The sequence below is a fragment of the Salmo salar genome, chromosome 09 (assembly GCF_965601325.2).
Source record: "Salmo salar chromosome 09, fSalSal1, whole genome shotgun sequence".
In the NCBI taxonomy this organism is placed as follows: domain Eukaryota; kingdom Metazoa; phylum Chordata; class Actinopteri; order Salmoniformes; family Salmonidae; genus Salmo; species Salmo salar.
The window spans coordinates 144,930,330-145,001,534 of NC_138299.1; the positions used below are offsets into that span (position 1 = coordinate 144,930,330).

The following is a 71,205-nucleotide window of genomic DNA, read 5'->3' on the forward strand; positions in this document are numbered from 1 at the left end:
GGTATAGAGGTGGAGGGTTAGTTGGTGGTGTTTAATAGGGGTATAGAGGTGGAGGGTTAGTTGGTGGTGTTTAATAGCGGTATAGAGGTGGAGGGTTAGTTGGTGGTGTTTAATAGGGGTATAGAGGTGGAGGGTTAGTTGGTGGTGTTTAATAGGGGTATAGAGGTGGAGGGTTAGTTGGTGGTGTTTAATAGGGGTATAGAGGTGGAGGGTTAGTTGGTGGTGTTTAATAGCGGTATAGAGGTGGAGGGTTAGTTGGTGGTGTTTAATAGGGGTATAGAGGTGGAGGGTTAGTTGGTGGTGTTTAATAGGGGTATAGAGGTGGAGGGTTAGTTGGTGGTGTTTAATAGGGGTATAGAGGTGGAGGGTTAGTTGGTGTTTTATAGAGGTGGAGGGTTAGTTGGTGGTGTTTAATAGGGGTATAGAGGTGGAGGGTTAGTTGGTGGTGTTTAATAGGGGTATAGAGGTGGAGGGTTAGTTGGTGGTGTTTAATAGGGGTATAGAGGTGGAGGGTTAGTTGGTGTTTTAAGTAGGGGTTTAGAGGTGGAGGGTTAGTTGGTGGTGTTTAATAGGGTATAGAGGTGGAGGGTTAGTTGGTGGTGTTTAATAGGGGTATAGAGGTGGAGGGTTAGTTGGTGGTGTTTAATAGGGGTATAGAGGTGGAGGGTTAGTTGGTGGTGTTTAATAGGGGTATAGAGGTGGAGGGTTAGTTGGTGGTGTTTAATAGGGGTATAGAGGTGGAGGGTTAGTTGGTGGTGTTTAATAGGGGTATAGAGGTGGAGGGTTAGTTGGTGGTGTTTAATAGGGGTATAGAGGTGGAGGGTTAGTTGGTGGTGTTTAATAGGGGTATAGAGGTGGAGGGTTAGTTGGTGGTGTTTAATAGCGGTATAGAGGTGGAGGGTTAGTTGGTGGTGTTTAATAGGGGTATAGAGGTGGAGGGTTAGTTGGTGGTGTTTAATAGGGGTATAGAGGTGGAGGGTTAGTTGGTGGTGTTTAATAGGGGTATAGAGGTGGAGGGTTAGTTGGTGGTGTTTAATAGGGGTATAGAGGTGGAGGGTTAGTTGGTGGTGTTTAATAGCGGTATAGAGGTGGAGGGTTAGTTGGTGGTGTTTAATAGGGGTATAGAGGTGGAGGGTTAGTTGGTGGTGTTTAATAGGGGTATAGAGGTGGAGGGTTAGTTGGTGGTGTTTAATAGGGGTATAGAGGTGGAGGGTTAGTTGGTGGTGTTTAATAGGGGTATAGAGGTGGAGGGTTAGTTGGTGGTGTTTAATAGCGGTATAGAGGTGGAGGGTTAGTTGGTGGTGTTTAATAGCGGTATAGAGGTGGAGGGTTAGTTGGTGTTTTATAGAGGTGGAGGGTTAGTTGGTGGTGTTTAATAGCGGTATAGAGGTGGAGGGTTAGTTGGTGGTGTTTAATAGGGGTATAGAGGTGGAGGGTTAGTTGGTGGTGTTTAATAGGGGTATAGAGGTGGAGGGTTAGTTGGTGGTGTTTAATAGGGGTATAGAGGTGGAGGGTTAGTTGGTGGTGTTTAATAGGGGTATAGAGGTGGAGGGTTAGTTGGTGGTGTTTAATAGGGGTATAGAGGTGGAGGGTTAGTTGGTGGTGTTTAATAGGGGTATAGAGGTGGAGGGTTAGTTGGTGGTGTTTAATAGGGGTATAGAGGTGGAGGGTTAGTTGGTGGTGTTTAATAGGGGTATAGAGGTGGAGGGTTAGTTGGTGGTGTTTAATAGGGGTATAGAGGTGGAGGGTTAGTTGGTGGTGTTTAATAGGGGTATAGAGGTGGAGGGTTAGTTGGTGGTGTTTAATAGCGGTATAGAGGTGGAGGGTTAGTTGGTGGTGTTTAATAGGGGTATAGAGGTGGAGGGTTAGTTGGTGGTGTTTAATAGGGGTATAGAGGTGGAGGGTTAGTTGGTGGTGTTTAATAGGGGTATAGAGGTGGAGGGTTAGTTGGTGGTGTTTAATAGGGGTATAGAGGTGGAGGGTTAGTTGGTGGTGTTTAATAGGGGTATAGAGGTGGAGGGTTAGTTGGTGGTGTTTAATAGCGGTATAGAGGTGGAGGGTTAGTTGGTGTTTTATAGAGGTGGAGGGTTAGTTGGTGGTGTTTAATAGCGGTATAGAGGTGGAGGGTTAGTTGGTGGTGTTTAATAGGGGTATAGAGGTGGAGGGTTAGTTGGTGGTGTTTAATAGGGGTATAGAGGTGGAGGGTTAGTTGGTGGTGTTTAATAGGGGTATAGAGGTGGAGGGTTAGTTGGTGGTGTTTAATAGCGGTATAGAGGTGGAGGGTTAGTTGGTGGTGTTTAATAGGGGTATAGAGGTGGAGGGTTAGTTGGTGGTGTTTAATAGCGGTATAGAGGTGGAGGGTTAGTTGGTGGTGTTTAATAGGGGTATAGAGGTGGAGGGTTAGTTGGTGGTGTTTAATAGGGGTATAGAGGTGGAGGGTTAGTTGGTGGTGTTTAATAGGGGTATAGAGGTGGAGGGTTAGTTGGTGGTGTTTAATAGGGGTATAGAGGTGGAGGGTTAGTTGGTGGTGTTTAATAGGGGTATAGAGGTGGAGGGTTAGTTGGTGGTGTTTAATAGCGGTATAGAGGTGGAGGGTTAGTTGGTGGTGTTTAATAGCGGTATAGAGGTGGAGGGTTAGTTGGTGGTGTTTAATAGGGGTATAGAGGTGGAGGGTTAGTTGGTGGTGTTTAATAGGGGTATAGAGGTGGAGGGTTAGTTGGTGGTGTTTAATAGCGGTATAGAGGTGGAGGGTTAGTTGGTGGTGTTTAATAGGGGTATAGAGGTGGAGGGTTAGTTGGTGGTGTTTAATAGGGGTATAGAGGTGGAGGGTTAGTTGGTGGTGTTTAATAGGGGTATAGAGGTGGAGGGTTAGTTGGTGGTGTTTAATAGGGGTATAGAGGTGGAGGGTTAGTTGGTGGTGTTTAATAGGGGTATAGAGGTGGAGGGTTAGTTGGTGGTGTTTAATAGGGGTATAGAGGTGGAGGGTTAGTTGGTGGTGTTTAATAGGGGTATAGAGGTGGAGGGTTAGTTGGTGGTGTTTAATAGCGGTATAGAGGTGGAGGGTTAGTTGGTGGTGTTTAATAGCGGTATAGAGGTGGAGGGTTAGTTGGTGGTGTTTAATAGGGGTATAGAGGTGGAGGGTTAGTTGGTGGTGTTTAATAGGGGTATAGAGGTGGAGGGTTAGTTGGTGGTGTTTAATAGCGGTATAGAGGTGGAGGGTTAGTTGGTGGTGTTTAATAGGGGTATAGAGGTGGAGGGTTAGTTGGTGGTGTTTAATAGGGGTATAGAGGTGGAGGGTTAGTTGGTGGTGTTTAATAGCGGTATAGAGGTGGAGGGTTAGTTGGTGGTGTTTAATAGGGGTATAGAGGTGGAGGGTTAGTTGGTGGTGTTTAATAGGGGTATAGAGGTGGAGGGTTAGTTGGTGGTGTTTAATAGGGGTATAGAGGTGGAGGGTTAGTTGGTGGTGTTTAATAGGGGTATAGAGGTGGAGGGTTAGTTGGTGGTGTTTAATAGGGGTATAGAGGTGGAGGGTTAGTTGGTGGTGTTTAATAGGGGTATAGAGGTGGAGGGTTAGTTGGTGGTGTTTAATAGGGGTATAGAGGTGGAGGGTTAGTTGGTGGTGTTTAATAGCGGTATAGAGGTGGAGGGTTAGTTGGTGGTGTTTAATAGGGGTATAGAGGTGGAGGGTTAGTTGGTGGTGTTTAATAGGGGTATAGAGGTGGAGGGTTAGTTGGTGGTGTTTAATAGGGGTATAGAGGTGGAGGGTTAGTTGGTGGTGTTTAATAGCGGTATAGAGGTGGAGGGTTAGTTGGTGGTGTTTAATAGCGGTATAGAGGTGGAGGGTTAGTTGGTGGTGTTTAATAGGGGTATAGAGGTGGAGGGTTAGTTGGTGGTGTTTAATAGGGGTATAGAGGTGGAGGGTTAGTTGGTGGTGTTTAATAGCGGTATAGAGGTGGAGGGTTAGTTGGTGGTGTTTAATAGGGGTATAGAGGTGGAGGGTTAGTTGGTGGTGTTTAATAGGGGTATAGAGGTGGAGGGTTAGTTGGTGGTGTTTAATAGCGGTATAGAGGTGGAGGGTTAGTTGGTGGTGTTTAATAGGGGTATAGAGGTGGAGGGTTAGTTGGTGGTGTTTAATAGGGGTATAGAGGTGGAGGGTTAGTTGGTGGTGTTTAATAGGGGTATAGAGGTGGAGGGTTAGTTGGTGGTGTTTAATAGGGGTATAGAGGTGGAGGGTTAGTTGGTGGTGTTTAATAGGGGTATAGAGGTGGAGGGTTAGTTGGTGGTGTTTAATAGGGGTATAGAGGTGGAGGGTTAGTTGGTGGTGTTTAATAGGGGTATAGAGGTGGAGGGTTAGTTGGTGGTGTTTAATAGTGGTATAGAGGTGGAGGGTTAGTTGGTGGTGTTTAATAGGGGTATAGAGGTGGAGGGTTAGTTGGTGGTGTTTAATAGGGGTATAGAGGTGGAGGGTTAGTTGGTGGTGTTTAATAGGGGTATAGAGGTGGAGGGTTAGATGGTGGTGTTTAATAGCGGTATAGAGGTGGAGGGTTAGTTGGTGGTGTTTAATAGGGGTATAGAGGTGGAGGGTTAGTTGGTGGTGTTTAATAGAGGTATAGAGGTGGAGGGTTAGATGGTGGTGTTTAATAGGGGTATAGAGGTGGAGGGTTAGTTGGTGGTGTTTAATAGGGGTATAGAGGTGGAGGGTTAGTTGGTGGTGTTTAATAGAGGTATAGAGGTGGAGGGTTAGTTGGTGGTGTTTAATAGGGGTATAGAGGTGGAGGGTTAGTTGGTGGTGTTTAATAGGGGTATAGAGGTGGAGGGTTAGTTGGTGGTGTTTAATAGGGGTATAGAGGTGGAGGGTTAGTTGGTGGTGTTTAATAGAGGTATAGAGGTGGAGGGTTAGTTGGTGGTGTTTAATAGGGGTATAGAGGTGGAGGGTTAGTTGGTGGTGTTTAATAGGGGTATAGAGGTGGAGGGTTAGTTGGTGGTGTTTAATAGGGGTATAGAGGTGGAGGGTTAGTTGGTGGTGTTTAATAGGGGTATAGAGGTGGAGGGTTAGTTGGTGGTGTTTAATAGCGGTATAGAGGTGGAGGGTTAGTTGGTGGTGTTTAATAGGGGTATAGAGGTGGAGGGTTAGATGGTGGTGTTTAATAGAGGTATAGAGGTGGAGGGTTAGTTGGTGGTGTTTAATAGAGGTATAGAGGTGGAGGGTTAGATGGTGGTGTTTAATAGGGGTATAGAGGTGGAGGGTTAGTTGGTGGTGTTTAATAGAGGTATAGAGGTGGAGGGTTAGTTGGTGTTTAATAGAGGTGGAGGGTTAGTTGGTGGTGTTTAATAGGGGTATAGAGGTGGAGGGTTAGTTGGTGTTTTATAGAGGTGGAGGGTTAGTTGGTGGTGTTTAATAGGGGTATAGAGGTGGAGGGTTAGTTGGTGGTGTTTAATAGAGGTATAGAGGTGGAGGGTTAGTTGGTGGTGTTTTATAGGGGTATAGAGGTGGAGGGTTAGTTGGTGGTGTTTAATAGGGGTATAGAGGTGGAGGGTTAGTTGGTGGTGTTTAATAGCGGTATAGAGGTGGAGGGTTAGTTGGTGGTGTTTAATAGAGGTATAGAGGTGGAGGGTTAGTTGGTGGTGTTTAATAGGGGTATAGAGGTGGAGGGTTAGTTGGTGGTGTTTAATAGGGGTATAGAGGTGGAGGGTTAGTTGGTGGTGTTTAATAGAGGTATAGAGGTGGAGGGTTAGTTGGTGTTTAATAGAGGTGGAGGGTTAGTTGGTGGTGTTTAATAGGGGTATAGAGGTGGAGGGTTAGATGGTGGTGTTTAATAGCGGTATAGAGGTGGAGGGTTAGTTGGTGTTTTATAGAGGTGGAGGGTTAGTTGGTGGTGTTTAATAGCGGTATAGAGGTGGAGGGTTAGTTGGTGGTGTTTAATAGAGGTATAGAGGTGGAGGGTTAGTTGGTGGTGTTTAATAGGGGTATAGAGGTGGAGGGTTAGTTGGTGGTGTTTAATAGCGGTATAGAGGTGGAGGGTTAGTTGGTGGTGTTTAATAGAGGTATAGAGGTGGAGGGTTAGTTGGTGGTGTTTAATAGGGGTATAGAGGTGGAGGGTTAGTTGGTGGTGTTTAATAGCGGTATAGAGGTGGAGGGTTAGTTGGTGGTGTTTAATAGGGGTATAGAGGTGGAGGGTTAGTTGGTGGTGTTTAATAGCGGTATAGAGGTGGAGGGTTAGTTGGTGGTGTTTAATAGGGGTATAGAGGTGGAGGGTTAGTTGGTGGTGTTTAATAGGGGTATAGAGGTGGAGGGTTAGTTGGTGGTGTTTAATAGTGGTATAGAGGTGGAGGGTTAGTTGGTGGTGTTTAATAGGGGTATAGAGGTGGAGGGTTAGTTGGTGGTGTTTAATAGAGGTATAGAGGTGGAGGGTTAGTTGGTGGTGTTTAATAGTGGTATAGAGGTGGAGGGTTAGTTGGTGGTGTTTAATAGGGGTATAGAGGTGGAGGGTTAGTTGGTGGTGTTTAATAGTGGTATAGAGGTGGAGGGTTAGTTGGTGGTGTTTAATAGGGGTATAGAGGTGGAGGGTTAGTTGGTGGTGTTTAATAGGGGTATAGAGGTGGAGGGTTAGTTGGTGGTGTTTAATAGGGGTATAGAGGTGGAGGGTTAGTTGGTGGTGTTTAATAGGGGTATAGAGGTGGAGGGTTAGTTGGTGGTGTTTAATAGAGGTATAGAGGTGGAGGGTTAGTTGGTGGTTTAATAGAGGTGGAGGGTTAGTTGGTGGTGTTTAATAGCGGTATAGAGGTGGAGGGTTAGTTGGTGGTGTTTAATAGAGGTATAGAGGTGGAGGGTTAGTTGGTGGTGTTTAATAGCGGTATAGAGGTGGAGGGTTAGTTGGTGGTGTTTAATAGCGGTATAGAGGTGGAGGGTTAGTTGGTGGTGTTTAATAGGGGTATAGAGGTGGAGGGTTAGTTGGTGGTATTTAATAGTGGTATAGAGGTGGAGGGTTAGTTGGTGGTGTTTAATAGGGGTATAGAGGTGGAGGGTTAGTTGGTGGTGTTTAATAGGGGTATAGAGGTGGAGGGTTAGTTGGTGGTGTTTAATAGGGGTATAGAGGTGGAGGGTTAGTTGGTGGTGTTTAATAGGGGTATAGAGGTGGAGGGTTAGTTGGTGGTGTTTAATAGCGGTATAGAGGTGGAGGGTTAGTTGGTGGTGTTTAATAGGGGTATAGAGGTGGAGGGTTAGTTGGTGGTGTTTAATAGGGGTATAGAGGTGGAGGGTTAGTTGGTGGTGTTTAATAGCGGTATAGAGGTGGAGGGTTAGTTGGTGGTGTTTAATAGCGGTATAGAGGTGGAGGGTTAGTTGGTGGTGTTTAATAGGGGTATAGAGGTGGAGGGTTAGTTGGTGGTGTTTAATAGGGGTATAGAGGTGGAGGGTTAGTTGGTGGTGTTTAATAGGGGTATAGAGGTGGAGGGTTAGTTGGTGGTGTTTAATAGGGGTATAGAGGTGGAGGGTTAGTTGGTGGTGTTTAATAGGGGTATAGAGGTGGAGGGTTAGTTGGTGGTGTTTAATAGGGGTATAGAGGTGGAGGGTTAGTTGGTGGTATGTAATAGCGTTATAGTGGTGGAGGGTTAGTTGGTGGTGTTTAATAGGGGTATAGAGGTGGAGGGTTGGTTGGTGGTGTTTAATAGGGGTATAGAGGTGGAGGGTTAGTTGGTGGTGTTTAATAGGGGTATAGAGGTGGAGGGTTAGTTGGTGGTGTTTAATAGGGGTATAGAGGTGGAGGGTTAGATGGTGGTGTTTAATAGGGGTATAGAGGTGGAGGGTTAGTTGGTGGTGTTTAATAGGGGTATAGAGGTGGAGGGTTAGTTGGTGGTGTTTAATAGGGGTATAGAGGTGGAGGGTTAGTTGGTGGTGTTTAATAGGGGTATAGAGGTGGAGGGTTAGTTGGTGGTGTTTAATAGGGGTATAGAGGTGGAGGGTTAGTTGGTGGTGTTTAATAGGGGTATAGAGGTGGAGGGTTAGTTGGTGGTGTTTAATAGGGGTATAGAGGTGGAGGCTTAGTTGGTGGTGTTTAATAGAGGTATAGAGGTGGAGGGTTAGTTGGTGGTGTTTAATAGGGGTATAGAGGTGGAGGGTTAGTTGGTGGTGTTTAATAGGGGTATAGAGGTGGAGGGTTAGTTGGTGGTGTTTAATAGGGGTATAGAGGTGGAGGGTTAGTTGGTGGTGTTTAATAGGGGTATAGAGGTGGAGGGTTAATTGGTGGTATGTAATAGCGTTATAGTGGTGTAGGGTTAGTTGATGTTATGTAATAGTGGTATATTGGTGGACGGTTCATTGGTGGTGCAATTGTTATCCTTTCCCCCCTTGTTTTTGTATCACAAAATGTAACGTGATCGACCACACACTACCGCACAGTATGTGGCGGTATGCACAAACAAATTGTGCGAACGCCGTAATACCAAAGAAGAAGAGGAAGTTCAAGAGTATCTTGCATGAGTCCGTCGCAGAAGAGTTTTGAGATCTGTCACACCTCCTTTGAATCATACTCGGAGAAGAAAAACATGCACCTACTTAATAACGATATGCTACTTTTAATTGTATCTATAAAATGTCTAGCACAACTAGCTAAATGTCTTTTTACCTCGTTTCAGATTTAATTTGGGATTCCACCCCTGTAAACACAATTTGCGTGATGGGAGTGAAGTGAAGAAAGAGAGTAATTTCATACAAGCTTATTTGTTTCCACATTTCCTCTCCTCGGTTACCTTTGACCCTTTTCAAAAGGAGTCGAGGAGAGGACGGATGAGTTGAGCAAACCAGTTGATAATCTCCCTAAGTGTGACCACAGAACAGTGACAGCAGCAAAGAGTTGTGTGCCCTAGTAGACTAGGCATTGGCTTTGGATGGACAGTTGAAAAACATATTTCCATTTCTAAAAACCTGTTTTTGCTTTGTCATTATTGGGTATTGTGTGTAGATTGATGATTTAAAAAAAATATTTCATACATTTTAGAATAAGGCTGCTATGTAACAACGTGGAAAAAGTCAAGCGGTCTGAATACTTTCTGAATGTACTGTAAAATGGATATTCGTGCTCCACTGGGTAGAAGTGAGGCCAAATGTAAGATTAAAGCCATTATGATAGATGGGACAGAGCCCTAAAAAGAAAGGTTGGTGGACCAAGATTCAAGGGTCAAGTTTGGAAGGAAGAGGTGGTGTTTGCTTTGTTGCGTGTAGGACATTGTACATTGAACTGGTCATTGAATCTGGTTGACAAGCATGCGAATGGTTTCTGTCTGATTGATGAAACAGTGAAGAAATAATTTGTTGATGCATTGTTGTAGGTACCGGTAGTGGGCTCACGAGTGGCGCAGCGGTCTAAGGCACTGCGTCTCAGTGCAAGATGCGTCACTATAGATCCTGGTTTGATTCCAGGCTGTATCACAACCGGCCGTGATTGGGAGTCCCATAGGGTGGTGCACAATTGGCCCAGCATCGTCCGGGTTAGGGTTTGGCCGGGGTAGGCTGTCATTGTAAATAAGAATTTGTTCTTAACTGACTTGCCTAGTTAAATAAAGGTACAATAAAAAAAAGATGTGGAAGAGAGGGAAAGATTGATGTGTTGGGTTATTGAGGTTGGACAAGGATGGGGAGGGTTTGATAGAAGGGCTATTTTTTGTCTTAGTAGTACCGGATTAGATAGGAGGGTTTAGTTTCTCTCAATGTTTATTTTCTTTATATTCATTTTGTCTGTAAACTGTGACTGACTACACGCTCCAATGCAGTAGGAAGCGCCATGCACCTCTAACGTTTGTTTACGGACCGCCATAATATTATAGTAGAAGAAGAAACAAAGCAGTGCGCTGCTAATCTAGACATTATGGTAATCCTACTCAACCTCCTTAGCCGTCAGCTGATTGTCGAGTTGGGAGAAAAAGAAAACATAGCCATGGCGGCAGAGATTCATTCGAGGCCTCAAAGCTCAAGACCAGTTCTTCTAAATAAAATCGAAGGACACTCGGACGCGGTCAATGCTGCAGTTTTGATACCGAAAGAGGACGGAGTGATCACGGTTAGCGAGGACAGGTAGGTTGTCTGACGCCCCATTAGCTGTTATCCAGACCATGATCTAGCTATTAGCCAGATAACGGTAACGTTAGCTGGCTAGCCTGCTTACTATTATTATTTTTTTCACCTTTATTTAACCAGGAAGACCAGTTGAGAACAAGTTCTCATTTACAACTGCGACCTGGCCAAGATAAAGCAAAGCAGTGTGACAAAAACAACAACACAGAGTTACACATAAACAAACGTACAGTCAATAACACAATTTGCCATGGGGACCAGACGGTGCCTTTCTAAATACACCGTCTGGAACATCATGACAGTGTTTGATTCTTGAAATGCTGGAATGTTGAATACAGTTATATTTAAACTTACTCAGCCGATTGTCTGATGTTGGTCCTTCACATGTTCCAAACTTTAGACAAAATATCTATAGGAAATATTGTTTAGTCGACTTTTTAGAACACCGGTATTGAAACTTTGGCAAAAGTCTACAAAACGCAGTCCACTGTTTGGAGATGAAATTATTCATTGAATGTCGGGTAAAATCCATCTTGTTCCATCTTCTCCCACTGCCAGTCACTGAGCTTCCCCTCATCACCATATTTGGTAGTGAGTGGGAACGCCAAACGGATGCTTCACATTTATAAGCCCGGTGAAATATCTGGCTCATAGTTCTGTGTTAGCTTTGTCATAAACCCTCACATTTCCACAATAGGGCGAAAATGGAAGCAGTCTTCCTCAGGGAGATATCCAAATCCAGTCTAATTGGAATAAATGGCAGTAAAGGCAAATATTTTTTATAACTAAACCAAGATAGACCACAGCTTGTCGTTTCAAATTGGAACAAATTAGCCATAATGGGAAGAACAAGCAAGGAGGTGGGCAGAGCCAAGCATGAGCTAGCGAGATCCCATTGGCCCGTTCTAGCCTGCATTTGCATATTTCCGTTGGGGAACTCCTACTCTGTGAAGGGCGCTTGTGCAATAACTACATTTGCCTTTGCACTGCATTTTTTTTGAAACTTTGGCAAAGGGTAAAGTCTACAAAACTTAGTCCACTCTGTTCGTAACAGATTGTAGTTTTGGGAACAGAACTGTATTGGGATCAAATGTTTAATTGATGATTAAATGAGCAGAATGTCCGCCAAAATCCATCTTGTTCCATCATCTTCCTCTGCCGGCCACTGAGCTTCCTCTCACTACCATAGTTGGTATGAGTGGAAACGCCAACCAGATGCTTCACATTTATACATCCGGTGAAATATCTGTCTCGTTGTTCTATTTGTGGTTGAGGCATAAGTGATGCCTTAACTACTTTTACGTATGCAGCGGAAAAATGTAAGGCATGTGATGTATAAGAAATTGTGTAATGGAATTATAGTCAACTTTACATATTGTCATATAATTATAAATACATTTTATGCATACACTCCCGGTCAACAGTTTTAGAACACCTACTCATTCAAGGGTTTTTCTTTATTTTTACTATTTTCTACATTGTTGAATAATAGTGAAGACAACAAAACTATGAAATCACATATGGAATCATGTAGTAACCAAAAAAGTGTTAAACAAATCAACATATATTTGAGATTCTTCAAATATCAAATCAAAATGTATTTATATAGCCCTTCTTACATCAGCTGATATGTCAAAGTCCTGTACTTTGTCTCAGATGTTTTTTGTGCTATTATATGATGGATACAATATCAGTCCAACTTGTCTATCATCAACTGATCTGAGCCAGTGCATGACTGTTAGCTAGCTAACACACACAGTGCAGATCAATTCTTAAGTTAGTGTAAAACACTGAAAGTTATCACAGCACTGGCAAACCATGGTTGACCAACTCCCTGACCAATATGGCTGACCTTTGGACCATCATATGAAGGTTCATGTCCATTTTTGGTATTCTAATTCCTAATTCTATGTGCAAGACTTCGGTTAGTATGCATGGTTCGCATGCGTGTACTTACGTCTTGTGTGTGTACCTTCAGTCACGAGCAAAACATCTCGATTACCAAACACATAGACCCGCGTTTTGAAGTCTGTTTAAAAATATTTTGTCTCAAAATACCAACTGAGGGACCAACACCACAGACAATCGGCAGAGTAAGTTTAAATAGAATTGTATTCTACATTCGTGACAGACTAGGGACATTTAGGATTTGTAAATGTGCGTGACGTTGTCTACATAATTTGAAGACATCGCCACGTTTCGTGACAAGGTTATCATCAAACAGCTCACTGTCCTCTGCCTAAATAACCTGTAAACCAATGATTTATATGTACACTAAACAATGGCTCATTGGGTGACGAATCAACTTCGCTCCTAGAGGCTACTGCATAAACAGTTTACTACTTTCGTAGGTGTTAGCAATAGCAAATATTTATTTTATTGATTTGGCAAGTTAGCTAGTTAGTAGGTTTGGAATGCATATCCTCAGGGCATAACAATGTGTGTAACGCTAGCTAGCTGCACAATCCTGGCACTGACATCAGGATATTGTTGATTTGTGTGCTAGTTGGTATACATTTGGCTACCTGTTACCTTCGCTACATACTAGGACTGGGATTTGCCAGGGACCTCACGATACAATATTATCACGATACTTAGGTTACGGTACGTATTGCGATTCTCACGATTCTATATGTATTTCGATTCGATGTTCCAAACGTATTGCTCACCGTATGTCAGCTGCAGAGGGACGAGAGAGAGCCATGAGAGAATGAGTTTTGATCAGCTATGGGAATAAAAGTCCTGAAAACAAATTGGCTCCCTATTTAAAAAGATGGAGAACAAGCTATGAAGGGAAAACACTGGAGTTCTGGTGCAGGTACAGCAAACTAGCATAAAAACACTACCTAATACCCGATCGGTCACCATTATTTGAGACATTATCTTAGGGGTATGCCTTATGTGAATCAAGTGTTACTGCCACCTCCAACCCCAATTGCAGTTTAATTTTTATTTTGTTTTCAGTCATTTTGTACACCCCCTAACCACACAGTTTAGACACAAAAGAGATGTAGGCCGTTAACACTTAACTCCAAAAAGTATTCATAAATGGTGAGGAAGAGAGAGTAGCATGGGCACTTCTCTAAAACGGGAGGCCATCCGCTTCTGGTCAACTTTAGGGCACCAGGCAGGCGTAGATCAAAGCAAATGAATGTGGCGGTCATGCTTGGTCAATTGTACATTGAGGAGCAATATCTTGAGCAAGGTATAGAGAGAATTGAAATCTCTGGAGTGATACCCTTCCTTGTCCCCAGTAGGATAAGCTTCTCATGGTTGACTAGAAAATGATTTTTTTTTGAGGAAGGGAGAATCCAGTAGTATGAGAAGTTCTTTTTTTTAAATATATATATATATATATCTTGTGACTAGACTGTCGTAATGGCACTGTACTCTCCTTTTGTGTCACAATGATCTTGTGGGTTGAGAATTTCATGGTGTTCTAAAACTGTATTATATTGCAATAGAGGAGCTGACAGTCTTAGAGACATTTTTCTCCCAAGTAGCCCAAGTTCTAGTACTGTAATCCCTATTCACATTTGAGACTATCATGCTGCACCTTCAGCAACAGTGCCAAGAGGGGCACTTGAAGTTTGAATATGACATTTCGTGTGTCCTATGTCCAGAACTATCCGGGTATGGCTGAAGAGAGACAGTGGACAGTACTGGCCCAGCATCTACCACACAGTCTCCTGTAAGTACCACAACTGATTAGAAGTAGGCCTCAGCTGAAACATCCACTAACGTTAGATGCTAAAAATACAGTGCCTTGCAAACGTATTCATCCCCCTTGGTGTTTTTCCTATTTTGTTGCATTACAACCTGTAATTTAAATAGATTTTTATTTGAACTTCATGTAATGGACATACATAAAATAGTCCAAATTGGTGAAGTGAAATGAAAAAAAAATGACTTGTTTCAAAAAATGCAAAAAATAAAAAACAGAAAAGTGGTGCGTGCGTATGTATTCACCCCCTTTGCTATGAAGCCCCTAAATAAGATTAGTTAAAGAAAGTTTCACATGATCTGTCACATGATCTCAGTGTATATATACACCTGTTCTGAAAGGCCCCAGAGTCTCCAACACCACTAAGCAAGGGGCACCACCAAGCAAGCGGCACCATGAAGACCAAGGAGCTCTCCAAACAGGTCAGGGAAAAAGTTGTGGAGAAGTACAGATCAGAGTTGGGTTCTAAAAAAATATCAGAAACTTTGAACATCCCACGGAGCACCATTAAATCCATTATTAAAAAATGGAAAGAATATGGCACCGCAACAAACCTGTCAAGAAGGGCCGCCCATCAAAACTCACGGACCAGGCAAGGAGGGCATTAATCAGAGAGGCAACAAAGAGACCAAAGATAACCCTGAAGGAGCTGCAAAGCTACACAGCAGAGATTGGAGTATCTGTCCATAGGACCACTTTAAGCCATACACTCCACAGAGCTGGGCTTTTACGGAAGAGTGGCCAGAAAAAAGCCATTGCTTAAAGTGAAAAAAGGAGCAAACACATTTGGCGTAGAGGTCGACCGATTATGATTTTTCAACGCCGATACTGATTATTGGAGGGCCCCAAAAAAAAGTCGATGCCGATTATTGTGATTTTTTAAAAAGTTATTTGTAATAATGACAATTACAACAATACTGAATGAACGCTTATTTTAACTTAATATAATACATCAATAAAATCAATTTAGCCTCAAATAAATAATGAAACATGTTCAATTTGGTTTAAATAATGCAAAAACAAAATGTTGGAGAAGAAAGTAAAAGCGCAATATGTGCCATGTAAGAAAGCTAACGTTTAAGTTCCTTGCTCAGAACATGAGAACATATGAAAGCTGGTGGTTCCTTTTAACATGAGTCGTCAATATTCCCAGGTAAGAAGTTTTAGGTTGTAGTTATTATAGGACTATTTCTCTCTATACGATTTGTATTTCATATACCTTTGACTATTAGATGTTCTTATAGGCACTTTAGTATTGCCAGTGTAACAGTATAGCTTCCGTCCCTCTCCTCGCTCCTACCTGGGCTTGAACCAGGAACACATCGACAACAGCCACCTTCGAAGCAGCGTTACCCGTGCAGAGCAAGGGGAACAACTACTCCAAGTCTCAGAGCGAGTGACGTTTGAAACGCTATTAGCGCGCACCCCGCTAACTAGCTAGCCATTTCACATCAGTTACACCAGCCTAATCTTGAGAGTTGATAGGCTTGAAGTCATAAACAGCGCAATGCTTGAAGCACAGCGAAGAGCTACTGGCAAAACGCACAAAAGTGCTGTTTGAATGAATGCTTACGAGCATGCTGCTGCCTACCACCGCTCAGTCAGACTGCTCTATCAAATCATAGACTTAATTATAACACAGAAATACGAGCCTTTGGTCATTAATATGGTCGAATGCGGAAACTATCATCTCGAAAACAAACCGTTTTTTCTTTCAGTGAAATACAGAACCGTTCCGTATTTTATCTAACGGGTGGCATCCCTAAGTCTAAATATTCCTGTTACATTGCACAACCTTCAATGTTATGTCATAATTACGTAAAATTCTGGCAAATTAGTTCGCAACGAGCCAGGCGGCCCAAACTGTTGCATATACCCTGACTCTGCGTGCAATGAACGCAAGAGAAATGACACAATTTCACCTGGTTAATATTGCCTGCTAACCTGGATTTCTTTTAGCTAAATATGCAGGTTTAAAAATATATACTTCTGTGTATTGATTTTAAGAAAGGCATTGATGTTTATGGTTAGGTACATTCGTGCAACGATTGTGCTTTTTTCGCAAATGCGCTTTTGTTAAATCATCCCCCGTTTCGAAGTCGGCTGTCTTTGTTAGGAAGAAATAGTCTTCACAGTTCGCAACGAGCCAGGCTGCCCAAACTGCTGCATATACCCTGACTCTGTTGCAGGAGGAGTGACACACTTTCCCTAGTTAAAAGAAATTCATGTTAGCAGGCAATATTAACTAAATATGCAGGTTTAAAAATATATACTTGTGTATTGATTTTAAGAAAGGCATTGATGTTTATGGTTGGAGCAACGTGTACCTAAGCGATTATATGCAACGCAGGACAGGCTAGATAAACTAGTAATATCATCAACCATGTGTAGTTAACTAGTGATTATGATTGATTGATTGTTTTTTATAAGATAAGTTTAATGCTAGCTAGCAACTTACCTTGGCTTCTTACTGCATTCGCGTAACAGGCAGACTCCTCGTGGAGTGCAATGTAAAGCAGGTGGTTGGAGCGTTGGACTAGTTAACCGTAAGGTTGCAAGATTGAATCCCCGAGCTGACAAGGTAAAAATCTGTCGTTCTGCCCCTGAACAAGGCAGTTAACCCACCGTTCCTAGGCCGTCATTGAAAATAAGAATGTGTTCTTAACTGACTTGCCTAGTTAAATATAGGTGTAAAAAATAATACTATTTTTCTTTTTTTTTAAATCGGCCAAATCGGCGTCCAAAAATACCGATTTCCGATTGTTATGAAAACTTGAAATCGGCCCTAATTAATCAGCCATTCCGATGAATCGGTCGACCTCTAATTTGGTGTTTGCCAAAAGGCATGTGGGAGACTCCCCAAACTTATGGAAGAATGTACTCTGGTCAGATAAGACGAAAATTGAGCTTTTTGGCCATCAAGGAAAACGCAATGTCTGGCGTAAACCCAACACCTCTCATCACCCTGAGAACACCATCCCCACAGTGAAGCATGTTGGTGGAAGCATCATACTGTGGGAATGTTTTTCATCGGCAGGGACTGGGAAACTGGTCAGAATTGAAGGAATGATGGATGGTGCTAAATACACTCAATTCTTGAGAGAAACCTGTTTTCGGTCTTCCAGAGATTTGAGACTGGGACGGAGGTTCACCTTCCAGCAGGGCAATGACCCTAAGCATACTGCTAAAGCAACACTTGAGGGGTTTAATGGGAAACATTTAAATGTCTTGGAATGGCCTAGTCAAAGCCCAGACCTCAATCTAATTGAGAATCTGTGGTATGACTTAAAGATTGCTCTACACCAGCGGAACCCATCCAACTTGAAGGAGCTGGAGCAGTTTTGTTTTGAAGAAGGGGCAAAAATCCCAGTGGCTAGATGTGCCAAGCTTATAGAGACATACCCCAAGAGACTTGCAGCTGTAATTGCTGCAAAAGGTGGCTCTACAAAGTATTGACTTTGGGGGGGTGAATAGTTATGCATGCTCAAGTTGTTTTGTCTTATTTCTTGTTTGTTTCACAATAAAAAATATTTTGCATCTTCAAAGTGGTAGGCATGTTGTGTAAATCAAATGATACAGACCCCCCAAAAATCTATTCTAATTCCAGGTTGTTAGGCAACAAAATAGGAAAACTGCCAAGGGGGGGTGACTACTTTCGCAAGCCTCTGTAGTTGAAGCGTATACTATTGAATCAAAACATTGGCCATACACAATTGTTTTTTCAATACATATTTTTGATCTCTGAACTAGCGCCATGCTCCTGTATGTCATACCATCACGACAGCAGGCGCATCTTCATCGGGCAGGACAACGGAGCCATTGTGGTGAGTGAGATGAAGCCTTAAAGATGACCTCATGCGTAAACCCCATTCTCTGTGTTTTGAGTGGACCCATAACATGCCATTCTGGTTCACACTGACCCAGTTTCTAATGTTTCCCTGCTTTGAATGAGAAACAAGCTACAAGTATGAAGTTACATGGAATAAGAGTGGGACTGGTAACTGATCTTTACTATTGTTTGGTGGTGCTAACAGGAATTCCTTCTGTCTGAAGATTTCAACAAGATGAACCATGTGAAGACCTATCCTGGTGAGATCGTAGTGGGGGTTTTCTGCCTTTACAAAGCCAATGAAAACTAAGAGGCTTTGGTGATGTAGACATGATATGATCTCTAGTGTTCAGTAATGGAGTCTTGTGTAACAGTATATATCAGTGATAATGGCTCTTTAGTGTACATTAGTGTGTGTCTACTGGGCTGTGTTTTGAAGCACTGCCCAGTCCCATGAGAAATCATCTGGTCCCTACCCAGCATGCCTCTGGTGAAATGTCCCTCTCTGGGCTCGAACAGGAAATAGAGACCGACGTCATTGCTGCTTAGAACACATGCATGCACACACTCCCTGACCCACAGTGAAAGAGGATAAGTAATTATTGTTCAAGCAATCCAACTTGATGATGATCCACCACCACCTCATATTGTCTGACTATTATTATGTTATTACAGTCACCTTCCCCCAGGCTCAGAGAATATGATCTCTGTGACTAACAGCCTAGCCATGCAGCCTGGACCCTCCTCTCATCACTGGAAAATCCCTGCTTAGGGAAACTTGAGTTCTTTTGTTTTTTTTAAGCATTAAATGCCAAAAAACAGATGTCACTGTGGAAGTTTCAAGCAGTTCTCATCCAGCAGTGAAAATGGGCCCAGAACAGAAAAGCCCCATTAAGTGATCTATAGTCATTCTACTCCCTCAAACCTTTTGCAGAAAGAGAAAGTTGAGTGGAGAATGAATTGAACATTTGTGTGTATTTAACCCATTGTGTGTCCAGCCCATCAGAACCGTGTGTCAGACATGGTGTTTTCTCTGGAGAGCGAGTGGGTGGTGAGCACCGGACACGACAAGAGTGTGAGCTGGATGTGCACCCAGAGCGGCAGTATGCTGGGGCGCCACTACTTCGGCTCCTGGGCCTCCTGTCTACAGTATCCTTCTCTGTTTGCATGAGAGCTGGACAGGGGTCAGTTTATTGTTAATGTTCATATTCCTAAGAATTACTTCTTTGGTCAAAGGTAACTTCCTATCTGTCCTATGTGCTTTTCCTGTGTATCTTCCTTGACTCTGTGTCTAGGTATGACAACGACACCCAGCATGCCTTTGTAGGGGACTACTCAGGACAGATCACCCTGCTGAAACTGGAGAGACAGACCTACTCCACCATCACCACACTGAAGGGCCACGAAGGTAACACACACCACAGGAGGTTGGTGGCACCTTAATTGGGGAGGATGGGCTCGTGATAATGAGTGGAATGGTATCAAACACATGGTTTTCAGGCGTTTGATGCGATTCCATTTGCTCCGTTCCGGACATTATTATGAGACGTTTGCCACTCTGCAGCCTCCTGTGACACACACAGGGACAGCCTATGCACAATATGGAATCGGACGCTACAAACTGCTCGGATGCCATCTCTAACTGGCAATCATTTTAAAAGAGGAAATGTTGCTGGCAGATTGTATGGCGCTATACTGTTTTGTCATGCAGTGGGGTAACAGTTTTGCACTTGAATGTATGTATGTATGTATGTATGTATGTATGTATGTATGTATGTATGTATGTATGTATGTATGTACACTGCCGTTCAAAAGTTTGGGGTCACTTAGAAATGTCCTTGTTTTTGAAAGAAAATCTACTTTTTTTGTCCATTTAAAATAACAGCAAATTGATCAGAAATACAGTGTAGACATTGTTAATGTTCTAAATGACTATTGTAGCTGGAAACGGCAGATTTTTTATAGAATATCTACATAGGTGTACAGAGGCCCATTATCAGCAATCATCACTCCTGTGTTCCAATGCACGTTGTGTTAGCTAATCCAAATGTATTATTTTAAAAGGCTAATTGATAATTAGAAAACCCAATTAACTTTCTTCTGAAACTTGTCAGTCTGTTCTTGTTCTGAGAAATGAAGGCTATTCCATGCAAGAAATTGCCAAGAAGCTGAAGAGTTCATACAACGCTGTGTACTACACCCTTCACAGAAGCGCCTATACGGGCTCTAACCAGAATAGAAAGAGGAGTGGGAGGCCCCGGTGCACAACTGAGCAAGAGGACAAGTACATTAGAGTGTCTACTTTGAGAAACAGATGGCTCACAAGTCCTCAACTGGCAGCTTCATTAAATAGTACCCGCAAAACACCAGTCTCAACGTCAACAGTGAAGAGGCGACTCTGGGATGCTGGCATTCTAGGCAGAGTTGCAAAGAAAAGCCATATCTCAGACTGGTCAATAAAAAGAAAAGATTAAGATGGGCAAAAGAACACAGACATTGGACAGAGGAACTCAACGCTGTAATCGCTGCTAAAGGTGCTTCAACAAAGTACAGAGTAAAGGGTCTGCATACTTATGTAAATGTCATATTTCCATTTTTTTTATTTGCAAAAAATGTAAACATGTTTTTGCTTTGTCCAGCTACAATACACTCACATTAACAATGTCTACACTGTATTTCTGATCAATTTGATGTTATTTTAGTTTGCTTTTCTTTCAAAAACAAGGACATTTCTAAATGACCCCAAACGGTAGTGTGAGTATGTGTATATGTACGTGTGATTGCACATTATGTTTTTTTACGAAAATGGTGTGTATGTATACATATACGTGTGTGTGTGTGTGTGTGTGTGTGTCAGTCAAGTTTGGACACACCTGCTCATTCAAGGGTTTTTCTTTATTTTTACTATTTTCTACATTGTAGAATAATAGTGAAGACATCAAAACTATGAAATAACATGTAGTAACCAAAAAAGTGTTAAACAAATCAAAATATATTTGAGATTCTTCAAAGTAGCCACCCTTTGCCTTGACATTTTCTACATACTCTTGGCATTCTCTCAACCAGCCTCACCTGGAATGCTGTTCCAACAGTCTTGAAGGAGTTCCCACATTTGCTGAGCAGTTGTTGGCTGCTTTTCTTTCACTCTGTGGTCCAACATCAGGCCAGGTCATCTGATGCAGCACTCCATCACTTTCCTTCTTGGTCAAATAGCCCTTACACAGCCTGGAGGTGTGGTTCATTGTCCTGTTGAAAAACAAATGTTGGTCCCACTAAGTCCAAACCAGATGGGATGGTGTATCGCTGCAGAATGCTGTGGTAGCGATGCTGGTTTAGTGTGCCTTGAATTCTAAATAAATCAGACAGTGTCACCAGCAAAGCACCATCACACCTCCTTCTCCATGCTTCACGGAAGAGGGCCCTATTTGGTAAAAGACTAAGTCCATACAATGGCAAGAACAGCTCAAATAAGCAAAGAGAAACGACAGTCCATTCCTTTTGACTGACCTTCATGTCTTAATGTGGAACATTTCAAGAACTTTTAAAGTTAAGTGCAGTCGCAAAAACCATCAAGCGTGATGATGAAACTGGCTCTCATTTCCATTTTACTCACCCCAACCTTCTAAAATCTCAAATGTGATTTGTCATGCTTCGTAAACAACCGGTCTAGACTGAAATGCTAATTCGGAAAGTATTCAGATCCCTTCCCCTTTTCCACATTTTGTTATGTTACAGCCTTATTCTAAAATGGATGAAATAAAAATTTCCCTGACAATACCCCATAATGACAAAGCGAAAACAGGTTTTTAGAAATGTTTTGCAAACGTATTTAAAAATAAAAACACAGACCTTATGAGACTCGAAATGGAGCTCAGGTGCATCCTGCTTCCATTGATCATCCTTGATGTTTCTACAACTTGATTGGAGTCCACCTGTGGTAAATTGAATTGATTGGACATGATTTGGAAAGGCACACGTCTCACAGTTGACAGTGCATGTCAGAGTAAAAACCAAGCCATGAGGTCGAAGGAATTGTCTGTAGAGCTCCAAGACAGGATTGTGTCGAGGCACAGATCTGGGGAAGGGTACCAAAAAATGTCTAGTATTGAAGGTCCCCAAGATCAGTGGCCTTCATCACTCTTAAATGGAAGGAGTTTGGAACCACCAAGACTCTTCCTAGAGCTTCCAGAGAGCTGACCAAGAACCCGATGATCACTCTGACAGCGCTCCATAGTTCCTCTGTGGCAATGGGAGAACCTTCCAGAAAGACAAACATCTTTGCTGCACTCCACCAATCAGGCCTTTATGGTAGAGTGGCCAAATGGAAGCCGCTCTTCAGTAAAAGGCACATGACAGGAAACTTGGCACCATTCCTACGGTGAAGCATGGTGGTGTTTTTCAGCGGAAGGGACTGGGAGACAGGATCAAGGGAAAGATGAACGGAGCAAAGTACAGAGATTCTTGATGTAAACCTGCTCAGGACCTCAGACTGGGGCAAAGGTTCACCTTCCAACAGGACAACGACCCAAAGCACACAGCCAAGACAACGCAGGAGTGGCTTCGAGACAAGTCTCTGAATGTCCTTGAGTGGCCCAGCCAGAGCCCGGACTTGAACCCGATCCAACATCTCTGGAGAGACCTGAAAATAGCTGTGCAGTGACGCTCCCCATCTAACCTGACAGAGCTTGAGAGGATCTGCAGAGAAGAATGGGAGAAACTCCCCAAATACAGGTGTGCCTTGCATGTGGAGTCATACCCAAGAAGACTCAAGGCTGTAATCGCTGCCAAAGGTGCTTCAACAAAGTACTGAGTAAAGGGTCTGCATACTTATGTAAATGCCATATTCCATTTTTTTTATTTTTATTTGCAACAAAAAAAAGTGAACATGTTTTTGCTTTGTCATTATGGGGTATTGTGTGTAGATTGATGAGGGGGGAAAAACGATTTAATCCATTTTAGAATAAAGCTGTAATGTAACAAAATGTGGAACAAGTCAAACAGTCTGAGTACTTTCTGAATGCACTATATGTGATTGGGTTCCAGTACTGATTCGATATGCAGGGGTACGAGGTAATTGATGTAGATATGTACATATAGGTAGGGATAAAGTGACTAGGCAACATGATAGATAATTAAGCAATGAGGTATGAATGGCTGTGGTATATGGTCAATATACCACGGCTAAGCGTTGTTCTTATCAAATCAAATGTATTTATATAGCCCTTCTTACATCAGCTGATATCTCAAAGTGCTGTACAGAAACCCAGCCTAAAACCCCAAACAGCAAGCAATGCAGGTGTAGAAGCACGGTGGCTAGGAAAAACTCCCTAGAAAGGCCAAAACCTAGGAAGAAACCTAGAGAGGAACCAGGCTATGAGGGGTGGCCAGTCCTCTTCTGGCTGTGCCGGGTGGAGATTATAACAGAACATGGCCAAGATGTTCAGATGTTCATAAATGACCAGCATGGTCAAATAATAATAATCACAGTTGTCGAGGGTGCAACAAGTCAGCACCTCAAGAGTAAATGTCAGTTGGCATTTCATAGCCGATCATTGAGAGTATCTCTACCGCTCCTGCTGTCTCTAGAGAGTTGAAAGCAGCAGGTCTGGGACAGGTAGCACGTCCGGTGGACAGGTCAGGGTTCCATAGCCGCAGGCAGAACAGTTGAAATTGGAGCAGCAGCACGGCCAGGTGGACTGGGGACAGCAAGGAGTCATCATGTCAGGTAGTCCTGAGGCATGGTCCTAGGGCTCAGGTCCTCCGAGAGAGAGAAAGAGAGAATTAGAGAGGGCATACTTAAATTCACACAGGACACCGGATAAGACAGGAGAAATACTCCAGATATAACAGACTGACCCTAGCCCCCCGACACATAAACTACTGCAGCATAAATACTGGAGGCTGAGACAGGAGGGGTCAGGAGACACTGTGGTCCCCTCCGACGATACCCCAGGACAGGGCCAAACAGGAAGGATATAACCCCACCCACTTTGCCAAAGCACAGCCCCCACACCACTAGAGGGATATCTTCAACCATCAACTTACCATCCTGAGACAAGGCTGAGTATAGCCCACAAAGATCTCCGCCACGGCACAACCCAAGGGGGGGGGGCGCCAACCCAGACAGGAAGACCACGTCAGTGACTCAACCCACTCAAGTGACGCACCCCTCCTAGGGACGGCATGGAAGAACACCAATAAGCCAGTGACTCAGCCCCTGTAATAGGGTTAGAGGCAGAGAATCCCAGTGGAGAGAGGGGAACCGGCAAGGCAGAGACGGCAAGGGCGGTTCGTTGCTCCAGAGCCTTTCCGTTCACCTTCACACTCCTGGACCAGACTACACTCAATCATAGGACCCACTGAAGAGATGAGTCTTCAGTAAAGACTTAAAGGTTGAGACCGAGTCTGCATCTCTCACATTGTCTTCCCTGTGGCTCAGTTGGTAGAGCATGGTGTTTGCAACGCCAGGGTTGTGGGTTCGATTCCCACGGGGGGCCAGTACAACAAAAAAAAAAATGCATGAAATGAAATGTATGCACTCACTACTGTAAGTCGCTCTGGATAAGGGCGTCTGCTAAATGACTAAAATGTAAAATGTAAATGGGTAGGCAGACTATTCCATAAAAATGGAGCTCTATAGGAGAAATCCCTGCCTCCAGCTGTTTGCTTAGAAATTCTAGGGACACAACACTGAGTGCCTGGATACAGCCCTTAGCTGTGGTAGTGTATTGGCCATATACAACAAACCCCAGAGGTGCCTTATTGCTGCTATTATTATTACCAACGTAATTAAAACAGTAAAAAAAAAATATGTTTTGTCATACCCATGGTATACAGTCTGATATACCACTGCTTTCAGCCAGTCCGCATCCAGGAGCCAAACTACTTGGTTTATAATAAACATGAATACTCATTTCTGATTGGCTTGAAGGGCATTCTATAGCATGCATTATTTCCCTATAACGCACATGTTCTATGTTTGAGCTGCTTTAGAAAGCAAAAGTCGAACTGAACATTTATTGGTATTGTTGAGTTTGATTTTCATACTAGCAATAGGGCTGATGGTTTGGTTAGCGAAACTTGCAACCATGTTTGTTTGGTCATGAAGGCAACTAGCTACTGTACTATCTACTGTAGTAAACTTGCTAGCTACTTCAGTGGATGTTGAACACATTTCTAGTGGCAAATGTGGTAAATAATTTATATTTTTTATTTAACTAGGCAAGTCAGTTAAGAACACATTTTTATTTACAATGACGGCCTACCCGTCAAACCCGGACGATACTGGGCCAATTGTGCATCGCCCTATGGGACCACCAATCACGGCCGGATGTGACACAGCCTGGATTCGAACCAGGGACTGTAGTGACGCGTCTTGCATAGAGTTGAGATGGAGTGCTTTAGACCGATGCTCTAGTCGGGAGCCCTAAATGATGCACCTTCCACATCATTCATAATTTTCCATAGAATGCATAGCCCCTCGTTGATTATCCCTTTTTGCACCAAAAAAGTGCAAATGCAGATAGTAGCTATTGGTTAACATTTTAGCAATCTTATGCCTTTGGGTTAGAAGCTGTTATGGTTCCTGACTTGGTGCATCGGTACAGCTTTTCCGTGTGATAGCAGAGAGATCAGTCTATGACTTGGGTGGTTGGCGTTTTAGAACATTTTTAGGGCTTTCATCTGACACCACCTGGTGTAGAGGTCCTGGATGGCAGGGAGCTCAGTGATGTACTGAGCCATACGCACTACCCTCTGTAGCGTCTTGCGGTTGGATGCCAAGCAGTTACCATACCAAGTGGTCACACTACCAACCACCCGTCTGTTGTGTCATAACTTCCTGTTCTCTGTCTCTCTCCCCCCCCCCCTTCTCACTTCCCATCATCCTTTTGCCCCCCTCTCAGGTAGTATTGGAGCTCTGTGGTGGGATCCTGTTCAGAGGCTTTTGTTCTCAGGAGCGTCTGACCACAGTGTCATCATGTGGGATATCGGGGGCCGCAAGGGACGAACACTACTGCTCCAGGGACACCAGTAAGAGTGTGTGTGTGTGTGTGTGTGTGTGTGTGTGTGTGTGTGTGTGTGTGTGTGTGTGTGTGTGTGTGTGTGTGTGTGTGTGTGTGTGTGTGTGTGTGTGTGTGTGTGTGTGTGTGTGTGTGTGTGTGTCAGCCAGTGCATATGCTTATCAGTAGCAGGGCTCTGTAGGTCAGTAGCAGGGCTCTGTAGGTCAGTAGCAGGGCTCTGTAGGTCAGTAGCAGGGCTCTGTAGGTCAGTAGCAGTTGTCGCAGGGAGCTGTTCACTTCCTAATGTTTTATTTTGATGTTTTACCATCTGTGAGTTCCTCAGATGGCGTAACTATCAGACCAATTTACGACTGGAATTCTTTGGAAGATCACTCTATTTTCTACATCCTCTTTCCCCTCACCCCTCTCTCTCTCTCTTCCTCCCCATCTCCAGTGAACGAGTGCAGGCGGTGCGATACCTGCAGCTGACCAGACAGCTGGTGTCCTGTTCTGCAGATGGCGGCGTCACAGTGTGGAACATGGACACTCCCAGAGAAGAGGTAGGTACAGTGCATTCGGAAAGTATTCAGACCCCTTGACTTTTTCAACATTTTATTAAGTTACAGCCTTATTCTAAAATTGATTGAAGTTTTTTTCCACTTATCAATCTAAACACATTACCCCATAATGACAAAGGGAAAAACAGGTTTTTAGAAAAGTTTGCAAATTGATTCTAAATACAAAACGGAAATATCACTTTTCCGTAACTATTCAGACTCTTTACTCAGTACTTTGTTGATGCACCTTTGGTGACTACAGCCTTGAGTCTAATTTGGTATGGCGCTACATGCTTGGCACACCTGTATTTGGGGAGTTTATTCCATTCTTCTCTGCAGATCCTCTCAAACTCTGTCAGGCTGGATGGACAACGTCGCTGCACAGCTATTTTCAGGTCTCTCCGGAGATGTTCGATCGGGTTCAAGTCCGGGCTCTGGCTGGGCCAATCAAGGACATTCAGAGACTTGTCCTGAAGCCACTCCTGCGTTGTCTTGGCTGTGTGCTTAGGGTCATTGTCCTGTTGGAAGGTGAACCGTCACTCCAGTCTAAGGTCCTAAGCATTCTGGAGCAGGTTTTCATCATGGATCTCTCAGTATTTTGCTCCGTTCATCTTTCCCTTGATCCTGACTAGTCTCCCAGTCCCTGCCGCTGAAAAACATCCTCACAGCATGATGCTGCCACCACCACACTTCTCCGTAGGGATGGTGCCAGGTTTCCTCCAGACGTGACGCTTGGCATTTAGGACAAATAGTTTAATCTTGGTTTCATCAGACCAGAGAAACTTGTTTCTCATAGTCTGAACTCCAAGCAGGCTGTTGTGCCTTTTACTGAGGATTAACTTCCATTTGACCAGTACCATAAAGGCCTGATTGGTGGAACGCTGCAGAGATTGTTGTCCTTCTGGAAGGCTCTCCCATCTCCCACCTCCCAGAGGAACTCTGGAGCTTTTTCGGAGTGACCTTCGGGTTCTTGTTCACCTCCCTGACCAAGGCCCTTGTCCCCCGATTGCTCAGTTTGGCCGGGCGGCCAGCTCTAGGAAGAGTGTTGGTGTTTCCAAACGTCTTTCATTTAAGAGTGATGGAGGCCACTGTGTTCTTGGGGTACTTCAGTACTGGATTTTTTTTTGTTGGTACCCTTCTGCAGATCTGTGCCTCGACACAATCCTGTTTTGGAGCTCTACGGACAATTCCTTTGACCTCATGGCTTGGTTTTTGCTCTGACATGCACTGTCAACTGTGAGACCTAATATAGACAGATATGTGCCTTTCCAAATCATGTCCAATCAATTCAATTTACCACAGGTTGACTCCAATCAAGTTGTATAAACATCTCAAGGATGATCAATGGAAACAGGATGTATCTGAGCTCAATTTTGAGTCTCACAGCAAAGAGTCTGAATCCTTTATTTTCTATTAAAAAAAATGTGCTTTGTCATGGCGTATTATGTGTAGATTGATGAGGGGGGGAACAATTCAATTTTAGAATAAGGCTGTAACGTAACAATGCAGGAAAAAGTAAAGGGTTCTGAACTTTCAGAATGCACTGTATATCAGGAGCCAGGAATACATCTCAATGCTTCACTTCACCTCCTCCTTAAAAAGCAGAGGTGGGCAAAGACCAAAAAACATGTTGGAGTTATCCCACCAATGCCTTAGATGCTGCTGAACTCACAATCTCCTTGGTTAAGGAGCCACGTCAACTCACTACTGCCCTTTGGTGTTGAAAGTTGAACATTGCTACAAAGTAACATCACCCCCCCTCTACTCTGTAACTCTGTCTTCCTGCTTGACTCTCTACAGGCTCCTCAGTGGTTGGACAGTGACTCGTGTCAGAAGTGTAAGCAGCCTTTTTTCTGGAACGTCAAACAGATGTGGGACTCAAAGACCATTGGACTTAGGCAGGTGAGAGGGCAGGCAGCCTCTGGTGTAGTCCAGAGCCTTTTATTGAGAATATAATACAAGGCTCTGGCATAGCCATTACTGTTGTAAGAATTGCCTTGTAACTGTATAATAGTAATGGTAGAAATATAGGAACTAGGGAGTGATCAGTCCGTTTTCTTTGACCCTTGGCTAATGCTGATGTGGGACTCTAAGACCATTGGGCTTCGGCAGGTGAGAGGGCAGGCAGCCCCTGGTGTAGCCATTACTGTAATACAAATATCCTTGTGACTCTATTGTAGTGGTAGAGATATAGGCACATAGAAATACAGGAACTAGGAGTGATCCGTCTTTATTATTTGACCCTTGGCTAACCCTCGTGTTTCCTGTTTTAGCACCACTGCAGGAAGTGTGGCAAAGCGGTGTGTGGGAAGTGTAGTTCCAAGAGCACTACATACCCTGTGATGGGCTTTGAGTTCCAGGTGCGAGTGTGTGACACCTGCTACGACACCGTCAAGGACGAGGAGTGAGTATGATCAACTAGTAATAGAACATAATTGTGATAAAATATCTCAAAACAATCTTAGTCGCTCTGGATAAGAGTGTCTGCTACATGACTTAAATGTAATGTCACTATAATAATACTGTAATGGAGTATAATAAAAATGTGACTCAGATTTACATTTGTCTTCTTCATCCCACCCTGTCATTTCCTCACGGACCACTTTGTCTCATCTTCCAGTCGCACTGCGTTAGCAACGTTCCATGAGGGGAAGCACAACATAGCCTTTATGGACATGGACCCTTCCAGAGGCCTGATGGTGACCTGTGGCAGCGACCGTGTCGTCAAGGTCAGACATACTATCAGCCTTGATCAGTCACTAGTGGTCAAATACATTCCCTGATGAGTGGGTATTAGACTCAATACTACTAAATGTTTTTTAATATGCTTGGAAAGCGGAAACGTTCTAGAACGTCAAAGTTAACATTACTAGAGACCTTGCTGTTTTGGAGACAGCATCGCCTTTGCTAGCAAAGAGATTTACAGTGGCTAATTTAACAGTAAGTAAGTGAATTGTTTCGGCCCAAAGTTAGCCAAGATTATTAGCTTGTCAGCTAAAATTGTTTGCAGTTAGTTAGCAATTGCCTCTACACCATTTTGCTTGCTACAGTAGCACTGACATGTCAATAACCTCTCTCCAAAAAGGTTGAGGTGTTGGTTGTTTACATTTTACTATTGTGATGTGCATCAATGCGCGTCTACTTTCTATGCGTATGACTGTCATCTTTACATATTCATCAGACTTTACTGAATCCCTGATTGACTCTTTCTTTCCACAGATATGGGACATGACGCAAGTGGTTGGCTGTAGCATAGCAACAGGCTTCTCCCCACGTTGATTAACCCCCCCCCTCCCCCCATCGGCCCTCAAACTCTGTCCTCTACTCTACTGACAGGTGTCTCTGTCATTGGGACCTCCTTTGTCTCCTCATCTTTCTGGCTCCTCTTCTGTCCGGCTGCTTCTGTTCTCTGATCTCCCACTGGACGTTTGGATGAAGATACGTATGCGTGTGTTGTGTTGTGTAAGTGGGTGGGTGGGTACTAGTGTTGATTTGGTGTTAGTTTTGTACGTGAGAAGTTGAGTCTCAAATGTGTCTCAGGTCTAACTTCCAGTGTGTACCCGTTCAGCGGAGTGCCAAGCACAAGGTTCTGTTCTAATGTGTGAATGGAAGGGAGCAGTGTTTGTGTTTACATATGTTCCACTCGCTCTAATTCCTCTTGCACTGTAACATTGTACTGCTAGACCCGATAATCCACAAAGCCCTGCCCAACAGACACACACAGGGCTCTCCTATTGGCTGCTTACTTCAACTTTCTACATTTTAAATATCGCAAATGCTAACCATGACAACACAGCTTTTGTATACCCATATGCATAGTGTGTACAGTATGAGATGCAGTGTGCTTATCGCTCTATATCCCTCGCTGATCATGAGGTCAGTTTCTCTCTTTCTTCGCTAGTTGTTCTTTCCCTCTCTCTCTCTTTCTCTTCACTAGTTGGCCTTAAACTCACTCGTTTGTCTCAGGAGGAGGAGATGGAAGAGTCATTAGAGGGCATGGCTGTATGTGCCGTCACCATGGCAACCCTGGCTGAGCTGTAGCCACAGCTGTTCTCCCACAGACCTTGTCCAACTTCATCTCAGACACCTAAAACATCTTTCATCAATTTACACAACTGTACAGATATCACTTCTAGTTCTGATAACCAAGACCCCATATTCTGTTGCCTTTGCGATAAGTTAAGATGAATTTGCGTATAATGAAAAACGGTGTAAGCTTTTGAACAAGAGGTTTTTATCTGGCTTTTGCTCTCTTTAGACAGGCACTTAGGTACTGAAATGGTACTGTATAAAAGTCAATGTAGCGCTAAAGTTCCCATGCACTGATGTTTTACGCTGTTTCATCTCTCACTGTGGGATTGTGGGAAAATTAGAAGCCGCTTGTGTTTCCTCTAAGGCCTTAAGAGAGAGGGATGGACCAAGCCTTCTAGAACCTTCAAAACTCTCACAACTGTTCTTACACACACTACTCTGTAGCATAGCTGAATTTTTCTCTCAACACTCACCCATGAATACTAAGCATTCAACACTATTTACTAGTTCCTCTGTCTGTCACTCTCCCGCTCTGTTTTGTTTCCAGAGCACCATAAGGTTCTCCACTGCACTTAAATGCACTAATTGTGGTTTAGAGAGCAGATGGGCTGTGCATAAAAAAAAAAAAATGGGGGGGGGGAGGGGTTGCTTCGTTACGGCTTGAGTTGCATAACGTCCTTAAACTGGTAGATATTTGGCTAATTTTATGCTAGGTTAGACTAACGCTTGCCTTAAGGTAAAACTGAACATGACGTGGGAGTAACGATTTTCAAATGTAGTCCCATTCCAGTTTTGATCACCTACTGTATAGTATTTCTAGCAAAGTGTTTGCTTGTTTCTTGTTGTTTACTTTTATGTATAGGATAGTGGTGAGGTCACACAGACAGGATGATGTGGCCACGTGATGTTTTGATGTCACTGAGAAATCTTTCACAGATGTGCTTGCAATGTTACGTCAGAAACATGACATCTCTGGGAGACATGTTTATGTCACAGAGAGGTGTTGACATCATAAATACATATTGTGACATCAGAGATACAGGGGTGTGCATGTTTCACAGAGAGGAGTTAATATCACACAGAAACATGCTAATATCTCAGAGGGACATGGCGAGGTCACAGAAGCTGCAGGCAGCCTAGCGGTTAAGAGCATTGGGCCAGTAACCAGAAAGTTGCTGGTTCGAATCCCTGATTCGACTAGGTGAACAATCTGTTGTGCCCATGAGCAAAGGACATAACCCTAATTGCTCCTGTAAGTTGCTCTGGATGAGAGCGTCTGCTAAATGTAAAGTACAGTCATCAGGGATGTGCAGTGTTCTTGGGAAACACTTTTGCTACAATACAATCAAGGCTCAAGATCAGCTTTTTAAAAATGTGTGTTAGATCAAAAGAAATCTCTCTGTAAGAGGATACCTGGGACAGTTAACTGGAGTCCCAGTGATTTCTGTTCCCAACTATAGATGAATTCCAACTAGAACTAACGTTTAGAGGCTAACATTTGTGATTCCCTCCACAAATGATTGTTCCTACCACAATTGTGATCAGTACAATTCTCTAGGTATGTTGGTTTGTAATGAAGTATAAGTCCGTTTTATGGGGTCGATCCCATGAAGAAGAATTTATATGCTTTTTACATTTATTAGTTTCACTGGTTCTTATATGTAATTTGACTAAACTCCATCCACATTTTCACACATGTATAAAATAGTAAGATCTCAAACTGGAGCCATATCTAGCAGAGGAGGCTAGTGGGAGGAGCTATAGGAGGACAGGTTCAAGGGATGGATGGAACGGAGTCGTATCGTGGTTTCCTTATCTTTGTTTGATTACCGTTCCATTTATGCCATTACATTGAACCCTTCATCCTATAGCTCCTCCCACCAGCCGCCTCTGAATTCTACCGTATACATTCTCTACTACTCTGTTAACCTCTTTGATGCTGTTTGTCATTTTATCATGTCATACTGCTTGTAAAATAATCTTGTTCCAACGTTGTTGTATATCTCTAATAATTGTATTTTTAAAGAGAAACTGCTGTTGATAATGTTGACCGTACTGACTTTAGTCTCCATGTGGCACTCTGTTCTGTCACGGTGAGGAAATAAATAAAAGCTTAATAAAGATATCCATTCAGACCTGTTATTAAGTCTATAACTCTTGTGTTGGATGCCTCCCCCATCGGCAATATAGTAACACTCAGAAAATACTTTACATCAGTGTATTTTTTTTATTCAAGGATGAAATCACAAAATACATGACTGCCTCATCAATAAGCATATTTGTATATCTCATTACTTCCTCAAAGTGTTTAAGTGCCCCTTAATCATCAAGTGCTCCATAAATATATCTTAGCTGTATTGGCCATGTCTGGTATAGCAGTGGGAACCTCTCTGGTCTGAATAGGTAAAAACTCCATCTACCTGCTGATAGTGAGAGGTCTCTTCATGCCTGGGCTCAGTATAACCACCCAGAGGGGTCTATTACAATGCAAGATCAATGATTTAACCGGCTAACTTGCCAAAATATTCAGATTATTATAATTTTGTAGATAAGCATGAAATGAAGATGGTGTAATTGACTCAACAACCAAAATCGCATATCTAAGTTCACCTTTTAATTGATGTTTCTGGTTGTTAAAGTTAGCTGGCTAACTCATGAATCCTGCTCTGTCGTTTTGCCTCCCACCTGATGATGTAATTTTGTTAATGCACACCAATGCATTTAATCAGTTATGTACACAAGCATTGTAGACTTTTCATGGATCAACAGACAACTTCATGATGTTGTAATACTGAAGAAGCACTTGGGTAAATTAGTTTGAACATTTTCAAAACAGAGCAAACCAACCAACCCTGTGTTGTTAGGCTGGGCCCATAGCAACAGGCTGTGATGTGATTGGTGGATGGATAAGGGTGTGACTTTGGTCACATCAGATTCCCATCTGATTGACAGCTTTCATTGAGTCACTGCTCGAAGTGGTAGAAAAACAACGTACTGTGTTTGTTGGGTTAAATGTATAAAGAAGTGAAAAGTGCTTTCCCTATCAGCAGCTCAAAGGCTACAAGGTAAGAACTCTTTTCAGGGAACCCCAAATCGGCGTCATCAAACACTGTTCTGTTGTAGCCCTCAGTGCAGGAGTTTTTAGCTTAGACTATTAAGTGTTTTAAGCCATGTAGAAGTTATATATTTAAAAAGTGTTAGAGGTCAATAAATATCTAAACTGTTAAGTAGTGCAAATCAAATATAGTAGGACCCCCCCCCCCCCCCCCCCGACAGGTATGTGTAGACTGTTAACTATGCTGAACTGGTTCCCAGTATTCGGCACTGGTTCCAGTGTGTACTGTAGTACTGGTATGGTACTTGTGTGTGGTAGTGGTCTCAGTGGGGCTGGAAGGTCTTAGCCAGATCCTCCATCACACTCATGAACTTCTGCTGCTCCAACTGAGAACTGTGGGTCCAGGCCAGGGGCAGGTGGGCCGACACCATCCTCCGATCTGACACACACAATACAATCTGTTTTACAACCTGGTTGGTTAAAAGATAAGCATTTACTATTCACATTGTGATTGATCCATCCTATAGCCGTGTCAATGAAGTCATCTAGAAAATACAGTTCAACCAAAACGTAGGCCTAGCTGTTGACCCCAGATCCCCTGACATGTATTGTGTACATGCAGGCACAGAGAAGAGAGGAGGTGTCTGTGTTAGTGACTCTATTGAAGTGTTTCTTTACTATCCTGCTGTGCTGGGGAAGGCAACTGAGGTCGCCGCATTGGAGGGAGAGGGCGTGTGTCAGAGACGGGGTTCCACTGTGCTCTCTGGTAGTATCTGGTACCGAGAGCTCCAGCTGCGGTGGACCAATGCCAGAATCCCAGCCCAACCCACCGCCCGCCTGCTATCTCCAACCTTCCCCATCTTCTCATGCCCTCAGTCCAACCCACACAGACAAACACTGCATTCAGACAGCACTCATCTTCTTTCTCTCCTTCTTCACCACTCTCTAAACCCCTACCATATGCTCTAAATATCCTCTCTCATCTCTTTCTCTCTCCCCTTTCCCTCTCCTTCGACCTCTCTTCTCCAATTCTGACTGAGGTCCACTGTACCGAGAAGCCTGGCTGTTTTGAAGAGCTCTTGTTTTCTCCAGAAGCACAGATTGAGAACGGGTTGTGAGGATAGAGAGTGTGTGTGGATCTGACAGTTAACCCACGACACTCTACGCTAGACCTCACTTTGCTGTCTTACTGTAGCTTTCTCTTTTCTGGTCATGACCTCAGATACTTTACCATATGTAATTGCTAAACAAATGGGAACAATCCCATTCTTCAGACAATGCTTCACTTTGTTTGTGATACTTCATTTAGAACTTGTGTGTTCTGTGTCTCTTGCTGCCTACCCTGGAAGAAGCTTCCACTGGGCTTGGTGGCGGCGGCCTCTGAGATGGCCAACCACACCGCGGTGTCAGCCCCCTGCTCCGGGGTCCTCAGGCTGTCCTTCATAGACTGGTGGAAGTCAGGCATGGCATTGGCCACCGCTACAACAGAGAGAGAGAGACGGGTCAGTAACACAGTTATCTTAGTGTATTATGTTTAAAACTGTTTTAGACAATATTAAAACAGCATTGGATTTATGTATTGAAATAGTACATCTCAATAGTAAATGTCAACCTCCAAATGTGGATATGTGTTTACAATGTTGTCATATTTAGAACCAAAGCTGTTTGCTGCTGGTGATTATGTAGTTGTGGTGTATTGATACAGTACCCGGCGTGTCCACCCAGCCAGGGTGCATCACTGAGAAGTGGACGTTGCTATGGGTCTTGGCCCACTGCTCTGTCATCACCACCTGTTGCCTCTGAAACACACACAATACATACACACACACACCAGTAGCTGGGACCAGTTCAAGCACAAATCTCAAACCTGACCTAGACCATGTCACACAAGCACAGACCAGCAAGAGACCACCACATCATGCATTTAATGGAATTGTCTCCAACCTTGTATGGATCACTGGGGCCAAGCTTCCTCCTGCCATCCAGAACCTCTATACTAGGCGGTGTCAGAGGAAGGCCCAAAAATGTCAAGGACTCCAGCAACCCAAGACATAGACTGTTCTCTCAGCTACCTCACGGCGAGCGGTACCAGAGCACCAAGTCTAGGTCAAAAAGACTCCTTAACAGCTTCTTCTCCCAAGCCATAAGACTGCTGAACAATTCATCAAATGGCTACCCCCCCCCCCCCCCCCCCATTACCGTAATTACCTCGACTAACCTGTAACCCCACATATTGACTCGGTACTCCCCTGTATATAGCCTCATTATTGCTATTCTATTGTTACTATTTGTAGTTTTCTTAACTCTTATTTTCTTAAATAAGCATTTCACGGTAAGGTCTACACCTTTTGTATTCGGCGCATGTGACAAATAGCGTTTGATTTGATTTGATGTCTGACGCAACAAAATCTGACGTGTGAGGCCCTGCTCCCCCACCCTTCCACTCCCCTGCTCCCCCGCCCCCCTGCTCCCCCGCTCCCCCGCTCACCTGCTCCCCTGCTCCCCCGACCTCCCGCTCCCCTTCTCCCCTGCCCTCCCACTCCCCTGCTCCCCTGCTCTCCCGCTCCCCTGCTCTCCCGCTCCCCCACTCCCCCGCCCTCCAGCTCCCCCGCCCTCCAGCTCCCCCGCCCTCCAGCTCCCCCGCCCTCCCGCTCCCCTGCTCCCCTGCTCCCCCGACCTCCCGCTCCCCTTCTCCCCTGCCCTCCCACTCCCCTGCTCCCCTGCTCTCCCGCTCCCCTGCTCTCCCACTCCCCTGCTCCCCTGCTCTCCCACTCCCCTGCTCTCCCACTCCCCTGCTCCCCTGCTCTCCCACTCCCCTGCTCTCCCACTCCCCTGCTCCCCTGCTCTCCCACTCCCCTGCTCTCCCACTCCCCTGCTCCCCTGCTCTCCCACTCCCCTGCTCTCCCACTCCCCTGCTCCCCTGCTCTCCCACTCCCCTGCTCTCCCACTCCCCTGCTCCCCTGCTCTCCCACTCCCCTGCTCTCCCACTCTCCTGCTCCCCTGCTCTCCCACTCCCCTGCTCCCCTGCTCTCCCACTCCCCTGCTCCCCTGCTCTCCCACTCCCCTGCTCTCCCACTCCCCTGCTCCCCTGCTCTCCCACTCCCCTGCTCCCCTGCTCTCCCACTCCCCTGCTCCCCTGCTCTCCCACTCCCCTGCTCCCCTGCTCTCCCACTCCCCCGCCCTCCCGCTCCCCTGCCCTCCCACTCCCCCGCCCTCCCGCTCCCCCGCCCTCCAGCTCCCCCGCCCTCCCGCTCCCCCGCCCTCCAGCTCCCCCGCCCTCCCGCTCCCCCGCCCTCCCGCTCCCCCGCCCTCCAGCTCCCCCGCCCTCCCGCTCCCCCGCCCCCCCGCTCCCCCGCCCTCCAGCTCCCCCGCCCTCCCGCTCCCCCGCCCTCCAGCTCCCCCGCCCTCCCACTCCCCCGCCCTCCCACTCCCCCGCCCTCCAGCTCCCCCGCCCTCCCACTCCCCCGCCCTCCCGCTCCCCTGCTCCCCTGCTCCCCCGACCTCCCGCTCCCCTTCTCCCCTGCCCTCCCACTCCCCTGCTCCCCTGCTCTCCCGCTCCCCTGCTCCCCTGCTCTCCCGCTCCCCTGCTCTCCCACTCCCCTGCTCCCCTGCTCTCCCACTCCCCTGCTCTCCCACTCCCCTGCTCCCCTGCTCTCCCACTCCCCTGCTCTCCCACTCCCCTGCTCCCCTGCTCTCCCACTCCCCTGCTCTCCCGCTCCCCTTCTCCCCTGCCCTCCCACTCCCCTGCTCCCCTGCTCTCCCGCTCCCCTGCTCTCCCACTCCCCCGCCCTCCCACTCCCCCGCCCTCCCGCTCCCCCGCCCTCCAGCTCCCCCGCCCTCCCGCTCCCCTGCCCTCCCGCTCCCCCGCCCTCCAGCTCCCCCGCCCTCCCACTCCCCCGCCCTCCCGCTCCCCCGCCCTCCCGCTCCCCCCCCCCCCGCTCCCCCGCCCTCCAGCTCCCCCGCCCTCCCACTCCCCCGCCCTCCAGCTCCCCCGCCCTCCCGCTCCCCCGCCCTCCCGCTCCCCCGCCCTCCCGCTCCCCCGCCCTCCAGCTCCCCCGCCCTCCCGCTCCCCCGCCCTCCCGCTCCCCCGCCCTCCCGCTCCCCCGCCCTCCAGCTCCCCCGCCCTCCCACTCCCCCGCCCACCAGCTCCCCCGCCCTCCCGCTCCCCTGCTCCCCTGCTCCCCCGACCTCCCGCTCCCCTTCTCCCCTGCCCTCCCACTCCCCTGCTCCCCTGCTCTCCCGCTCCCCTGCTCTCCCACTCCCCTGCTCCCCTGCTCTCCCACTCCCCTGCTCTCCCACTCCCCTGCTCCCCTGCTCTCCCACTCCCCTGCTCTCCCACTCCCCTGCTCCCCTGCTCTCCCACTCCCCTGCTCCCCTGCTCTCCCACTCCCCTGCTCCCCCGCCCTCCCGCTCCCCTGCCCTCCCACTCCCCCGCCCTCCCGCTCCCCCGCCCTCCCACTCCCCCGCCCTCCCACTCCCCCGCCCTCCGGCTCCCCCCGCCCTCCCGCTCCCCTGCTCCCTGCTCCCCTGCTCCCCTGACCTTGTGCTGTGCGTAGACCATGGTCCCGTCATAGCGACCTATTTCTGTCTGCAGGTTCCCTGTCCTCAGCTTCTGGACCAGCATCCCTCCAGATGAAACTGTGATCTGAGGAGGAGGATTTAGTAAAATTACATCTAAGAGAATAACCACCAGTGGTGGTGCCAGTGGGTTTTGGGTTTCAAACTCACCACTCTTGGCTCTGCACTCTTCTCCAGTAAGGGAATCAGGCCCTTGGTCAGGATATACACACCTAGAGATAGAGAGAGATGTGTGTCTTTCAAAGGGTATTGAGACTGAAGTATTCACATTCACCTCTGTCATTGACTCACCCATGACGTTAGTGGCAAAGCTCTTCTCCAGCCCCTCAGCGTTCACATCCCTCTCACTCATGATGCAGCCTGCATTATTTATCTGTTCACATCAATCAGTCAGTAAATAATCCTACATTATGAATACTGTACACATGTAATAATACATCAAACATGGGAAGAAGCCCTACATTATGGGAAGGATGAGAGACAGAGAGAGCGAGAGACAGAGGGAGAGCGAGAGACAGAGAGGATGATGATGAAAGGCAGGGTGATGACTAGAGGAAGAAAAATATATGTTACAGGGTCTCACTTTGATTCAAACATATGTTCATCACTCACCAGTACATTCAAGGCTTTGTACTTCTTCTTGAAGGCCTCTGCAAACTCCCAAACCTTCCGTGTCTCCGACAGGTCCAGAATGTGGACATATATTTCCTGAAATTACATGATTATTACACTCTGGTTTATAATATCCAAACAGTGTAAAAAGTCCCCCACACAAACATTTTGAAGGTGAGAGAGAGGCCCAAACTCATTCACTTTATTTCCTGACTCCTTGACAATGTCAGCCCTGGCCTCCTCTGCTTTGTCCTTGTTCCTGCACACCATGTGGACTGTACCACCTGTAGATGGGATGAGGGGATAACAGTAGAGCAAGAGTGGCTGAACCAGCGGTGTATTCAGTGCGGTGAAACGTGATGATTCTCTTCCTCCAAAGACACACATGCACACACTCACTCACACACACTCTCTCTACTCTACAGACACACACCGTACCTCTCTTGGCGATGGCCATGGCTGTAGCTCTCCCTATGCCACTGTTGGCTCCGGTGATCATGAAGACCCTGCCTGCCATGGACACCTCCAGGTCCTTTTCCACAAAGTGTTTGGCGGCAGAGAGGAACGCACCCCTGCAACACACACAGTTAGACAGACAGCGATTAGCTGGAGGATATTCATCCACTGCTCCACTCCACAGGGTGGTAGAGGGGGACTGAGGAGCTCAGTAACAATACACCCTTTTCCACGTGAAATGATTGAATGGTTGATTGAAAACAGATTATAAGAAAATAGGTCAGTGCCAGTGCACATAGATGTCCTGGGGTCAGATTGATGCTGTCTCCCTGCTCCGAACCTAAAATGGAGCAAATTCCAAACAGTTTAGATATTCAGTCAGCAAGACAAAGGTCTAACAAAGGGAAAGACTGTCGGATCATCTCTTAGATAATGTGAGAAGGAGAGAGGAGGCATTTCTGAGGGCACCGCTGGTGACACCGACAGCGGCCTGTGTGCCGCGTCAAGGGGTTCAATGGCAGCCATTGTTCCCAATGGGGGATTAAGGGAGCAAGGCGGTGCTGTGCTTAGGGATTGTTTTGGGCTAAATGCATGCTCTGTTTGGTGGTGTCATGCAGCGTAAACACTAGTAGAGTCCAGGGTCAGGGAGACTGGTTGGTCTCTGCAAGAAAACACAACATTGAACAAAGGAAGTGATGGATAAATGACAAAGGCACCTCTTCAATTGGATTTGATGCTTTGTTTTAGAATGAGGAAAGCAGTGTGTGGTCTGATGAGATTTATTTTTATTTTTTTTGTCTGATGCTATTGGTAAGCCATTTATCAACAGTTCCACATGATGGCCTTGACTTGAGCTGGTGGATTACCAAATAAGATTGCAAGCTTTATAGTAAGCATTGATGACCCAATGTATTTAGTAATATGATGGCAAAAGGTAAACAGTTCTTCAACAGCTTTGTCCATTTAGTGGTTTTGACACCACCAGTGTGCCTAATTCTCAATCAATGAGGGTGAAAAAAAATCTACAATCTATCTGAAACACTGTGACGTTCACTGTGATGAATTGAATAATATCATGCCAAAGGATGAACACATAAACAACAAAGAGAGAGAGAGAAAATACACATTGTTCTGGAAATAGGAAAGATGTATTTTGTATTATTCAGTTTTATACATTTTATTGATTTAGTTTATATTTGTGACATTTGTAGCCAGGGATTTGATTCCATGAAATAGCCTGAATCAACCATAACAAATGTGTGCGTATGGACCCAAAAGGTGTGCGACCAGTTATCAGTTGCATACGGTTCTCCAGAGTAAATATAAAAGCATGAAAGATGATGATGACAGACACACCATAGCATGGGTAATCTTACCTGGTGAATTCAGTCATTCCTTTCAGAAACCAAGCGGAGTTGCGGTAAAGAGACATCGTTGTATTACCCATGGAATCCTCTCGTCCCGTCGTCCGTTATTGCACTCTCTCCTCCGGTTTTAACTTGGGCCAAACCCACGTGTTTGAATTTACATTCCACCCAGCGGCGACTAGGGAACAATAACTGAAGCACAATGAAATTCAGTGTCAACTGGTGTCAGCTCGACACTGTCCTTGATGTCTATAGGCTTGAATGAATGTAATAAAATACATTTCCTACTGAATCTTCAATAGGCTTACACGGCAAATTCAGGATTTGCTTGCACAGCATTTCAAATGTAAATTAAATGTATTTCAACAACCGCATATTTCAGTAACAGAAGAACATTTGATCAGGGAATTATTGATAACACTTCTGGGGGAAATTAAGCTATTGTCGGTTTTTATAGGCATGTAGGCTACAATAGAAAAAGCTCAAATAACACGCAATATGTCTGGAAATGAAAGAATAGACACACAAACACATCATTTGGTTTGACAAGCAGGATGGTTTCTATATTTGATCCTAACCCGTGTACAGTACACTGCAATCCGCCTTTACCAGGACAGTTCCTGTGACAGGTGTGAACCAATCTCGACCAAGCAAAGAACGGGGCGCGGCACAGTCCAGAGAAGGTGTGGTTTCGCAATTTAACCCACAGCATTGTGGGAAGCTTGACGATGCCTCCACCATATGAATCGGTTTTACGCAAGAATTTAGATAACATATTTTCCCTCAAGTTTCGGCCTTAGCCTCACATTGCACCTTCACGATGGTGAGTAAAATGTTGTCTTTTGGTTCCATGTTCAAGTTTTGACATATTTTACAGGGCAAGTAAATGCTCTCTTTATAACATGCACCTGTCCAAAAGGTGAGTAGCCTACTGTAACTGTAACTGTGTGGCCAACGGCGCTCCAGCACACTTGGTTCCTTTGGCTGGTCGTTGAACTGGAGTCTTGTCGCCTGAACCTGTTTGCCCGGAGGCTACAGTAACCTAAAGAAGCGTTGCTGTCATGTTTTTATAGTAGAACGTCTTGAAAGTCATGTGTAAGTTACATTTTTGCTTAAACTGTCCATTATAAGGCTGTTCGTGGAGAATTGTGAAATATTGTTTATGTCTGGCACAACTACTTATCAGTTAGAAGTGTTGTTTGAATTGTGGTTTGCAACACATCTAGGCATAATGAGTGTATTATTGTGGGGTGTGTTCAAAGTGTCTGAGTATGTGTGAGTGAGTAGCCTTCATGAATATGTCAATTTGTGTGTTACGTGGGCAAACTATGAATCATTCTGTGTATGTGAATACATATTAATGCAGTTACTGATTAACTAGGCGTTAACAACATGGTTTGACCTGAGTGACACCAGAGAACCTAATGAACAAGAGGAACTATTCTGCTTCAATCTGTTGCCTGCAATAATACCCATTCTAGTCATTCTATTTCTATGATTTGGGTCCAAGCGGGTCAACTTCCTGCCCCCTCTCCCCACAGATGCGCTTCCTGCTGCTGTTCAGCCGGCAGGGGAAGCTGCGACTGCAGAAGTGGTTCACTCCAGTGACTGAGAGAGAGAAAAAGAAGATGATCAGGGAAATGACTCTGATGGTGCTGGCTCACCCTCCCCGCTCCTGTAACTTCCTCCACTGGAGGGACCTCAAGATTGTTTACAAGAGGTGACTGAGGAAGTAGAATCTCTCTTTGGGGCTGGATCTGTCTGTGGTTTAGCCTTCGATCTCTTTCTCTTATACCCCCTTCTCTCTCTCTTTGATTTGCTTTATTTGGCAGATTGTTTGTTTTCCTATTTTTGACTTCTGTCTTTCTTTTGTCTGTTTGTCTGTTTGTCTGTTTGTCTGCCCTATTGCTGTCTGTTACTCTGTTGACCCCTATTGCTGTCTGTGTTTCCCCCCTCTCACTATTGTCTCTGGGCTGGAACAGACTATGGTGCCTGTAGGGGTGTGGGGGGAGGGATGAGGGAGGAAGGGGGTAGAATGGAACCATCCTTGGCCCTTTTTATTAGTGGTTCATGTTTAACCTCTTAAACTCCTTCCTCCTTACCCACAAAAACAAACAGACGCACAAGTTAAATAACCAAATCAAATTGTATTTGTCACATACACATGGTTAGCAGATGTTAATGCGAGTGTAGCGAAATGCTTGTGCTTCTAGTTCCGACCATGCAGTAATATCTAACAAGTAATCGAACAATTTCACAACTACCTTATACACACAAGTGTAAAGGAATTAATTAGAATATGTACATAAAAATATATGGATGAGCGATGGCCGAACGGCATAGGCAAGATGCAGTAAATGGTATAGAGTACAGTATATACATATGAGATGAGTAATGTAGTGTATGTAAAAATTATATAAAGTGGCTAGTGATACATTTATTACATCCAATTTTTAATTATTATAGTGTCTAGAGATGAGTCAGTATGTTGGCAGCAGCCTCTGTTAGTGATGGCTGTTTAACAGTCTGATGGCCTTGAGATAGAAGCTGTTTTTCAGTCTCTCGGTCCCAGCTTTGATGCACCTGTACTGACCTCACCTTCTGGTTGATAGTGGGGTGAGCAGGCAGTGGCTCGGGTAGTTGTTGTCCTTGATGATCTTTTTGGCCTTCCTGTGACATCGGGTGGTGTAGGTGTCCTGGAGGGCAGGTAGTTTGCCCTGGTGATGCGTTGTGCAGACCTCACTACCCTCTGGAGAGCCTTACTGTTGTGGACGGAGCAGTTGCCGTACCAGGCGGTGATACAGCCCGACAGGATGCTCTTGATTGTGCATCTGTAAAAGTTTTTGGTGACAAGCCGAATTTCTTCAACCTCCTGAGGTTGAAGAGGCGCTGCTGCGCCTTCTTCACCATGCTGTCTGTGTGGGTGAACCATTTCACTTTGTCCGTGGTTTGTATGCAGAGGAACTTAAAACTTTCTCCACTACTGTCCTGTCGATGTTGATAGGGGGCTGCTCCCTCTGCTGTTTCCTGAAGTCCACGATCATCTCCTTTGTTTTGTTGACGTTGAGTGTGAGGTTATTTTCCTGACACCACACTCCGAGTGCCCTCACCTCCTCCCTGTAGGCTGTCTCGTTGTTGGTAATCAAGCCTACCAGTGTAGTGTCGTCTGCAAATTTGATGATTGTGTTGGAGGAGTGCATGGCCACGCAGTCATGGGTGAACAGGGAGTACAGGAGAGGGCTGAGAGAGGTGGAAAAATGTTTGTTATCGATCAATAATGACAAACCTCCTGGCATTGACAACTTAGATGGAAAGCTACTGGGGATGGTAGCTGACTCTATAGCCACTCCTATCTGTCATATCTTTAATCTAAGCCTAGAGGAAAGTCTGTCCTCAGGCCTGGAGGGAAGCCAAAGTAATTCCACTACCAAAGAGTGGTAAAGCAGCCTTTATTGGTTCTAACAGCAGACCTATAAGCTTGCTGCCAGCTCTTAGCAAACTGTTGGAAAAAATGGTGTTTGACCAAATACAATACTATTTCTCAGTAAACAAATTAACAACAGACTTCCAGCATGGGTCCTTGACTTCCTGACGGGCCGCCCCCAGGTGGTGAGGGCAGGTAACAACATCTCCACCCCGCTGATCCTCAACACTGGGGCCCCACAAGGGTGCTAACTTTACAAAATTCAAACTTGCACTGCTTTTCTTTCATTATTAGTTTTTTTAATGCTTTAATATAATTGCTCACTGTTTGTTGTGGGCATTTCCTGCCTAAGTTTGCCCACTTTGCCAATGAAATAATAATTAAAATAATTGGCAACATCAAATGGTTTTGTGATGAATAAGCCATCTGATTCGATGAAAGATGGAGTTGAATTTGTCTTTCTGCCCATAATTTCATTTAAAGTACTCAAGTTTTTTTTCCATCGTTCTTTATATCGTTGATCTTGGCTTCATAATACAGTTTCTTCTTTTTGTTGAGTTAAGTCACATCATTTCTTAATTTGCAGTAAGTAAGCCAGTCAGATGTGCAGCCAGACTTATTAGCCACTCCTTTTGCCCCATCTCTTTCAACCATACAGTGTTTCAATTCCTCATCAATCCATGGAGCCTTAACAGTTCTAACAGTCAGTCAGTACTTTGGGTGGTGGACCATTCTTAATACGCACAGGAAACTGTTGAGCGTGAAAAACCCAGCAGCGTTGCGGTTCTTGACACACTCAAACCGGTGCGTCTGGCACCTACTACCATACCCGTTCAAAGGCACATAAATCTTTTGTCTTGCTCATTCACCCTCTGAATGGAACACATACACAATCTCAATTCTCAATTCTCTCAAGGCTTAAAAATTATTCTTTAACCGATCTCCTCTCCTTTATCTACACTGATTGAAGTGGATTTAACAAGTGGCATCAATAAGGGATCATAGACTGACCAGGTAAATCCAGGTGAACTCTATCATGGAAAGGGCAGGTGTTCTTAATGTTTTGTACACTCACTGTACAAGTTAAACACATAACAGACAAGAACAGAGTGTTCTACCCCTACAGTCACTATTTGGCTTAAGCATTAACCTCTATGGTAAAGTGACTCTTTGGCATATAAACATAACAACCATAACCCTGTTCCTTGACCTCTGACCCCCTTGCAGGTATGCCAGTCTCTACTTCTGCTGTGGTCTGGAGGACCAGGACAATGAACTGTTGACCTTGGAGGTGCTGCACCGATATGTCGAGCTGCTGGACAAATACTTTGGCAACGTAAGCATAATGTACAGGCAATGCAAGGGCTATTCATTGGCAGGGGTCTCTTTGGGGGACAATGTTCAGATTAAATTGGTGAATAGAAACTAAATGTGCTCTTTACAGTATTTTCAAAATGTTTATAATCTTAATGGTGCCTAATTCCTCTCATTGATGTGCTGTTGTGTCGCTCTGTCTGCTCTGCTGCAGGTCTGTGGGTTGGATATCATCTTTAACTTTGACAAGGCCTACTTCGTGTGTGTGTACACGTTTTAGTTTACTATTCCCAAGAATAGTAAATAAACAAAAATTCAGATAAGTGAGGACATTTTGCTGGTCCTCAGTTGTAAAAAGGCAATTTCAGGATCAGGGGTTAGGTTTAGGGTTAAGGTTAGGGTTGGGGGATAGGGAAAATAGGATTTTGAATGGGAATCAATTAATGGTCCTCACAAGTTTAGTGAGACATGGGTGTGTCTGTGCTCGTGCATGCATGTGGTTATTAGAGAATTACATGAAAAGTGCTGAAAGTAAAATGAGTCAGTCAAATACATCAACAGAAGCATACAAACTGAGACACTAGTTTAATCTAATTGTTACAATGGCAAAACAGAAGTGATCTGAAAGTGTATCAGGAATCAGGATCCATAGTAAACAAATCATACTCATCCTGAGTGCTGCCTCCTGACAGAAATGTATAAATGAAAGTGACTGCATCACCCTGACGTGCGACAGACAGTACTTGACAGGCAACCAAAATAAAAGACCACTGGCTGACGATAGCCCCGTCATAGGCACCTCCCATAGCACACGGTCTCTTTCTGCAGGCCCCTACAACCCTGCCTCATTCTTTGGTCGATCTTGGGCGTGAGTGAGTCATCGATGGACTTTAACTGTGTACATGTGCGCTGCAGGTGTGTGAGCTGGACATCATCTTTAACTTTGAGAAGGCCTACTTCATCCTTGATGAGTTCCTGATGGGAGGAGAGATCCTGGAGACCTCCAAGACAGCTGTGGGCATCGCTATGGAGGAGGCAGAGACACTACAAGAGGTGCACACACACACACACACACACACACACACACACACACACACACACACACACACAGTCACTTAAGTGTGACACACTTGCCAAAATATGTAAATATGTTTCTTCTGTTCTCTCAACAGACAATGGAGGAGTATATGAGTAAACCGACCTACTGAACCAATAACAGGGACATGAGTCGAACCTTAAGACTGAAGAATCCTTTCCTCAGTTGCCATAAGTGCCACAACATTTAAACTGTAATACACTCTTCCATTCAGACATCACACATAGTAATACACTCTTCCATTCAGACATCACACAGAGTAATACACTCTTCCATTCAGACATCACACAGAGTAATACACTCTTCCATTCAGACATCACACAGAGTAATACACTCTTCCATTCAGACATCACACAGAGTAATACACTCTTCCATTCAGACATCACACAGAGTAATACACTCTTCCATTCAGACATCACACAGAGTAATACACTCTTCCATTCAGACATCACACAGAGTAATACACTCTTCCATTCAGACATCACACAGAGTAATACACTCTTCCATTCAGACATCACACAGAGTAATACACTCTTCCATTCAGACATCACACAGAGTAATACACTCTTCCATTCAGACATCACACAGAGTAATACACTCTTCCATTCAGACATCACACAGAGTAATACACTCTTCCATTCAGACATCACACAGAGTAATACACTCTTCCATTCAGACATCACACAGAGTAATACTCTTCCATTCAGACATCACACAGAGTAATACACTCTTCCATTCAGACATCACACAGAGTAATACACTCTTCCATTCAGACATCACACAGAGTAATACACTCTTCCATTCAGACATCACACAGAGTAATACACTCTTCCATTCAGACATCACACAGAGTAATACACTCTTCCATTCAGACATCACACAGAGTAATACACTCTTCCATTCAGACATCACACAGAGTAATACACTCTTCCATTCAGACATCACACATAGTAATACACTCTTCCATTCAGACATCACACATAGTAATACACTCTTCCATTCAGACATCACACAGAGTAATACACTCTTCCATTCAGACATCACACAGAGTAATACACTCTTCCATTCAGACATCACACAGAGTAATACACCCTTCCATTCAGACATCACACAGAGTAATACACTCTTCCATTCAGACATCACACAGAGTAATACACTCTTCCATTCAGACATCACACAGAGTAATACACTCTTCCATTCAGACATCACACAGAGTAATACACTCTTCCATTCAGACATCACACAGAGTAATACACTCTTCCATTCAGACATCACACAGAGTAATACACTCTTCCATTCAGACATCACACAGAGTAATACACCCTTCCATTCAGACATCACACAGAGTAATACACTCTTCCATTCAGACATCACACAGAGTAATACACCCTTCCATTCAGACATCACACAGAGTAATACACTCTTCCATTCAGACATCACACAGAGTAATACACTCTTCCATTCAGACATCACACAGAGTAATACACTCTTCCATTCAGACATCACACAGAGTAATACACTCTTCCATTCAGACATCACACAGAGTAATACACTCTTCCATTCAGACATCACACAGAGTAATACACCCTTCCATTCAGACATCACACAGAGTAATACACTCTTCCATTCAGACATCACACAGAGTAATACACTCTTCCATTCAGACATCACACAGAGTAATACACTCCCTTCCATTCAGACATCACACAGAGTAATACACTCTTCCATTCAGACATCACACAGAGTAATACACTCTTCCATTCAGACATCACACAGAGTAATACACTCTTCCATTCAGACATCACACAGAGTAATACACCCTTCCATTCAGACATCACACAGAGTAATACACTCTTCCATTCAGACATCACACATAGTAATACACTCTTCCATTCAGACATCACACAGAGTAATACACTCTTCCATTCAGACATCACACAGAGTAATACACTCTTCCATTCAGACATCACACAGAGTAATACACCCTTCCATTCAGACATCACACAGAGTAATACACCCTTCCATTCAGACATCACACAGAGTAATACACTCTTCCATTCAGACATCACACAGAGTAATACACTCTTCCATTCAGACATCACACAGAGTAATACACTCTTCCATTCAGACATCACACAGAGTAATACACTCTTCCATTCAGACATCACACAGAGTAATACACTCTTCCATTCAGACATCACACAGAGTAATACACTCTTCCATTCAGACATCACACAGAGTAATACACTCTTCCATTCAGACATCACACAGAGTAATACACTCTTCCATTCAGACATCACACAGAGTAATACACTCTTCCATTCAGACATCACACAGAGTAATACACTCTTCCATTCAGACATCACACAGAGTAATACACCTCTTCCATTCAGACATCACACAGAGTAATACACTCTTCCATTCAGACATCACACAGAGTAATACACTCTTCCATTCAGACATCACACAGAGTAATACACTCTTCCATTCAGACATCACACAGAGTAATACACTCTTCCATTCAGACATCACACAGAGTAATACACTCTTCCATTCAGACATCACACAGAGTAATACACTCTTCCATTCAGACATCACACAGAGTAATACACTCTTCCATTCAGACATCACACAGAGTAATACACCCTTCCATTCAGACATCACACAGAGTAATACACCCTTCCATTCAGACATCACACAGAGTAATACACTCTTCCATTCAGACATCACACAGAGTAATACTCTTCCATTCAGACATCACACAGAGTAATACACTCTTCCATTCAGACATCACACAGAGTAATACACCCTTCCATTCAGACATCACACAGAGTAATACACTCTTCCATTCAGACATCACACAGAGTAATACACTCTTCCATTCAGACATCACACAGAGTAATACACTCTTCCATTCAGACATCACACAGAGTAATACACTCTTCCATTCAGACATCACACAGAGTAATACACTCTTCCATTCAGACATCACACAGAGTAATACACTCTTCCATTCAGACATCACACAGAGTAATACACTCTTCCATTCAGACATCACACAGAGTAATACACCCTTCCATTCAGACATCACACAGAGTAATACACTCTTCCATTCAGACATCACACAGAGTAATACACTCTTCCATTCAGACATCACACAGAGTAATACACTCTTCCATTCAGACATCACACAGAGTAATACACTCTTCCATTCAGACATCACACATGGGCTGTTGTTTTAAATAAGCACTTTCTAAAAGATGCATTAGGAGTCTTAGAATTTAGGAGTTAAAACACAGTTTTACTTTTTTAACTTTGAGATTTTTTTTAATGTGTTATTAGTTTCAACTATTTTATAATGACATTATATTTGATTGGATTATACATGTTTAAAAAAATTGTAGCCTACTTTGCCTTATGTGATTTTCAAGCAACTCAATGTTATTTTAGAATATTGCAGCTGCATTTTCAAATGTTTTAATTCAGTTGTGAGTTGATGCAAAGGATTGTAACCACAACATTACCATTTTGAAAGTCACATTTATTATTTGAATTCTATGTTGGCTAATGTAGCCATTGCCTACACAAGCATCGTGCCCTATTGTAATATGTATCAGTAGTCAAGCTCTAGCCAGAGGGTTCTTAGGCTGAAGTTAAAGGTGGACATTTTGGAAAGTGTTGCAGTACCGTTAATGTTGTACTGTCTGAGTAGTTTTGTTTCCAGAATAGTCTTTTAAATGTTAGTTGGGGTACATTGTTTCCAACTTTTGAAAATTGATTATTGCTATGTTATTAGACTATATCTCTTGGTTTTATAGCTGGAATTGCCTAGAACTACCCTGCTTGCCAGGCTAAGATATTTATCGTCTTACTTCATTGCAACCTGAGTTGACCCATGGTGCTATAATCATAGAAATAGAATCTCATTCTGTGTGTCGGAAATGCCCAACTTCACGTTTGCTCATTATTGTAGCTCCAAATGGATTACAATATACTACTAGTTTACCTGTCAAACTAAGATGTTTGATTGAACGAGGCTACGTATTGTTGTTGCTGACACATTGCGGCAGATGGTGTTTTGAATGTGATATTCTGCAGCCTGTTCACCATCTCTGTGTGCTCCAAATGAGTAAACACTACACAGTAAGGAAAAAATAAAGTCAATGCTTTATTCATCTCATACGTCACACATTACCGAACACATGTACGAAATATCATTTACGAGGAAGAACACAAGTGGATGTGAAGAATCCAACACTGATTCGGCTGTATGTGCGCTGAAATGTACTGCTAGTTTGAAGTGGTGTGTTGTTTTATCTAGCCTATCAAAAACATTGAATATTATGCCACACAGCCAGTTACAATCACCAATAGGCACTCCCTTGTAGCTACATCAGATCAAGTTCATGTATAAATTGGCTATTAAAGCATGAGCTGTAGTAAATCTACTGAAGAGACTAAACTCCATTGCATGTATTTATTTTTCAAAATACTTTATTATGATTCAAAACAATGATATACTATGTAGCTGCATCTCCCCATCTACATTCCTTTGACAGGTTTGGCGTAAAGGTCCTGATCTTTGCCCTCTTCGGTCTCTGGGTTCAGATAGCCTAGAACTTTCAGCAGCGTGTCGTCATCCAAGCCATGCGTTTGCAAAGCACCGCCCGTGTCCTCCTCGGGTTCTGACTGCCTTTTTTGAGGCGGGCTTTTGTCTGAGTCCATTTGGTCAAAGTAGTCCTGTACCGCCTTTTCGAACTTTCCCAGCACAAGCTGACCGTCTTGTGAGGGAGGCTGCGATGCACGCTTTTTTTGGTCTGCCTTGTTTGCTGCCTGCGGGTACTGCACAAACATCTGGGCAGCCAGATACGTGGCCAGCTCGTCTTCGTCGACAGTGTTGTCGTAGTCGCCCTTTCCTTTCTCTGGGACGTTTGGCTCAGACAACATGTAGTCTTTCTGCCTTCCAGCTGGTGCGTAAAACCTTAACGGTGGGCTTGTATGCTGTTTCTGCTTCTTGCGCTCGGGTGCGTTCTGATTTGCCACACTTCCTAGCCTGAGGAGTTTTTGAATGTCTTCTGTGTTTATTTCGTATGGGACGTTGCTTGTTTGGGTCTCAGGCAGCCGTCTGTTGAAGAATGTCTCTGGGGGGATCTTATTTTTCTTAGAGGAGATCTGAGTTAGTTTGTCCTCTACCCTGGCCAGATCGTTGGGTGTCCGAGAATGGGCTTGTGTCCTCAGTTGTGTCCTGTCCTGTTTTGTCATCTCCCCACTCTTCAGCATGTCCATCAGGTCTTCTGGTGGGATCTGTAGTTTCTGGGAGATTTGGATGAGCTGGTAAATGGCTTGTGGATCTACCTTGTCACTGTACAAAGTTTGAGTTGCTCTCCTCTCTTCCCTCTCCTCCTCTTCTTCTAGCTCTCTCTTCCGCTCCTCCTGCTCTGTTTTCTCTAGCACCTTCAGAAGGTAGTAGTCGACCAGTTTGGTGATGTCATCTGGGTCATGTTCTCCCGGACCCAGCAGGCTCGATCGCTTGACCTCATCAATCTCCTCCTCATCTTCATTATCATCATCCTCTTCATCATCCTCCAAGCCTCTGTCGAACTCCTGCCTGTTGTCATTCTCCTCGTCCTCCGTCTCCACCTGCTCCTCTAAGGGCGCCCAGTCCTCTCCCCCCATCACATTCTCATAGGCCAGATTCCTCACCCGGAACATGTCGTCGTCATCATCATCATCATGCTCCTCTTCATCATCCTCAGTCTGGCGTTTGTGCCCAGCCTTGGCGTTGGCTATCCTCCCCAGTTCCTCAAACACAGACTGCAGGTTGGCCAGGTTCTGGGGCGTGTACTTCCCCTCCATGTTCTCATTGGTGCGTTTGAAGGGGCTCTCGTGGCCTGGGGCTCTGCTTTCTTCCTCACCGTCCTCCTCATCTTCAAACATCAGTGGGTACTTACTGTGAGGCCGGCTGGTACGCTGCTGCTGTGACCATGGATATGCCACGCCCTCTCCCAACTGGCTCTCCTCCTTCGCCGGTCTCCGCCCTTTGCCCAGAGTGTGGCGGGCTACACTGGGCCTCACAGGGGCTGGCTTGGGGCCCTTCTCGGTCTGCTGGAGGGTACTCAGCACCGCCTGCAGCCACTCCTGGGTCTTGTTCTCCTTGTTTCGCTCTCCTTCCTCATCCTCCTCCTCGTCCTGGCCGATCTTACTCTGACTGGTCTGGGCAGGAGAGGCTAGCCTCAGCATGGAGCGGAGTTTCTCTGAGTCTGTGTCCATGTTGGTGGTGTCGTAGTCTGGGGTGAGGGGAGCCTGCTCCTGGGGGGCTGGCGCCCCTCCCCCGGTACGCTGCCGGAGGCTCTCAATGTACTCCAAGGCCTTGAGCATGTCTGCGTTGGTGGGGAGGTAGGGGGCGTCTACTTGCTGGGGGTCCAGCTCACTGCCTTTCAGTCTGTGTTCTCTGAGAGAGGCCCCCTGGACACTGCCAGAGCCCAGGAGGAAAAGGAGGAGGAGCAGGGAGAGGAGGAAGGCCATCCCTACCGAGGAGAGCGTGGGGAGTGATGGCATGGTGTCTTCAGCCTGGAGACGACAGACACAACAGGGAGAGAAGTGTCAATGCTGACCTTTAGGTTTAGGATAAGATTTTTTCACTGGTCAGACCATTATGTACATATTTCTTTCAAACAAGAATATTTTAAAGGACTGTGCAGTCAAAACCGTGATTTTCTTGTGTTGTATATATATTTCCTCACGGAGGTTGGACTAATACTGTGAAAATTCATGCTGGAGAAATTGCTCTTTAATTTAACATAATCCCAGTAAAATACTTAACTGTTACCCAGAAATGATTTGATATTGAGATAAAATGGCTGCAATGGACCTTTTTTAATGATAAGGCCAGTTTAATTGCTTTTGTAATGATCAGCTCTCATGATCCTCATTTAAATTCGGAAACCTTTCATTTTCAGACCTGCCATTTTATTCCCGTTTGACGCTTCAGATATATTGCTATAGTTTGCATATCACTACCACTGGTAAAGAGTTTTTATCCACAGATTTACAATCGCATCTGTTGAATGCCCAAATTATTGTTTGCGGAGCAGTAATAGCATGGGTATTCAGCTCGCCTGTAAATCTCATTAGTTTTCAAATTGCTGCCTTCCGGAATGAGTCACAATCTAGTTGTCTAGGTAACCCTTCAGCTGATGCTGGCTTCTGTCGAAACACAACTACCTACACACAAGATATCTCTAGCGCACTAAAACGCTGTTGTGTTTGTTGCACGAGCTTTTTACTGAGAAAATGCAATGGAACTTTATAATCATACACCTAATTTGGATAAAGGTATTGAACACGACTACTTATAAACCAACTAGTGGATTAATTGGTTTTGAAATCAAATTATTGTTTAATTTAGGCTACTTATCAGTTTAGCCTACATAATAACTGCAAATTACTGAAAACGAAAACTATAATAAACTTTAGTTAGTCTAAGAATGACTGAACAGATTATGTATCTCTTCACTGCGGCAGACCTGTTTGCAATGCATCAGGTTGGTTGCAAAGCTAAACGGATTTTAAAATGGACAAACATATTAAACGAACTGAAAATAGTCTAATTGAAATCCATTTTCTCAAAAGAATAATAATTTCGATGTAGGCCCTGTGTAAAGTCTTACCTCTGCAAAATAGTTTCAATTGATCGTCGTGAGTGAACTTAGCATCTCTTTCTCAGTGTGAGCGCGAGCAGGGATTCTGTGTTCAGCACCAGGGACAGCTCCTCCCATTATATGAGGCGCCATCTGACTCGTGCGTCACTGCGACATACGCAATACTAGATCCAAAGAAACATACAAACCCAGTTAGAACTGGCTCACATTTGTTCAATTATTTTAGAATCTCTTAACCTCAACTTTCAATTGGAAATGCTTATGTGATCACTGTTTTGTTATGTCTAATTGTATTGGTTGTTAACCAATAGTGATGAATATCTGGACATTAAGGACGTGATTAATTAGCCAACAGCACAATGTCCATTTAGATGGTCATAGACCTATACAACCCATGCCCATGTCCATCGATGACTCACTCACGCCCAAGATCGGCCAAAGAATGATGCGGGGTGATGAGCACTGCAGAGACCGTGCGCTATGGGAGGTGCCTATGACGGTGCAATCTCAGCCAGTGGTCATTTATTTTGGTTGCCTGTCAAGTCCTGTCTGGCGCAGGTCAGGGGGACGCCGTCACTTTCATTCATACATTTACGTCAGGAGTCGGCACTCAGATGTGTATGGTAGTATGATTTGTTTACCTGATTCCAGATACTCTTTCAGACATCACTTCTGTTTTGCCATTGTAACAATTAGATTAGACTGGTGTCTCAGTGTGTCTGTATGCTTCTGTTGATGTATTTGGCTAATAGACCAACCATATTTTATATTCAGCACAAGCCTCCACTTCATGTAATTCCCTAATTACTGCAAGCATGCACACACACACACACACACACACACACTCCAAGCAGTAAAGGAAGTAAGGCTCAAGCAGCTTGGCTAATTGCTTGTGGTTGTGGGGATGCTCCGGGTAAACAGAAACCAATTACCACTCAGTTCCACTCTCTCCCTCCTACAGCCCATCTGCCCAAAACACTGGCCTTTAAGGTCAAATAGAAACTTTCTTGCAGGCTTTTAATTAGCAGCAGTCTCAAGTGTAACTACAGTAATACACATATTGTTGTAAGATCTGCATATGTTGCGCCGTCTGTTCGATGTAATATCAAATTGTATCAGCCTATTAGAGAGACATAAACACCTGTTGTCTCCAGGTGCCTCAGATACTAATCAACCTGCTTCATCCTAGGCCCTGGTTGTAGCCTGAAGACTATGAAATTATTTCAAAATACTCCAGCCTCCAGAGCCCCAGACCACCATATGAATACTCATCAATGTGGCATAGGCCTTGTTATTGTGAGGGGATTTACAGGTAGATTACAAAGGCGTCAATATTATCAAAGAAGTTTTAATGTCATGTGCACAAGTACAGGGAAATGCCTTTCTTGTAAGCTCTAAACCCATGAATGCAGTAATCAATAACAATGTAATGCTAAAAATAGCATAAGGTAGAACAAAAACACGAGAAATAAAAATAAGAAATAGGAAGAACATGAGAAATTAAGTAAGCATACTATATAAAGGGTCAGTCAGTTCCAGTACCATATTTACAATGTGCAGGGATACTGGAGTGATAGAGGTAGATATGTATAGGGGTAACATGTCTAACCTTATATATGTGTAATTTGTGTGTGAATGTAGTTGTAGCTCGACATACTACTCTTACATAAATGTGCCTTTTTTTTTTTTTTTCTGTTTTCATCTCCCGCTAAAAAAGGAACACTATTTGAGGGGATGCACACGGTGGAGACCTGGTCTGAACTTTCCACTGTAGTCGCACCGATGGAAACCCCTACACACCTCTCTGCGCACTTTCGTGACCACCACTTGAGAACCCTCTGCTGCCACGAAATAGTGGAGTCATGACAGGCCAACCAGGGTAGGCCCAGCACCACGGGAAACGCAGGAGAATCAATAAGGAAGAGACTGATTCTCTCCTTGTGACCCTCCTGCGTAACCATGTCTAGTGGAGCGGTGGCCTCCCTAATCAGCCCTGACCCTAATGGTCAACTATGTAGGGCGTGCACAGGGAAGGGCATATCCACAGGAACAAGGGGGATCCCTAAACTATGGGCAAATGAACGGTCAGTAAAATTCCCAGCTGTGCCTGAATCTACGAGCACCTTATGCTGGGAATGCGTGGAAAACTCAGGAAATTGAATAAACACATACATGTGTGCAACAGGGGGCTCTGGGTGAGCCTGGTGCCGACTCACCTGGGGTGACACGATAGTGCCCTGCTTGCTGCCTCAACTCCCTGAGGAACCCCCCCAGCACCAACCAGCAGTGTGCCCTCTGCGGCCACAGATGGTGCAGGGAATGGCCCCTCCTCCGGCCGCCCTAAGCGCAGCACTTCCCAGCTCCATGGGCGTTGGAGCAGAGATGCTGGGGGATGGAACTGACAGGCCCCGATCCGGACGTCCGCGGGTAGCCAGCAGGTTGTCCAGCCGGATGGACAGGTTCACTAGCTGGTCCAACGTGAGGGTACTGTCTCGGCAGGCCAACTCACGACGGACATCCTCACGCAGACTGCACCGGTAGGGATCGATCAGAGCCCTGTCGTTCCATCCGGTGCTGGCGGCCAGGGTCCGGAAGTCCAAAGCGAAATCCTGCGTGCTCCTCGTCCCCTGACTCAGGTGGAACAGACGTTCACCCACCTCTCGACCCTCAGGCGGGTGGTCGAAAACTGCCCGAAAGCGGCGGGTGAACTCTGCGTAATGGTCCTTCACTCCATACGGCATTGGCCCACTCCAGGGCTTTGCCTGAGAGGCAGGAGACGAGGGCGGACACCCTCTCACGTCTTGAAGGAGCCGGGTGGACGGTCGCCAGGTAGAGCTCCAGCTGGAGTAGGAACCCCTGGCATCTGGCAGCCGACCCATCATACTCCCTCGGGAGCGAGAGCCGAGTCCCACTGGAACCGGGTGAAGGAGGGGTAGACAGTGGGGCTGGTGAAAGACCTCCTTCTCTCTCCCATCTATCCATCGTCTGCAGCACGCGATCCATGGCATTGCCCAGATGTTGCAACATGGTCGCATGCTGCTGGACGCGCTCCTCGACCGCCAAAGGGGGGCCGTCTGCTCCTGCTGACTCCATTTACATGTGAGTGATTCTGTAATGTGTCTGTGTGTAGCTGGTGTAGATGAGTCAGGCGCAGGACAGCATATATGAGTAATGTACGCAATTTTACTCAACAATAATAACAAAACACGTCAATAAATCCCAGGCCACAACTACGGACCACAATACAATAAACAATCACTCATAAACATGGGGGGACAGAGGGTCAAATAATGAACAAGTAATTGGGGAATTGAAACCAGGTGTGTAAGACAAGGACAAAACAAATGGAAAATGAAAAGTGGATCGGCGATGGCTAGAAAGCCGGTGATGTCGACCGCCAAACGCCGCCCAAACAAGGAGAGGGACCGACTTTGGCGGAAGTCGTGACAGTGATAAAGAGCCCTCTAGGTAAAACTCACTGCATTTGGAAAAAAAGTTTCCTTTTAGAAAGTAAAACGGTTCTATCGCTTGCAGCATAAACTCATCAAAAAAAGAAAAGTCCTCTCACTGTCAACTGCGTTTATTTTCAGCAAACTTAACATGTAGATATTTCTATGAACATAACAAGATTCAACAACTGAGACATAAACTGAACAAGTTCCACAGACATGTGACTAACAGAAATTGAATAATGTGTCCCTGAACAAAGGTGGGGTCAAAATCAAAACTAACTTTCAGTATCTGGTGTGGCCACCAGCTGCATTAAGTACTGCAGTACATCTCGTCCTCATGGACTGCACCAGATTTGCCAGTTCTTGCTGTGAGATGTTACCCCACTCTTCCACCAAGGCACCTGCAAGTTCCCGGACATTTCTGGGGGGAATGGCCCTAGCCCTCACCCTCTGATCCAACAGGTCCCAGACGTGCTCAATAGGATTGAGATCCGGGCTCTTCGCTGGCCATGGCAGAACACTGACATTCCTGTCTTGCAGGAAATCAAACACAAAACAAGCAGTATGGCTGGTGGCATTGTCATGCCGGAGGGTCATGTCAGGATGAGCCTGCAGGAAGGGTACCACATGAGGGAGGAGGATGTCTTCCCTGTAATGCACAGTGTTGAGATTGCCTGCAATGACAACAAGCTCAGTCCGATGATGCTGTGACACACCACCCCAGACCATGACGGACCCTCCACCTCCAAATCGATCCCGCTCCAAAGTATAGGCCTCGGTGTAATGCTCATTCCTTCGACGATAAATGTGAATCCGACCATCACCCCTGGTGAGACAAAACCGCGACTTGTCAGTGAAGAGCACTTTTTGCCAGTCCTGTCTGGTCCAGCGATGGTGGGTTGTTGTCCTGTCTGGTCCACCGACATCGTTGTTGCCGGTGATGTCTGGTGAGGACCTGCCTTACAACTGGCCTACAAGCCCTCAGTCCAGCATCTCAGGGACCCTGGGCATCTTCCTTTTGGTGTTTTTCAGAGTCAGTAGAAAGGCCTTTTTAGTGTCCTAAGTTTTCATAACTGTGACCTTAATTGCCTACCGTCTTAACGACCGTTCCACAGGTGCATGTTCATTAATTGTTTATGGTTCATTGAACAAGCATGGGAAACAGTGTTTAAACCCTTTACAATGAAGATCTGTGAAGTTATTTGGATTTTTATTCATCTTCAAAAGACAGTTTCTTTTTTTACTGAGTTTTATATGGAACCCCTAAAAGTTCTATATAGAACCCTTTTATAGGTTGTTCCATATAAAACCCGCATACTGCCATTTTTGAATTACTACTCTTAAATAGTCATATTTTTAGCTAAGAATATAATTTAATAAACAATTAAGTATTGGGAAAATGAATACCAGCATTGTTGTTTTGTTCAATTTGTCATATGCAAACATAGTTTGGAAATATGCACTGGTGGCCAGGGAGGCATCTTTTTGTTTGAGTGTTGTCAACTCTGGCTGACTTCTTTCACAATACAATACAACTTTGTCCATTAGTTACATTGAACAACAAAACATTTTATTCTGCTCCATTCTCAACCTCCCCAAACAGCAGACCTCACACACACACAATTGAGACAAGCACAGGTTCAAGCTGCAGTGCAGCACCCCTGGATGGAGAGCATGTTGTGGGGTTAAGGGCCTTGTTCAAGGGCCCAAATGTTGGGAAATGTTTTGAGGATATGAACCCAGCAACCCTCCAGTTGTCAGATCAATTCCACCCATTTTTTTTCCAGCGCCCGGGATTCGAACCGGACACCTTTCGGCCACAGGTCAAACTCCTTAGCCGCTGGGCTACCTACCGCCAGTACAGGTTGTTGTCTGACTGGTTGTTGTCTGACTGGTTCCAGAGAAGAAGGAAAAACAATTGCAAAAACATAAGTTAATCTTCAGAAATAAGCACGTGTTAATCTGCCAAAATGAAGCCAAAATGCTATGCAGATTTATAATTATATTAGAATGTAGAAGATCAACTTACATGCAGTTGTCAGCAGCAGCCGAAATAGAGATCCTCTGCCTCTGATAGTTCTGGGTTACTGCCAGAAAGAACAAAACCTAGATGGTGTGTTAAAAGTCATGTAATGATTAAATAGGCTATAGAATTACCAATACTTACTATACATCATTTATTATGTCATTTATACTTACCTCCTCTCAGTCAGAAACAGTCTTCTAATGGCTTCATGAAACAGTCCCCTCAATTGAAATAAAAGTAACAATTAGCTAATTGCCAATATCAGTCTGGCTCTGTAGCTCTATTTGGCATATCGCATAATAAAATATGTTTATTTGAAAGGGTTAACTGTCTAGCTTCTAAAGCCAACTCTAGCTCAGTTGGTAGAGCATGGTGTTTGCAACGCATTGTGTTTGCAATGCCAGGGTTGTGGTTTCGATTCCCACGGGGGGCCAGTACAAAAATAAATAAAAAATTATGTAATGTATGCATTCACTACTGTAAGTCACTCTGGATAAGAGCGTCTGCTAAATGACTAAAATGTAAGTAGCCTATCTTTTTCTGTTTAGCTAGCTAAATTAGCTAGCTTACAAAAGTGCTCATATTCTAACATTTCAACTTTATTTATCTAGCCTATAGTTTATCATATGACTTTGGCTTCATATATTTGAATTAAATAATAGACTTTGCTTACCTTAATGTGAGATGGCGCCGGAGAAGAAGGCAGACGTTTTACATGCCCCTAGCCGATTTGCTTTTTGTTGTTAGTTTATTTACATTGTTTGTAACTTATTTTTTTACTTATTTTGTACATAATGTTGCCGCTACCATCTCTTATGACTGAAAATAACTTCTAGACATCAGGACTGCGATTACTCACCCTTTTTTCCTTTCACGGCTCTGACGAGCCCAACGCGAAGAATATACTGCTTCCTCGGGAACATGCCCCGATCCCCGTGATCTGCGTGAAGAGGAGGCAGAGAAAGAGGGGCAGAAGGGCGGGCTGCCTTCTGAGAATTTGTAGGTGCTCGAATAAACCCCCACCTCTCTCCATTCTGCTAGCAAACGTGCAATCTTTGGAGAATAAAATCAACGAGTTACGCGGAAGATTAAACTACCAACGGGACATTAAAAACTGTAACATCTTATGCTTCACGGAATCGTGGCTGAACGACGACAATATCAACATACAGCTGGCTGGTTATACGATGTACCGACAGGTTTGAACAGCGGCGTCTGGTGAGATGAGGGGCGGCGGACTATGTATTTTTGTAAACAGCTGGTGCACAATATCTAAGGAAGTCTCTAGCTATTGCTCGCCTGAGGTAATCTCATGATAAGCTGTAGACCACACTACCTACAGAGAGTTTTCATCTGTTTTCTTTGTAGCTGTTTACATACCACCACAGTCAGAGGCTGGCACTAAGACAGCATTGAATGAGCTGTATTTCACCATAAGCAAACAAGAAAACGCTCACCCAGAGACGGCGCTCCTAGTAGCCAGGGACTTTAATGCAGGGAAACTTAAATCCGTTATACCAAATTTTTATCAGCGTGTACAATGTGCAACCAGAGGAAAAATAACTCTGGACCACCTATTCTCCACACAAAAAGACGCATACAAAGCTCTCGGTTCTCCATTTGGCAAATCTGACCATAATTCTATCCTCCTGACTCCTGCTAACAAGCAGAAATTAAAGCAAGAAGCACCAGTGATTAGATCAATAAAAAAGTGGTCAGATAAAGCAGATGCTAGGCTACAGGACTGTTTTGCTAGCACAGACTGGAATGTGTTCCGGGATTCCTCCGATGGCATTGAGGATTACACCAAATCAGTCATTGGCTTCATCAATAAGTGCATCGATGATGCCATCCCCACAGTGACTGTACGTACGTACCCCAACCAGAAGCCATGGATTACAGGCAGCATCCACACTGAGCTAAAGGCTAGAGCTGCCGCTTTCAAGGAGCGGGACCCTCCTACAAACCATTAAGCAGCCAAAGCATCAAAACAGGACAAAGATCGAATTGTACTACACCGGCTCTGACACTAGTCTGATGTGGCAGAGCTTGCAAACCATTACAGACTACAAAGGGAAGCACAGCCGAGAGCTGCCCAGTGACACAAGCCTACAGATGAGCTAAACTACTTCTATGCTCGCTTTGAGGCAACCGCAACCAATGTGATTAACACCTTTAAACAGGTCAACATTCACAAGGCCGCAGGGCCAGACGGATTACCAGGACATGTACTGCGAGCATGTGCTGACCAACTGGCAAGTGTCTTCACTGACATTATCAACCTCTCCCTGTCCAAGTCTGTAATACCAACATGTTTTAAGCAGACCACCATAGTGCCTGTACCCAAGAACATTAAGGTAACCTGCCTAAATGACTACTGACCCGTAGCACTTATGTCTGTAGCAATGATGTGCTTTAAAAGGCTGGTCATGGCTCACATCATCACCATCATCCCAGAAACCCTAGACCCACTCCAATTTGCATACCACCCCAACAGATCCACAGATGATGCAATCTCTATTGCACTACACCGACAACGATGAGGCAGCCTATAGGGAGGAGGTTAGAGACCTGGTTCCAGGACAACAATGTGATCAAGACAAAGGAGATGATTGTGGACTACAGGAATAAGGGGACCGAGCACGCCCCAATTCTCATCGATGGGGCTGCAGTGGAGCAGGTTGAGAGTTTCAAGTTCCTTGGTGTCCACATCACCAACAAACTAACATGGTCCAAGCACACCAAGACAGTTGTGAAGAGGGCCTATTCCCCCTCAGGAGACTGAAATGATTTGGCATGGGTCCTCAGATCCTCAAAAGGTTCGACAGCTGCACCATCAAGAGCATCCTGACTGGTTGCATCACTGCCTGTTATGGCAATTGCTCGGCCTCCAACCGCAAGGCACTACAGAGGGTAGTATGAACAGCCCAGTACATCACTGGGGCCAAGCTTCCTGCCATCCAGGACCTCTATACCAGGCGGTGTCAGAGGCCCTAAAAATTGTGAAAGACTTCAGCCACCCTAGTCATAGACTGTTCTCTCTGCTACCACACGGCAAGTGGTACCGGAGTGTCAAGTCTAGGTCCAAGAGGCTTCTAAACAGCTTCTACCCCCAAGCCATAAGACTCCTGAACATCTAGTCAAATGGCTACCTAGACTATTTGCACTGCCCCCCCCCCCCCACCCCCTCTTTGCACCACTGCTACTCTCTCTTGTCATCTATGCATGGTCACTTTAATAACTCTACATACATGTACATACTACCTCAACTGTATTTGTATTTATTATGGATACCCATTGCAGCTACTCTTCCTGGGGTCCAGCAAAATTAAGGCAGATTATACAATTTAAAAACATTACTATACATTCACAGATTTCACAACACACTGTTTGCCCTCAGGCCCCTACTCCACCACTACCACATATCTACAGTACTAAATCCATGTGTATGTATAGTGCGTATTTTATCATGTGTGTATGCATGTGTCTGTGCCAATGTTTGTCTTGCTTCACAGTCCCCGCTGTTCCATAAGGTGTTTTTTAATTCTAATTTTACTGCTTCAGAGTGGGTGGCAAGGACTTGATGTGGAATAGAGTTCCATGTAGTCATGGCTCTATGTAGTACTGTGTGCCCCCATAGTCTGTTCTGGACTTGGGGACTGTGAAGAGACCTCTTGTGGCATGTCTTGTGGGGTATGCATGGGTGTCCGAGCTGTGTGCCAGTAGTTTAGACAGACAGCTCGGTGCATTCAACATGTCAATACCTCTCATAAATAAAAGTAGTGATGAAGTCAATCTCTCCTCCACTTTCAGCCAGGAGAGATTGACATGCATATTATTAATATTAGCTCCAAGGGCCAGCCGTGCTGTGTACATCCAAACGCCAGCCGTGCTGCCCTGTTCTGAGCCAATTACAATTTTCCTATGTCCTTTTTTGTGGCACCTGACCACACGACTGAACAGTAGTCAAGGTGCGACAAAACTACGGCCTGTAGGACCTGCCTTGTTGATAGTGTTGTTAAGAAGGCAAAGCGATGCTCTGCCTTCTTATTATAGACGGACTTCTCCCCATCTTAGCTACTGCATCAATATGTTTTGACCATGACAGTTTACAATCTAGGGTTACTCCAAGCAGTTTAGTCATCTCAACTTGCTCAATTTCCAAATTATTTATTACAAGATTTAGTTGAGTTTTAGGGTGTAGTGAGTGTTTTGTTCCAAATACAATGCTTTTAGTTTAAGAAATATTTAGGGCTAACTTATTCCTTGCCACCCACTCTGAAACTAACTGCAGCTCTTTGTTGAGTGTTGCAGTCATTTCAGTCGCTGTAGTAGCTGACGTGTATAGTGTTGAGTCATCCGCACACATAGACACTCTGGCTTTACTCAACGTCAGTGGCTTGTCGTTAGTAAAACTTTAAAAATGCAAGGGCCCTAAACAGCTACCCTGGGGAATTCCTGATTCTAACTGGATTATATTTGAGAGGCTTCCATTAAAGAACACCCTCTGTGTTCTGTTAGACAAGTAACTCTTTATCCACATTAAAGCAGGGGGTGTAAAGCCATTACACGTGTTGTTCCAGCAGCAGACTATGATTGATAATGTCAAAAGCTGCACTGAAGTCTAACAAGACAGCCCCCACAATAATTGTATCAATTTCTCTCAGCCATTCATCAGTCATTTGTGTAAGTGCTGTGCTTGTTGAGTGTCCTTCCCTATAAGCATGCTGAAATTCTTTTGTCAATTTGTTTACTGTGAAATAGCATTGTATCTGGTCAAACACATTTTTTTCCAGAGGTTTACTATGGGTTGGTAACAGGCTGATTGGTCTGCTATTTGAGCCAGTAAAGGGGGCTTTACTATTCTTGGGTAGCGGAATGACTTTAGCTTCCTTCCAGGCCTGAGGGCACACGCTCTCTAGTATGCTTACATTGAAGATGCGGCAAATAGGAGTGGCAATATCATCTGCTATTATCCTCAGTAATTTTCCATCCAGATTGTCAGACCCCGGTGGCTTGTCATTGTTGATAGACAAAAAAAAAGAAACTCTTCCACACTGACTTTACGCAATTCAAAAGTACAATTCTTCTCTTTCATAATTTGGTCCGATATACTTAGATGTGTAGTGTCAGCGTTAGTTGCTGGCATGTCATCCCTAAGTTTGCTTATCTTATCAATGAAAAAGACATTAAAGTAGTTTTCAATATCAGATGGTTTTGTAATGAATGAGCAATCTGATTCAATGAATGAAAGAGCTGAGTTGGCTTTTTTCCCCAAAATTTCATTTAAGGTGCCCCAAAGCTTTTTACTATCATTCTTTATATAATTTATCTTTGTTTCATAGTGTAGTTTCTTTTTATTTAGTTTAGTCACATGATTTCTTCATTTGCAGTACGTTTGCCAATCAGTTGGTCTGCCAGACTTAATTGCCATTCCTTTTGCCTCATCCCTCTCAACCATACAATTTTTCAGTTCCTCACCAATCCAAGGGGATTTAACAGTTTTTACAGTCATTTTCTTAAAGGGTCGTGCTTATTAGTAACTGGAATAAGTAGTTTCATAAGTGTGGGAAGTGCATCATCTGGTTGCTCGTCATTACACACCACAGACCAGAAAATATTCTTTACATCATCAATATAATACTTCTTGTATGACCTCTTATACACTATATTAGGCCCAGCCTTTGGAACTTTGGTTTTCCTAGATATGGCTATTATATTGTGATCACTACATCCTATGGATTTGGATAATGCTTTGAAGAAAATATCTGCATCATTAGTAAAGATGTGATCAATACATGTTGATGATTTAATTCCTGTGCTGTTTGTAACTACCCTGGTAGGTTGACTGACAACCTGATGCAGGTTGCAGACACTGGTTACAGTTTGAAGGTTGTTCTTGAATGAGCAGCTTGATGAGAGCCAGTCAATATTTAAATCACCCGGAAAATATACTTCTATGTTGATAACACATACATTATCAAGCATTTCACACATATTATCCAGATACTGACTGTTTGCTCTTGGTGGTCTATAGCAGCTTCCCACAAGAATGGGCTTTAGGTGAGGCTGATGAACCTGTAGCCATATTGCTTCAACAGTATTTAACATTAGATTGTCTGTAAGCTTTACAGGAATGTGGTTCTGAATATAGACTGCAACACCGCCTCCGTTGGCGTTTGTCTTTTCGGTAAATGTTATAACCATGTATTCCTACCACTGTATCATCAAAGGTATTATCTAAGTGAGTTTCAGAGATAGTCGGAATATCAATGTCATCTGTTACAAGCAAGTTATTGACTTCATGGACCTTGTTTCTTAGGCTACATATGTTATATGCTTGATTGTTTTTAATGCTTTACTGGGAAGCTTATCAGAGGTAGACTTACTCATGTTATTTACATTGGAGCTGATAGTGCAGGGTGAGCTGCATAAAGTAGTCTTCCTTCTATTGCACACCACCTCAGTGCTAACAGTGTAACTCTGGTCTATAGGCTCATGATTACTGCTTACAATAGCTGTAGGATAAACAGATGTATTCGGTGCAATTAGGGTACATAAATTAAATGACTTACATTGTGTTTGCCAATGCCCCTAAGATAATGTACATTTGATGCAGCATTATGATGACTCATTGTCACAATGGTAGGGATTAACTGAGCTGGTCTTGGATCATTTACCAGTCATTGTTTCAACGCAGACTTGAAATGCATGGGCCAGGAGTCAAGATGATTTGGATGGACTCTGTCATTCCTGTAGAGTATCTTCTGTTTCCAGAAGGTGTCAAAGTTATCAATAAAAGTGACTCCAGCAGAGCTACAGTAATCTTTTAGCCAGATGTGTAATGCCAGCAGTCTGCTGAATCTTTCACATACGCGGCACAACGATGGTACTGGACCTGAAATGATTGGCTGTTTTTGGAGTCTTTTAATGCTAAAATCAGTTCTTTTAAAATCAATTTTCAAATGTTCCCGGGCTAGCACTCTCCTGATGTCGTTTGACCCCACATGGACTACGACAGTGTCAGCTCCCGGCATCTGTGGTAGAACAGTCAGAAACAGCCTTGTTATGTCCTGTACTCGTGCTCCTGGGTAGCACAGGGTTTTTGCCTTGGGGACCAAGATGTTTCTCACCATAGAGCTGCCTATGATGACAGCTGGTGATGTTGAATGGGCCGGTCTCTCAGGCAGCCTCACGGTCTGGTTCTTTGGATGAGTTTAAAGAACCCTTTACAAAAAAATGGTGAGGGTTCTATCTCTACCCCAGAGTGTAATGTAATATCGGTACCCCCCTGTAAATAGTCAGATAACAGACGGTAGGCAATTAAGGTCACAGTTATGAAAACCTAGGACACTAAAGAGGCCTTTCTACTGATTCTGAAAAACACCAAAAGAAAGATGCCCAGGGTCCCTGCTCATCTGCGTGAACGTGCCTTAGGCATGCTGCAAGGAGGCATGAGGACTGCAGATGTTGCCAGGGCAATAAATTGCAATGTCCGTACTGTGAGACGCCTAAAACAGCGCTACAGGATGGACAGCTAATTGTTCTCGCAGTGGCAGACCATGTGTAACAACACCTGCACAGGATCGGTACATCCGAACATCACACCTGCGGGACAGGTACAGGATGGCAACAACAACTGCCCGATTTACACCAGGAATGCACAATCCCTCCATCAGTGCTCAGACTGTCCGCAATAGGCTGAGAGATGCTGGACTGAGGGCTTGTAGGCCTGTTGTAAGGCAGGTCCTCACCAGACATCACCGGCAACAACGTTATCAGTGGACCAGACAGGAAAACGGCAACAACCCACCGTCGCTGGACCAGACAGGACTGGCAAAAAGTGCTCTTCACTGACAAGTCGCGGTTTTGTCTCACCAGGGGTGATGGTCGGATTCGCGTTTATCGTCGATGGAATGAGCGTTAAACCGAGGCCTGTATTCTGGAGCAGGATCGATTTGGAGATGGAGGGTCCGTCATGGTCTGGGGCGGTGTGTCACAGCATCATCGGACTGAGCTTGTTGTCATTGCAGGCAATCGCAACGCTGTGCGTTACAGGGAAGACATCCTCCTCCCTCATGTGGTACCCTTCCTGCAGGCTCATCCTGACATGACACTCCAGCATGACAATGCCACCAGCCATACTGCTTGTTCTGTGTGTGATTTCCTGCAAGACAGGAATGTCAGTGTTCTGCCATGGTCAGCGAAGAGCCTGGATCTCAATCCCGTTGAGCATGTCTGGGAGGGTGAGGGTGAGGGCCATTCCCCCTCAGAAATGTCCGGGAACATGCAGGTGCCTTGGTGGAAGAGTGAGGTAACATCTCACAGCAAGAACTGGCAAATCTGGTGCAGTCCATGAGGAGGAGATGCACTGTAGTACTTAATCTAGCTGGTGGCCACACCAGATACTGACTGTTACTTTTGATTTTGACCCCCCCCCCCTTGTTCAGGGAGACATTATTCCATTTTTGTTAATCACATGTCTGTGGAACTTGTTCAGTTTATGTCTCAGTTGTTGAACCTTGTTATGTTCATACAAATATTTACACGTTAAGTTTGCTGAAAATAAACGCAGTTGACAGTGAGAGGCCATTTATTTTTTTGCTGAGTTATATAGAATATATTTTTTTTTAAATCTAAGAATGTATGCTTTTATTAAACACATTATTTCTTCTTGCTTCTAATAATGAATTAATAATAATTTATTGGATTTGTATAGCTCTTTTCTACCATCTGAGGTACTCAAAGCGCTTTACATAGTATTGGGAAAGTCACTTCATCCACCACCAATGTGTAGCACCTGCCTGGGTGATGCAGGGCGACCATTCTAGATAGCATATAGTTTGCAACAGCACAGGTTTGTATGAAAGGAGACAGGAGAAAGGAGACATGCAGCAGCATCATTCATTATGGATATAAATGTCAATGCAAAACAGATGAAACAAATTTAAAGGGACTGTTAGCTGTCATTTCAGAGTTTAATTTGACTGGATTAGCTTTTGTTTGCTGTTGTTTTAGAAAATCCTCATTACACTCTGGGGTAGGGATAGAACCCTCACCATTTTTTAGTAAAGGGTTCTTTAATCTCGTCCAAAGAACCAAAATGTTCTATATAGAACCCCAAAAAACACTTTTCTAAGAGTGTAGGTAATGCTCAGTCTTCTAACAGATGATGTTTACTGATGTAAAGAATCTCCACACAGTAGTGTCTATTCTGGGCTCCTTCATCCAGTGCTGTCATAACACATTAGACCACAACAGGACTTCATCACAACCACGCTACAGTGCTGCCACATCTTTCCTTCACATTACTTCCAATGTATTCCTTCCGTTACTCACCCTGTCTCCTTTGCCTAAGGCAGCTAATAAAGCCACCGGAAGAGTAAAAATAAAATCAACAAAACAGAGCAAAACAGATATACTCTCTATCCCTCTATCTATCCCTCTGCTATACCTCTATCTATCCCTCTATCTATCCCTCTGCTATACCTCTATCTATCCCTCTATCTATCCCTCTGCTATACCTCCCATCTTCCCCCTCTCTCACTTGAATCTAATTCTAACTGGATTAGGTCTGTCTGGCTAGAAAGGGGTCATATGATATTTTAATTTCTCTCTCTTGCTTTACCCCATGTCCCTGACAGTCAGTCACAGCTTCCCTTCTTTCTGAATCTATTCTGCCATGTTACACAATAAGACACGCTCAATTCTGTTTGGGGTGTATAAATGGCTTCCCTTGGTGTCTTAAGCTTCTTGTTGCACGTCAATACAGGCCTTGCTGTATCCCGGCTTGTTCTGATTACATTGTCTTGGGCTTTGATGTTGTTATTTCGAGCGGTGGGGGTGGGGGAGTGCTTTGTGATTGGCACAGAGAAGGAGACCCACGGTAGCTTGGTTGGTTGTTTGTTTACCACTTCTGAAAAATGAGTCTCAGTTAAAAATAATCTCTCCCCGCCCACAACTGGCATTTCGTAGAGACATCCCTTTCCTGCGGTGACACAAACAGGTTGTAATTGGGGTAGGAGTCACGCGGGACTTTCCCAAAAGAAACATCATATTACACTTTAATACTGTACATACCCACAACTGGGAGGAGAAAAGAGGAAGAATGGAGGGAGATAAGCTGTTCACCCAAGTAGAACGTTGTCTATGCGTGTCTGTGTTCGTTCCAGTGAAGCACATGCAAAGACGCTTCTCTTCAGCAACTTGGCTCCGTTTCAGCCTACTGAGTCCACATTCAATTTAGAGGAAATTCAACCTCCTTCCAATAAGCTGACAGTGGAGGAAACCACCATGGTACTATATGCTAATGAATATTAGGTATTTTTTTCTCACAAACACCACTGGTTTCTTTGATCCCATTCCAACCTTCTCCAACATTTTCATGCCACAGGAGTTAAAAGAGACTTAATATTGACATCACAACTAACATCAATTTGATCACCAAGATCTATTTCCAGATGTCTAACATGTTGATTTAATTGACCCTCTTGTGTGTAAGGAGGTTAAAGGTTATGTTGTGAGAACTAGGCCTTTTTGTTTTTATCCCAGTGTGCCTGACTTCCTGTTGCGGTGATCTGCGGTTTCCCTAATTGACAGTTCAACATGCCTCGCACCTAGCGGTTGCTAAGTGCCCATTGAGACAGGAAGCTACATAGGCCACGGCTGTCTGCTCTACTAAAGCGTCTGTCTGTGACATCCCAGAGAGAGAGGGATGGAAGAACAGAGAGGGGGGAAAGAAGGGCAGAGAGAGGGAGAGACACAGGAAAGAGGGGGAGAGAGAAAAGAAAATAGATATTACAGTTTGAGAGAGAAGAGAGATGGGCTGTGGGGAGAGGAGAGAGAGAGAGAGAGAGAGAGAGAGAGAGAGAGAGAGTGTCTGGAAGTACAGCCAGCATGACTCATAGGTCAGATTTGAATGAGAGAGATCGACAATTTATGTGTTTGCAGACATCTTTGGCTGTATGTGTGTATTTGTGCGTGTGCATGTGTGTGATTGCGCTTCTTGCGATGTGTGAGAAATAAGAAAAACATAACCACCTGATTTTATGTCACTCCTAACCCCTGGTACCAAAACACCAGTGTCAGTTAGAAAGTGTGAATCATCATCTGTGGATGCCCAAGAAGATCACTCTATAAAAATAAGTGATGGATATGACAGCAAGAAAACTCAAGGCTTCAAAATAATTATTTCCCATGAAATGTGGTTTCTGTTATTATACTGACCCAGCTAGCACATGACGTTCTAAGAACCATATGTTTCTTAGAGCTTGGTGAGAGCATGGTTGTCCTATGGTTATTTTGCATACAACCTTCCCACAACTGTCTGGGAATGGTGCAGGATAGTGGCTTGGCTTTGGAACATTCTCAGCACATTTAAGGAACTTATTTTTATGTAGATTCCACGTCACAATACGTTAACTCATTTTTATTTCAATTTCATTACTTTAACAGAACATTTCCTAAAAGTAAAAGGTAAAATTTCATTACAATTCTGGTAATGTTCTAGGAACGTCCTCCAACTTGTTTGACATTGGAAATGTTCTCAAATAGTTCAGAGAATGTAAGAAACAACGTTCTTCTGTGGGAATTTCAGTACTTCAGCATAACGTTTCTTACAGGTTTCCTCATGGTTCAAGTCGTTTCTCAAATTGTTTTGATAACGTTAAGAAACTTCCCATAAAAACCACAAGAAAACTTTAGTAATGCTCAGAAAACGTTCTAGGAATGTGCATTTAAAATATACATTCCGTTCTCAGCATCAACAAAACTCTCTCTATTAGAGGTCGACCCATTAATCGGAATGGCCGATTAATTAGGGCCGATTTCAAGTTTTCATAACAATCGGTAATCGGTATTTTTGGCCGCTGATTTTTTTTTACAAATATTTTTTTATTTTTAATATATATATATATTTTTGAAATATTTTTTAACTAGGCAAGTCAGTTATGAA

General features: G+C 44.4%; 4 protein-coding genes across 4 annotated transcripts; 2 read left to right on the forward strand and 2 right to left on the reverse strand.

Moving 5' to 3' along the window:
* Positions 1-9,884: 9,884 nt before the first annotated feature.
* LOC106613124 (WD repeat and FYVE domain-containing protein 1) lies at positions 9,885-32,353 on the forward strand. Its single transcript, XM_014215080.3, has 12 exons — positions 9,885-10,069; positions 13,693-13,760; positions 17,544-17,617; positions 17,828-17,882; positions 18,621-18,771; positions 18,918-19,030; positions 25,527-25,653; positions 26,077-26,182; positions 27,980-28,081; positions 28,453-28,583; positions 28,800-28,908; positions 29,399-32,353. The coding sequence occupies exons 1-12, from the start codon at positions 9,933-9,935 to the stop codon at positions 29,456-29,458; spliced, it is 1,233 nt and encodes a 410-aa protein (XP_014070555.2). The 5' UTR covers positions 9,885-9,932; the 3' UTR covers positions 29,459-32,353.
* Positions 32,354-32,418: 65 nt separating this feature from the next.
* Positions 32,419-40,491, reverse strand: LOC106613125 (dehydrogenase/reductase SDR family member 12). The gene is made up of 10 exons (XM_014215081.3): positions 40,289-40,491; positions 38,895-39,028; positions 38,658-38,740; positions 38,457-38,552; positions 38,136-38,217; positions 37,995-38,056; positions 37,807-37,911; positions 34,975-35,065; positions 34,608-34,745; positions 32,419-33,705 (listed from the first exon to the last, which is right to left on the reverse strand). Exons 1-10 carry the CDS (start codon positions 40,357-40,359, stop codon positions 33,590-33,592), a joined length of 978 nt encoding a protein of 325 aa, XP_014070556.2. The 5' UTR covers positions 40,360-40,491; the 3' UTR covers positions 32,419-33,589.
* A 462-nt stretch (positions 40,492-40,953) lies between these two features.
* Positions 40,954-46,470, forward strand: LOC106613123 (AP-1 complex subunit sigma-3). The gene is made up of 5 exons (XM_014215078.3): positions 40,954-41,102; positions 41,821-41,999; positions 44,931-45,039; positions 45,933-46,070; positions 46,190-46,470. The coding sequence occupies exons 1-5, from the start codon at positions 41,100-41,102 to the stop codon at positions 46,223-46,225; spliced, it is 465 nt and encodes a 154-aa protein (XP_014070553.1). The 5' UTR covers positions 40,954-41,099; the 3' UTR covers positions 46,226-46,470.
* A 3,787-nt stretch (positions 46,471-50,257) lies between these two features.
* Positions 50,258-53,882, reverse strand: LOC106613122 (secretogranin-2b). Its single transcript, XM_014215077.3, has 2 exons — positions 53,784-53,882; positions 50,258-52,683 (listed from the first exon to the last, which is right to left on the reverse strand). Exon 2 carries the CDS (start codon positions 52,669-52,671, stop codon positions 50,656-50,658), a length of 2,016 nt encoding a protein of 671 aa, XP_014070552.3. The 5' UTR covers positions 52,672-52,683; positions 53,784-53,882; the 3' UTR covers positions 50,258-50,655.
* Between the last annotated feature and the right edge of the window lie 17,323 nt (positions 53,883-71,205).

Coding starts and splice junctions, on each gene's coding strand:
- LOC106613124 (XM_014215080.3), top strand. CDS start 9,933: ATGGCGGCAGAGATTCATTCGAGGCCTCAAAGCTCAAGACCAGTTCTT. Junction 17,883..18,620: donor CCATGTGAAGACCTATCCTG/GTGAGATCGTAG, acceptor TTGTGTGTCCAG/CCCATCAGAACCGTGTGTCA. Junction 28,909..29,398: donor GCAGCGACCGTGTCGTCAAG/GTCAGACATACT, acceptor TTCTTTCCACAG/ATATGGGACATGACGCAAGT.
- LOC106613123 (XM_014215078.3), top strand. Junction 45,040..45,932: donor TGGACAAATACTTTGGCAAC/GTAAGCATAATG, acceptor TGTGCGCTGCAG/GTGTGTGAGCTGGACATCAT. Junction 46,071..46,189: donor AGGCAGAGACACTACAAGAG/GTGCACACACAC, acceptor TTCTCTCAACAG/ACAATGGAGGAGTATATGAG.
- LOC106613122 (XM_014215077.3), bottom strand. CDS start 52,671: ATGCCATCACTCCCCACGCTCTCCTCGGTAGGGATGGCCTTCCTCCTC.
- LOC106613125 (XM_014215081.3), bottom strand. CDS start 40,359: ATGGGTAATACAACGATGTCTCTTTACCGCAACTCCGCTTGGTTTCTG. Junction 38,218..38,456: donor ACAAAGCCTTGAATGTACTG/GTGAGTGATGAA, acceptor TGATGTGAACAG/ATAAATAATGCAGGCTGCAT. Junction 38,057..38,135: donor CTTTGCCACTAACGTCATGG/GTGAGTCAATGA, acceptor CTCTATCTCTAG/GTGTGTATATCCTGACCAAG.